The sequence below is a fragment of the Sprattus sprattus genome (assembly GCF_963457725.1).
Source record: "Sprattus sprattus genome assembly, chromosome: 8".
Lineage (NCBI taxonomy): Eukaryota > Metazoa > Chordata > Actinopteri > Clupeiformes > Clupeidae > Sprattus > Sprattus sprattus.
The window spans coordinates 17,579,396-17,651,098 of NC_137927.1; the positions used below are offsets into that span (position 1 = coordinate 17,579,396).

A 71,703-nucleotide genomic window follows, 5' to 3' on the forward strand; every position below is an offset into this window, starting at 1 on the left:
TCTCAGCTGTTGTCCCAAAGGAGGACCAGGATTGGGCATTACAAGAACAAGGTCCGTGTGTGCAACTGTGATAAGCTTACATGATACTGTTGCTAACCTGATAAAGCCCTACATGATATCTGGCCCTTTAGCTGTGCTTGGGCTCCTTTTGAGGAATTAGCTGTTTGAACTGTTTCCAGCTGTATGCTCTTATTTCTGTTGAATCAGCCTATTTGGTGTGCATCACTTTGTTTTGTTGAAAAGTTTCTCTTATGTTTTGACTTTTTGTGTAAAAAGGTCTTAATACTTGCCTCTGTAGTTCAGAATCGAGACGATGGATTTCAATTGTTTATGACTATACAGAGATGCTGTTTCCAAGTGTGTTTCGAAATACCTTTGATTAACTCCTCAAAGAAGAACAAAATGTTGTTGAACATCTTGTGCTCAAACAAATAATAAATCTCTACAGACATGTTTTAACTGATACTGTGCCAATGTAAGCAATGTCTCTACAAGGGGAGGAACTTCAATGGACTGTGTGTGTGTTTCTAATGCTACCTGAGACCTCTGAGGCACCACAGGGTGTAATTAAAGCAGTTTTTATGACATGGCACAGCTTGGCAGTAGGGTTGAGAGCTACCTGGAAAAATGTCAACATACCTGTACATCAATGTCTCATCAGCTCTTGACAGTCACACTTGTGATCAAATGTAGTACATAGTGTTACGTTCCATATTCACAAGTTTTCCAAACTCCTCTCCACCATGAGTCAGTCTGAAATCTGTCAATGTCATGAACATACTCGGAGTTCTCCTTTTCATCTTCCCAGAGGGTCACACGAGGCTGAGGTCACAGTGTTAGCAGTTTGTGTGAAGTCTGCAGTTTTTACTGTGATTTATATAGTCTATTATTTGGAGAACTGCTTTATAGCGCATCACTGCAAATCACAGTTACAATAATGGAAATTGAACATCAATGAAGCAGTCTTACTGTAGAACCAATGTCCTGCATAGTACTGTGCATCGCACAATTGCATTGTGGAAGAATACAAACCTTTTGTGAAAAGCTTTTGTAATGGTAGCCAGCAGGTATAGTGCTGTACAGTGAGTTAACGCACTCACTCCCAGCCACCTTAAGAAGCATGCTAGTGACAGACGCTTGCACACATGGGTATGAGCCTGCTTGCTAGCATGTCTGTCTACCATACCTGAAGTTGAAAGGTTGAGTCCGATGCGGGGCTGTGCTGTGCAGAAAAAGAGCAAAAATGGCATTGAAGCTATTTAAGTATTCAAATGAATCAGGTCAGAAGTCAGAGCTTTTTTATTTATCTGCTCTGACCCATGACCCGGGTGTAAAGGTGTTAGTAGCATAGTACTGAAAGTGTGACAATATAAACTGGTGCACCCATTAAGATTATGGCGCAGTACAGGTATTTTTGAAAACCACATGTGTTTTTAAATTAGTTTATATATTATAGGCACAATACATGAAGACATAAAGATTGTCAGGTGGAGGTGTGTTTACAAGTGTATGATATGTAGAATTTACATCCCAAAGAAGCTACAGTGCGTACACTTTATGGTTTATGAACTTAACAGTCTATTTCTTTATTAACAAAGTGAAATTAGCATACAGGCTCATTGATTAGGTATTCATCAAGAATCAAACTCATGACCAAAGTGCTGCAAACACACTTGTTTAGCAACTGCCCTAACCGCTACAGAATGACTTGCTGTTCTAATTAATCTTCTCATGAATTTGAAATACAGAACAAAAATGTCTTCAAACTTAAGAGCTTAACAATAGTTAATGAAAAGAACACAGGAAAAGCTGAAAATAATAGTGGGACAGAACCTTTCCAAAATTCCTCAAAATGTTCCTTCACTCAAAAACCATCCAACTCATAAAAATTGCTTACATTAAAATGCTTTGAAATCTACAATAATAAAAAATGATATAGGTTGTTTTGTATTTGAAACTTCAACATAGGCTAACAGTGTTACAGTACAAAAGTACATTTCTAAAGTGAATCTTATTTTAATTTTATATTCGACGTATCCAAATTCATTTTAAGGTGCCACAAAAAGTAGATGTTTTATTGTATGTGTTCACCTGCGTGAATTCCTGCTAAGTTAGAAGAGCACAAAAAAGGCCTTTCTTTCCAGGTCAAAGGTTCCCCCTGAATAAATCACAGATTCCCATGTTGCCATAATTGACAGTAATTCTCTGCATGACAGTACAGTGCCATCGCAGGTCATTAAACCAGTTTTGGAAAAAAATAACAGGAATTGTTATTTACTTAACTGTATTAAGAAAAGTTACCCGATGTGCTCAAATTTCAATAACAAATGCATTGGACAGAATGGATACAGCCACAACATTAAACATACCATGATGTACCTAAGTATTAAATGGGAGAATTTAAGTTTTGTTGGGTGTGGTTATTTTTGTAAAGTTTACCAACAAATGTAAGATTTCCAAACGTGTGAGCTGTCTGGCTGAATGGCTGACTCCAAAACAGTTCCGCGCAATTACAGTGTTCAAGACTCGTTAGAGGTGTTTGTGGAACAGTAAAAAAAAAAAAAAAAAAAACACTGCAAACTGCAGACCGAACCGCTTAAATAGAACCACTCTGAGGTCTACTGGTTGCAGGCCTTTAATAAGTTACCAACAGTCGATCACTCCAAACCACATCACAATAATGTATTAGTCAATTGCTGCACGCAAGACACTACTGTTTGTTTGTTTTTAGTTCTTTTACAGTAGACTGGGTCACTGTTGACTTAGAGATAATGTAAAGCATTTTCACAACATACCTCTTGCCATTGTGAATTATATAATAAAATACTAAAAAAAACCTAAAAGAACTATGTTGCTGGCCATTAGCTCCAAAGAATGTACTGTGCTTTTTACAGTGCTGTGTAAAAAAAAAAAACAACAACAACAGTGGGTTGAGATATTTATAAATTCTCATTTGTGTTCTGCAGTCAACTACTTGCTAATTTCTGGCAGTAAGATTATACAAATTTGCCTGTGACTAAATATGACTGTTATATCAGAAAGGTTCCCTTTTTTGCTCCACAGCGAACACTTGAGCAACCACAAAGAAATCGTTTTAGTCTGTCAGAAGAACACTCACTGGGTAAAGCCTCCTCAGAAATGACAGGTTGTGTTCTACATTGAGTAATGACTCACATGACAAAGTACACTCGGTGATGAGAAAAGTCTGCTGAAGTGACTGCTCTATTGTCCAATTGACTCTGATGATGAGTGTTTGCAAACATTAGTCATAGGCTTTGAGAGAAAGCGGCGCAAGACTGTGCCTGTTGCAATGAACGTCAAACATTTGCCGTAAGTCATTTACCGTAAAAATGTACACATCACTCCTGCCAGGTATGACCCAAGTAAATAATTGATGATTATTTCCTAAATAAAACACAAATATTTGCACAGGGCTTTACTGTAAATCTTTAAGTACACAGTGATGGTCACGTCGAATGTATCACCATTCGATGCCTCAAGAGAGCATACATGAAATGGATTGTCTAACAAGACCAATATCACCGGTCCTATCAACCTGAAGATTTGTATTCTGCTTCCCCCTGTGGTCTTGAACAGAACTGCATCGCACTCCCAAGCATTTGCCATAGTAAATGTAAAGTAGGCCTAGGGCTTAACAACCTTCTCTACTAACTGAATCTCACTGTGGCATGGAGACATCAAGAGACATGTATAAACATGCTTCTGAGTGGCAGGAGTACAAGTCACCAAGCATTTAACAGATGTCTAGCGTTTATGAACTAGTTTGTGAATTTCCCCCTTTTTCCAGAAAAGGTGTTCTTCCAAACAAGATTACCTAATGCTTGAAAACAAATCAGTGCACTGTTTTATGTAAACTTCCATCTAAACCTTTAGTTATAATATAAAACTTGCACTCACAGAGAAACCCCACTCTCTTGGCCTTCTCAACGTTTCTGATCACGGCATTTTCATCATATGGTTGCTCTTGTTTGGTGCGAACAGTTTCATACTCACTGACGCCAGTACGCATTTAGCCACAGACTTTCATGGCTATTTCTCTTTTACCACAAGATGGCAGCAAACCTTCATCGTTGACTGTCACTGTGTCTCATGTATCGTGGCATGCAGTCCTATTCAAAAGGTCTTCTCTCCATGGAGGCATTTCAACACCCTCAACTACTTTCATTAAAGGTCAAGCCACCTTTGTAGAGACTTCAATATGATTGACATGTGGTCAATTAATCATAGAGCAATTATAGAATCCAAAAACTATACACAGGCCATTGGGTTAGGACATACATGTATGTTAAAACAAAACATAATCAAATGTATAATTATTCTCAGGCATTTGCAATTGCAGCTGGATTATCAATACCTATCCAAAGATATATGCAACAATAGAACAGTGAAAGGAAACGTTCACAATCTACTGAATTAATGCCTGAGAAAAGAGACAATGACATGAAATTATAGATATGATTAAAAAAAAAATATATATATATATGCTTTTAAGGGTGACTTTTGTGCCAACTGAAACACAGTGCATCATATCTATAGTTCATGAAACATTTTGAGTCCCATCAGGCTAAACAGGTACGATAAGATAATGTATATCTGCAGATTGTGAATTGTGGTAAAATACTGGTGCTTGTGTCACCTCTGTTCAAATCCCAGTACTCACAGCAACAAGGGCAGCAAGATAAACAGAGAGAGCATGTCCATGGTAGCAAGAGAATCCAAGCCACTTGGTTAGGTAGTCCTTAAAATACCCACATCTTTTGTCGTCGCTCAAGCTTAATTTCCATTTCTCTTCACCGATCATGCTTGTGTAGACAGAACAGACAAAGGAAGGTAAACATCTGTTGTACTGGGTATCAGGTTAAGGCATCAAGAGACGAGGTGTATGTGTGTGTGTGTGTGTGTGTGTGTGTGTGTGTGTGTGTGTGTGTGTGTGTGTGTGTGTGTGTGTGTGTGTGTGTGTGTGTGTGTGTGTGTGTGTGTGTGTGTGTGTTTGTGTGTGTGTGTGTGTGTGTGTGTGTGTGTGTGTGTGTGTGTGTGTGTGTACGTGTGTGACTGTGTGGGTGTGTGTGTGTGTTTAGGACCAACAAGCTTGTTTAGCTGACCCCAGTGAAAGCAGACCTCATGACAGAATGTCTGGCTGCTTGTCTATGCCCGGTCCACGGTGGAGCCAGACCGTCTGCCTGCCCCCAGCTTTGCTTGCTTGGAACTGCTGAGAACATCCGATCCCCTTAGAGAGGCCAGGAGAGGGAGGGCGGGAGGGAGGGAACACCCAATGCTGCACACCTTCCTCCTTATCTCTTACTTTTCCTCTGTTCTTTCAGTAGCACTTAAGGCTGCCTGCTTGTGGCAAAGTTGGAGTGAGCTTACTTGCCTAAGTGTACTTCAGAATTGACACAAGAGGGCTTTAACGTATAACGAAATGCCAACATTCCCCATGCTTATCACACTTATATACTTACTGTAGGCTGGGGAGGCTGGCGTGAAGAAATGTGAGTCAGCACACTTAGAAATGAAAAACACCTCTTTTATCCACAAAGGACTGTGTAAGTGGGTGAAATATATAAACTTCAATGGAACTGACAGAATGTTGTTATTTACTTTTACAGCATGTTTTAAATGCAAGCATTTGAATAGAGAGAGAGAGAGAGAGAGAGAGAGAGAGAGTTTAAATAGAAAAAAAATCTTGTAGTGTCATGAATTGTAGTTTTGTGTACAACTGAAGCATGACGTCATCAGCAGACGTAATTATTCCTGAGCCCATTGTTCTTTCTGTTCTCTCAGCCTGCGTACCACCGTGGCTATATAAAGCATCATTAATTAGGGAACAGCAACTGCACACTGAGGACTCTCTGCACCTGAGTCTTCTCTGTGCATTTTGACACCTGCATGGAGAGGGGTGGGTCAACCAGTCAAGCCTCTCTGCACATTGTAGACAGTCTAAGTGGAATGAATTATTTAAATTGGGTTAAATACAAAATACATTATGAGGCCATTTTGAGTCAATAACTAAATGTATCCTGTTGGCTTAATTCAAAACTCAGACAGTTTTAGAGTGGAAATGTTTCCATCAGTTCTGCTTTCATCCGGTTCAACACTGTTCTTTGCCTCGAGAAGTGAAATATGAGGCCACAATCCTTGGGTTTTGTGAAAGCCCTCATCATTGGTTTCGCAGCCAATCCCTGCTCCCAAAAATACAGCAGAACCAGCATGCTAGTCTGCTCAACAGCGCAAAATTCCAAGGAGATTCCGCAAATTTCTGCACTCCTGTGTAAATGAACTGGATATCTTTCCGAATCAGAAGCGGGTGAACCCCGCTGGCATCTTCACAGCTGCCTTTTACCCCATGTTACAGATGTCCATGTTTAAACAGCTCTCAAAACAGAGCAATAACCCTTAAATCATGACTTCCCCTGATTGAGAGGCTTAATAAGGAAACCTTGTGTGACGCCTGTGTTTGTTGTAGTAACACTGGAATGGATTCATTAATGTTACAAAATTACTTTCATTAGTGGTGGAATGAGACCACCGAAGGCTTCTGAGTAAGCCCTACTCACTGACCTCTCCTTCACCGCCTGGCCCAGGCTCCGCAGTGAGGCCACAGATGAGCTTATGAGGGACTGGCCAAGCAGTGGTCAGGCACACCACACACATCAACAGCAGATCGTTTTAACAGCCCGGCTGCTTATCATCTGAAGTCAGGAGAGTCACAGACGAGGGCATGCTGAACAAAAGTACAATGCAAGTTGTAGGTAATGTAAGGTAATGTAATGAAATCCCATTATGCGTGATTGCAAATTTTTGTTGCCATGGTAATGTGCTTGTGACATTAGTTTATTAGTAGAAATAGTAATAATAGCCCATATACAATACAGTTTCATTGTTGTCATTATGACACACTAAAGCATTACCATTGGTCATGACTTTTCACATAACTCTTTTGTGTTCTTGACCTAGCATACTTGTTACTCTCCAAATCCATTGTGCCGTTATTTACATAATGTACTGTACAAGTGTACAGGATTAGAGTTACTTAAATCCTTGATATAATCCAGTGGCATATTGGAGTCCTTTCAGTACAGTTTCAAAATGATGTACCCACACAGCTGAGAAAGTAGGTCAATCATGGACCTTTGAGGTTCCTTTGAAAAATACTTCCTCCAATCGTGTGAGACTATCATACTAGGTTTTACATCTACAAATCATTTAAAGAATCCTTGCACAGGTGCATTGCATCACAGCTGTAGCATATTGGCAGTCACCACTCCACTGACTGAATGCTGCTAAAGTGCCCAACACATAAAGTACTTTTGTTTTTTAAGTACTACTTAAAAAAAAAAAAACATCCCAATTCAACAATAATTTCAAATTGCTGTGCTTCTGTTCTGTTGGCTCCTATGCAGGCATTGCCTATAAGTATTTCAACACTTTTCTAGTTCAGCTACCAAACAGACGCTGTCTTTTAACTGTATAATTAAAACATTTAATATATCACGTCTGTCTCAGCCCTAAGAAATGCGGCACGGCTCCACGGAGTAAGCTCTCTATCTCATCTCTCTCTTGCCCGGGGCTCATTCTTGGCAGTGATTCCTGTCCATGTTAACTTCTCTTTTAGCACACTTAACACATCACATTTTGTCAGAATGCAGCTGGTCAAACCTGTCGTGACATGAAAGGGGCTGTGTGCATGTACCTATCAGGGAGGAATCCAAGGGAACTGTGCCATGTTATTCTTAGCAGAACCAGCAGAGGAGCAATACTTGCACTATGCTACACTGTGTCTTGACCTATCACAGTCCAGTTATTAGGAGTGCTAAGGTTGTTTTATGAAAACACACATCACTTTATTGCATACGTCCAAATCCTGTGATTATAATGTGATAATAGTGAGTTTTTATGTGGAAAGTCTAATTAAGAGGAAGTCATTTGAGTGTAATTTGAATGCCAAGCCATAGAGCTGACAATACGCTGAGAGAGTGGAAGCTAGAAAGCAAAAGAGCTGAGGACGTCCACACTGTGAGAACGGTGCTTGGAGTTTTGTTTAGCCCTGAAATAGCAAAGAACCCTCATTAGCAGTCTGCTTATATGCCATCGGTATATTCCAGGAGCATTGGGTCTGAACACACCTCCGCTGAAATGGTGCTGAGTTTAAATTAGAACCCTTTGAAGCCCTTTTAATGTTGCAGGCTGCAGTTTTGTTTTTCTAAATCAATTTCAACACACGTGAACAAACTCACACACCCACACCGAGTGCTCACCCTGGGCATGCGTCTCATACCTCTGGAATGTTAAGCCTGACCACTGAGGCTGCATGTTGGCTTATTCTCTGTTTTTACCCTGGCCCTCCACTGGCTTGAGAAACTGCAAGGCGGTTATACGCTGTAAACACTGTCCTCAAGCCACAGGTCATGAAAATACTGTGCAACTGTAAACCGTTAAGGAATCTAAGATGAGGCAGAGCCATCAGTTCATGTAAACGTTCATAAGAACTAATTTACCTTAAAGCTACACAGAGAGGAAGAGAGAGAGAGGCCAGAGTTGGTACAGGGGCAGGTAGATGAGAGAGGAGGCGGGTGAACCAGTAGCAGAGGAAAGCCGGGCAGAGAGCCACACATCCATGATGCGGATAGCAGGATATCAAACCTCCTCAGGGAAAGTTTAACACACAGTCTGTGAGCAAGAATTCTCAGGCTTGCCAAATCTTTTCTGTCCTAAACTTCTCTTCTAGAAGCTGAGCACCTTAAATTGCCCAAATATATTTATGCAACTGAAATGTCCATGTTCACTGCAGGGGTAAGGAAACAGTTTATTGCAGCATGTGCACTGATGACAACAGTCCAACTTATGTCAGGGAACACTCAGGCAAATCATGCACATTTGGGAGAAGTCAGAGGATCCGCTATGCATCCAAAGGATTCAGCCATAGGGTAGGATGCAATCATAATTTTTCTTTCTTTCTTTCTTTTTTTTCAACTCCCTCAGCAGCAATCCCAAGCTTTAAATGTTATTACTTTATGGTATTCTGGTGACCCTACTTACCTGTGTCAAAGCTGAGCCAGCTGAGTGCAACTACTCTGACTGATATATAACACAACGTATTGTACTCAATATAATTTGCGTAGATCTTGTTTGTGTATAGAAGCCCAGTGCAAGGGCATATGGGACAAATCCACAAAAGCTAACAATCCTCCAAACATTAGCCCTCGAAATGCAAACTGCACTGAGTAAGTGACATAAAACAGAGCTGAGACAGTTTAGCATTATTGCATCAGTCATCCAAAAATGCATCCCTCTACCTCTCTTTACTTCCACACACTGAACTTGGAGTAACGAAAGTACGCTTGTGGCTGAAGTTTCATCGCCTGGTTGGGGTTAATTGGATGAGGAATGCTTTTGTGATTCAAGGGAAGAAAGAAAAAAAATGTTCTTGGCGCGGTTTCAAGGGGAGAAAGTGGGCTGTGTTTTGGCTTAGTTCTGCTGAAAGAGAAGATTGTGTTCACCCAGTCTCAGTGTCTCAGTTTAATTACTACAGCGGTTGACAGACATGGTGCTTAAAGAAACAAAACAAGGACAGCGGACAGCAAGAAATGTGACTGGAAGTCTATGCCATGGATATTTTAGGGATATGTTTAGAGATCATAAATGTATGCGTTTGCTGTATTTTAAAGTTCAGTGTATAAGCATACGCCAAAAAACATAATAGATCACAGATGATGTATCCATAACTAAAAGGCAACCAATGCCATGTTTGGGGTTTAATGGCTTCTTTACTTTGGTACAGTTAAGATCAAGTGGGTCTTACATGGAGACAGAGAAAGGCCATTACCAAGCAGAATGGAAGTACCCAAATGACTTAAACTTATTAAAAGCTGTCCTACATTTCCTAAATGACAATGAGTACTTTTCATGCTGGCCTCACGAAGCCATGTTCTGTGTCTAGCAACTGTGAAATAAAAAACACCAGGGCAGGGCTCCCACTGCAGCGAAGCTTACACAACTGCCAGTCATGATGGTAATACGGCCTCTTCCTTGGCATGTTTGCATGCTTCTGCTTGCCATTTCACACAGGAATCAAAGGCTCCTCTCCCGCTAACATCATTACTGGAAGTACAAGAGACAAGGCATAGTTCTTTTGATGTCTCTTTAGAAAGTGAGGTTTCAGCTCAGCAGCGCACACATAGGCCATATTACACAAACTATTTCCATGGTCGTAGTATAACATTCATGAAACAAAGAAAGAGTGCGGAGCTCGGAGGGGGGAAAAAAACCCACTAACCATAGATAATGTGCATGTGGCTTTGTGAGGCTTGTTTTAAAAGGGACAAGGTGGGGCCTTATAGACTGCTGAGTGAGCAGATAGAGCAGCCCTGCCATTTCACTGCTCTGCAGTGGTTGGATTGGCCTGCTCAGTGTTTTCTTTGACTTCAACACAGGGAATATTCAATAAAATGCAGCAATGATTTGGATGCCTGGATGATTCTTTTTTTGAGTGATTAAAGTTTAACATGAATTTGTTTCTAATAACTAGTCTGATGAAATGAGTCAATGGGGGTGAAACATATGAACGACAATCAAGATGCAATCTTATATGAATACTTTATTATCAATGTGTGAATGGCCTTAGCTTTTTTGTCTGGACATTGATAGTATACAAAAACTATACACCAAAACCAGGTTTTATCTTCGTTTTCTTTTGAGTGACTTCTCAAAATGGCATTGAGAGACTCTATATATGTCAAATATAGAGAATCAAAAGTGCATTATCCGGTTTCTCTTAACTTCATCCGTATACACATTGCACCATACATAAATAATCACGTTTTGTAAAAATGACTCATTATTTACAAGTGTAATATATTTCTCATAATATATATATATATATATATATACACATACACATACAGTACATACATACATACATATATATGTATATGTATATATATAAAACTTTATATTAAATCTAGGTAGATTACATTTCAGATAGTGTTATGGTTGTTTGCTATCTGTTGTTAAGAAGGATCTCCAGCCAGCAGGGGCAGGAGGTAATGAACTGTCTGGAATAGCAGGGTCCCCAGCCTTTAGCGAAGCTGATGCGCACACTGTTAGGGTCGTACGGCCCATCCAGGTGCTCCGGCTCCTCTGCGTGCTGCAGATGAGAGGACTTGTCGTAGTCGAACACCTTGATAGAGTAGCCTGGCAGGACTTTGCGCACCACCAGGCTCCTGCCGCCATTGGGAATGTCCAGCGTTGGGGAGTTAACAAAGATAGGGTGCTGGCTGCGGTTGTAGGCCCACACTCCATCCGGCTCCTTGCTCAGCAGGATGCCGTAGCCAATCTTGCCCCGCGTGCGTTGGACGGTGCTGCTGCGGTGCTCCAGGCTGAGCTGGCCCAGGCAGAAGCCGGTGCCTTGAGGTAGGTCGTAGAAAATGCTGATTGAGTGCTCGTACACCGTGTAGAGGCGGCCCACCCGTGTCCGATTCTCCCAGTATGCTACGCTGCACCAGTGGCTTTGCTTCAGCGGGTCAGGTGATGTACTGGTATCTGCAAATACATTACAACTATCAGATTATGCATCTCCTGTGAATATGGTAGAACTCAGCAACAGTTCATTACTAGCCATTAAGCACCCTTTCTGGACTTCAGATATCATCTGGTACTTTATGCATCATCTGTTACTTTAGGTACTTTATCTAATCTGTGTAAAGACTACACCAGTTGGGTACCTAAAACAAGATCTAATTTGAATTGTAAAAGATAGTGCAAAGACTGCTAGCTGAAATTTGCTGGCCACCTTTGTGTGGCCCTCCCCATGCAGGGCATGGGGTACCACACAAAGGTGGGCGCCAAAACAATGGCAGGCTAAAAATATATATTCAAGTTACATAAGAACGGGAAACGTCTTTGTCATTCAGGTTTTTTTTTACTTTCTATTTGAAGAGGACCTATACGCTTTTCCAGTTTTTCCCTTTCATTTAGTTTGTTAGTATGCCCAAAGTACACACCAGAGGGAGTAACTCTCTCCCACAGAAACCACTTTTCTCAGCTGCCTGAAACGCCTTGTTTGTTTACTTTGTTACAAGATGATGCAACCTTGTAACACAATCCATACTGCCTGCCTGCCTGCCTACCTGACCAATCACTGGGCTCATCAGGAGAGGGGGCTTAAAGACACAGGAGTGTGTTTTTTGAACAGTGAAGCAAATATCTATTCTAGAAGACCCCAGCAATTACATTTTGAACACTCAGAATGAACAAAAACAACTGGTCGTATCCCAGCAACTGTTTGATGTGTTTACACCAAACTTGATACGGACTCTGGACCCCTTCCTGAGGTAGTCAAAAAATAAATGCATCATTTGACCACTGGGGGTGCTGCGACAAGCAAAAATGCCCTTTCCCTAATAACTTTTGATGTGATGGTCTTAAAGTTGTAATGTACATAAAAGTGTAGTGACATCTTGGAAGATCCCACAGATGGGACATGTCAAACAGATTTATGTGGCCGCCATATTGGATTTAATCAATAATCTTAAGTTTTCAGCGGCCACAAACCTTGTAGAATCTTTGAATTTGGCACAGGTCATCTTCTGACAAACCAGTGAAGCCGCCGAACAGGAAGTAAGCTCAAATCTCTGCCAATCGTTGGTCAATTGACATGAAACTTGAAACTAACAGTTAGCTAGGTTTATACTGAAAATTGGTCTTGTTGGGTTAATTAAGATTTAGTTTGAACGTGTACAGAAGACAGCAGGAAAAGGGGAAGCGTCGTTATTTGCTTTTCCTTGTTACAAAAATTGGTTCTGCTAGAAAGCTCCCCTCAAACAGAATGTCATGAAATGTTCATGAAAAGGCCGTAGCGGTCAGTGAAATGCAGTTGTTAAAGAGTTTCAGTTGTTAAAGAATTAAAGTGGAATGTACAGTCCGCTTCTTTAAACAACTACAAGTGGAGATGCCACTAAGTCGCTAGCTAGAAAACTGAATGCAGTGCTGTTGTTAAATAATGGTTGATTAATGATTTCAGTCAGTGGTGAAAAGAATAGACTAGAAACGCGATACTTTCAATACCTGATGTTGCATACTCCTCAATAAATGTTTAATTGCACCCCTGCCTATTTCTATGCTGTGGATTGTGAGTGAGGACTGTTTACTCTCTTAAATATACCCACAACAAATGACCAAAAACCGGTAGCTCTAAAGTAAGCGTCAAAGGACATACATAGCTACACAGTGCGAATGTTTCTTGGAGACCCTTAATGGGGGGATTTGATACGGAAGGGGCATGAGGCCTCGAAAGGTAAAAAAAAGCAAAAAATCTGTCATCTCTGCCGTCAACACCCCCAGCTCCCCTCCCAGCATTCCAGTCGGGTGAGTGGGCCAGTCGGGGGGTCCCCCTTTCCCCTCGACCGCCCCTCCCTCTGCAAGCTGCAGGCCGGCATTCAGCTCCCTGACAACTTAGCGCAAGCCCGCGACCCCCTGACCCCCCCGCCTTCATGCTATCAGCTCTGATTAACTCGCACACAGAGTGATGCCATTATTTTGCTTCAGAGAGTCTATTGACACAGAGGATTTAAAGCCTAGGCCTGTGGCCCCATTCCTTTCATTCTCCAGCTTCTCTGGGGCTAAATGACCTGCTATTAACAATCTCCTTTAAGGTAGTGCAGCCCAGATACACTTGCACATTCTCCTCTCTAACCTCACTGGGCCTTCATGCTCCGCCATGTCCACCATGATGCAACTGACCTTTTAGGGGAAATATGGACACATGAACTGGTACACACACACACACACACACAAACACACACCCATAGACACACACACACACACACACACATTCACAGAGTTCACAGTATCTCGAGCCTCAATTGCCAGTTGAGAATATCTTTCCTCAGCTATAAACTGGTCTTGGACTTATGGATCTCCTACGTCTCATTAGTGTATGCTGCAAGACAACTGACTGGTGGGGCAATGAATTAAAGTGCATTACTTTTAAGATAATGCCTTCAGTACTAGTGTTTTGAGGGCATCTGAGGATGAGGATGGTGTATCTGGTATCTAGTATTATGTCTTAATATTGTTTCCAGGTGAACGGTTTACAATTAAGTGTAAAAAAATTATATTTGTGACAAAACATAGCCTTTTCAACAACTACTTACTTTTCAATCAACCAAGCGCAGTCGCACACACAAGCTTCTTCCTCTAGAAAGTTTTTAATTTTCAAATTTCATACAACACAGTGGGAGAAAATCCCCCACTTCCCTAACCACCACAGAAGGGAAGGGGAGGCAGCGAGAGGGGGCAAGTCTCTAATCCTGTGCCAAGGATTAGACTCTCCACCAGCTATTAGACTCTTCCACCGCACTGACAGAGAGAGGGAGGGAGGGAGGAAGAGAGAGGCCGGGGGAGTACTTGTAAGGATGCCAAAGAGACGTGAATTCAACTTCTGACTCAGCCATAATAAACTTAGGGATTCTATTATTTATGCCTGTGGAGAGAGTTGTGTCGTGTTATTAGTGCTTTACGGCATTCCAAAAATGTGAAATCCAAACTACCACAAAAAGAGTCTCTGTCTCTGCCGTTAGACGAGAGTCTTTATAGGGCAATGAGGAAATATTCATATGTCCTTTGAACAGAAACAACCGTACATCAAACAAACTACCGACATGCCCAACAGAGACATAACACTGCTGTTTATAAACATGCCCTAATCCCATTTACTAACTAGCAGCAAGATTTAATTTTGCTAATATAAAAAGAACCCAAATACACAGAATGCTGACAGTTCTTCACTGTTAACAAGTTCACTGAGCTTCCAGTTCACCAATCTTGAATGGTGAAGAGCAACAATGAAAAATGAAAGGTTTCTGTCACAATACCTTCCATGACAGATTTGTATCTTGTTACCCAACTCCCTATGATGAAGCGCCTGTGATGAAAACCTATCTATTGGTCGATCCCCACATCAGACAGGAGGGAAATAGGTTGTGTCAGGATTATATGAGTCAAATCCTTCATTCCCCATCACAACACGGCACAGCCAAACGGACCCACCCTGCAACCCAACACGGAATGCCACAGAGCAGAGCGCAAGGCGCGGGGGCACCCTCTAACCCACCAGACTCTTTAAAGCCATTCCTTACCACAACAAGAAAAGACACCAAAAAAGAACACAGGGGAAACAATTTTAAACAATCAATAGAGTCACTCCCAATCAACATCTGCAAGGAATCTTTAGGTTAAACAGAACGGCAGGATTTCATTAGGCAAATTGCACACGGGCAGAGGCACTGAGGGAAAGAGGAAAAGCCACAGTCAGTCCTGTAATTCAAACCTTATTTTAACTCGCTGGAGCCGGACTGTGCAGACAGCACTGTCAAACACAGAGGCAGGCGGAGGACATGTAAATGAGGAAATAAATAATATATGACACACCAAAAGAGGATCTACGCTTCTCATCTGCCGACCGCAAGATTTTGAGTAATTGCCATGGTGCCAAGAGACTTCTCATCCCTAATGTGAAAAGGAGGGGGGGAAAGCTCATCCGCAGAAACTTCACAAACTCGCCATTGTTGGGTCACAATTTGATTTGTAGCAAGTACCCAAAGCTCTAGAAAGTGGCCCGATGTCTCTGAAGTGTGTGCCTCTGATTTGCGCACTTTACAAGGCAATCTTAACATACTTGGATCAAAGGTTACGATGCAAGTTTACAATGGTTACAATGCAAAAACATTGTTATCGTTATAAAATATGGTGGGGGCATTTAGCTGCCATTTACTATCAGACTAAACATGGGAAGACTAGAGAAGGCAGGCACAGTCGAGCGCCAATATTTGACATGCTGAGCAGCCCTCTGATAAACTACAGACTATAAATGTGGTTTCCCCAGGTCCAAATTCAATATTTACATTTCAATACTGAGTGAAATAGACACTATACCACAGCACTGACGACAAAACAGACACATCCTAAACTAGTAAAATCTACAGTAAATCTTCTCAGGCAGAAAAAAACACGAGCAAGCTCAGGCCTATAGTCTGCCTGGCATAATCAGGCAGACTATAATTTCACCGCATACCCTTGGCCACAGGCATGTTAAAACACCAGACTGACAGTCAGGCATTCCATTCATTTTTAATGGCCCTCTTTGCCCCAGGTTTGCTGCCATGACCCCATGCCCTGGAGTGATGAGAGAGCTCTAAGAGGTATTGGACCACGTCCTAGGGTACGGAGCACACCAGGGAGCCTGCATTCCCGTAACTCCTGCCTACCAAACTCAGGGGCACCCCGTACAGCACCACTGGCTTTCAAATTGTTCTGACTAGTTCTCTTCAGAAATGTCTCCGTAGCTACCCTCAAAGAGTGGGGGATGAATGTCTTACTCATAATAGCCTGGGAATGTAGCAATACTACATTCACAAATCCAAATAACAGATTTAATTTAATTTGACAGTTGAACATACAAGAGTAAGAGGGAATGCGTTGGTTACTTCTGTCAGCCTGAGCGACACGTAAATGAGGAAAACGACACCCTGCTTCCAGAGCGCGATGCTTAAGATGCTGGGGCTACGCACGACATTCCTAAGCTTCGCATAGCCATCAAAGGGCCAATTCATTGACTCATGCAGCTTCTAAAGGAGACAGGTTTTTCAAACAGGATGTTTGTTTGAGGCCTCACTTCCCTTAAATAAACAACCCACAAAGCCTGATTTCTAGAGGCAGCCTTCCCAGTCACATCATACTATGCACTCCGAGGAAAAGTGCAGCAATACTGGGAACCTAACTGTGTCCAACCCATGTGATTCAAACTGGAGGCAGAGCTAAATCCAAGTGTGTTTTTTTTTCTTCTTTTTTTTCTTTAACACTCGCAATTCATCATTTATCCAGTGTGACAGATTTTGGCAGGAGTGTAGGGTTTTATAACACCCTGGGGTTGCAGTAGGTCTCTTCCAGATTTTGTTTGATAGGCAGCAGTCTTTTATGTGTGCAAGGAACTAGATGTGCTACCAGTGCTACAACAGTCTTTTGCATAAAGCTGAAGAGCCACTTTTGGAACCTGCACGGAACGTGTTCCAGTGAAAAATGGTAATCTGGCCGTTGACCTTTGACCTTGGGCACCTTCTATTTCTCAACATTCCTGACCTCTCAACAACACCGCAGCCACACCATTAGAGGCAAATAACTGAGTTCCAACAAGAATGTTCTTTCATATTGGTTTTGGAGCATTAAAATGTCATATGACCACAATGTTGGCAAGATCGAGTAAAAAAAGAAAAAAGCCCATTACATCTGATAACAAGATACAGCAGATACAGTTGTACTGTAGCCACACTGGTACATGTTAGCAAATGAATACACAGAACCAATACTTCAAGACATTACACTGGTGTGATGTTTTGAAATTAAATGTGGTATATGCCCAGCTAAGCTAGACAACACAAACAAGGTATACAAGTTCCACTTCAGTCTGAAAACTGATAACGACAATGACTGTTTAAAGAACCGTGGCTACACCTTCAAATGATAGCATATGCAGCCAAGACTGATAACATGTCCAAAAGACGTATTAAAAATGACATGGTTCTGTGGTAGATGGTCTCACAATGTTTAACTGTTTCTGTACTTTATGCACAGTATTCAAGCAGTGAAAACGCTTTGACTATGGTTGGAGTGTGCTGCACAATGCCTTCATAATGCCTTCATTGCAGCACTCTGAGCCTTAGACATGTTTCACTTGAGTGGAGTAAAAAGATGTGTATCTCAATACTATAGCAACCCATGCAGGGGCGTATGCCATAAGGAAGCCATCCCACTGCAGGTACATAAGTGGATGTCGTTTCAGTAACCCAGGACAAGCATGACCAGCATCCTGTCAGGATGCTTCGGATCTCAGGCATAAACACTAATGGTTCCTGTGACACTTCAGTGGAGTGGTTTCTGTTCTCTAGACACTACTTCCAGGTCAGCGCAGCCTCAAAATGTGCCTTTCTGAGGATCGTCTGGAAGATGGTCTAAGTGTTACAGACAGAGTCGTGACAGGAAGACTAGAGATAATTGCTGTTTCATCTCGTTGTGAAATTTTACTAAAAAGATTAGTGGAGGGAAGAAAGATCATTTCACAGCAAAAGTTGCTACCGATAATCCAATCACCTGTTCAATTCATGGGTTCTTTCTAATTTTTCAGGGGAGCCAGTTTGTTTTAATGATACAATACAATCATGCATACAAATGATTTTTGCTGCATACACTGAGCTATACACCACGTCAACATCCTTCATGGCATAGACCTATTTTACCTAACAGAGCACAATGATTTGGAACGCTGAACTTTGTAATAACAGGTTGGCCAAAAAGTATGACAACCCATGGCAGTGTGGATTGTTGTTAGGAAGCTGCTGTGTTATTGTACACTCCTTTGAACTTCCTTCAGGGGAGGAGCACTAAGTTGGTATGCTGGGAATTAATTGCATTCTCTATTTGGAGGGCCATCATACTCACAGATATGAGCTAAACAATCTGAAATTACACCTTGGTGAAAATCTTTTGAGTTTTCATACACACCTAACCAGCCTGTATTATTGGTTTCTGAGTTTGCATATCTAACCACTAACGTCGACATATAATCATAGGAATAAACAAATAAGAGAGTTGAATATACTCGCAAAATGGTCGTACATTCTTCACTGAAGCACACACACTATTATTTGTAAAAAGCAAGTCTTCACAGTTTGAGGGATCAAACCAGTTGCAATGACTATTCATACAAAATGGATAATTGCATGTTAGAAACTCACCTGAGCAGTCCCTTGGTTTCACTGGGTGGGTGACCTCATTTTCAGTGTAGGACAAAAGTGGATCTGTCTGACCTATAATAATAACAAAAAAGTCTATGTCACTATGCAGAAATGATTCTGTTATATTTAATTAGAAATTATAGTTAATTTTAGCATTCTGTATTATGCTGAAGGCAAATTACTTTCTTTATTCATCTGGAATAAAATAATCCTTGAAGAATACCAGTGGAAATGCACTCAGTCAGAAACATTACAAGTTTCTGCCCATAGATCACATTAGCTTTCTACTGAGATATTCACTACATGTTCCTTATACTCTAATAAAACAAGTTTGAGTGGAATTTCAGATTATTAAATTTAGCAAAGTCTCAGAAAGGGGGATTTTTGTAGGGGAAAAAAAGGGTTGTCTTACCCAGTGGCTTGGGTTCTGCTGAGGGAGAAAGCCGCGAGTAAGGAGGAGGGGGTGACTCTAACAACATCAAAAAGAGAAATGTATAGATATAAAGATAATTGATCTTATGTACTTATTAGTACAGGTTTGAACACTAAAATAAATATACAATGAAATAGTCACTCACAATACTACTTTTTTGTAAGGCCAACACAAGAGGAAACCCATTTGATCTACTGTAGAATTATATCGCTCATGTAGCATTTGTGCTACATGATTTATGTGGGATTAAATAAATCTGTATTTCCAAAGAAACCCACGAATAATGTGCAACTTAGTTTGTTGGCCTAATAAATAAATACATTCTTTCCCATCCTCTTACTATATAGAGATATCCTTCATATACAAATGATCTCTCCACATAAGGCTCCATGACAGTAGAGCCAACTGGTGAAGTAAGTATCTGTTAACAGAGCTTCTGTCCTTTGAATTTACAACCTGACAGCTGCCACGAATGCTGTCAGTGGGTGGGGAGAAGTAACTAGTAACGTCTTTATTCCAGAGACAGAACGTTGAGTTTCACAGTTGGCTCAGGGAATGTTTAGATGGTGTACATAATAATGAAATATGTATCTTTAAAAACATATTTAACACACCAGAACTAAGGTTAAGATGGTATGTTCATTCCTACCTGGTCCACACATGCGGCTGTAGTGGTAAGGGTTACAGCAAACCGCCTGGTTCTCCAGACCCCAGAAACTCCGACACTGGCAGAGTGGCTTGAGCTGGGTGGTGCGCTGCAGGTCGGGCCAGCGGTAGAGTTTGCAGAGCAGGTACTGAGGAGGAGCTGTCTGGCTGCCGATACGCAGCTCCGTCTGCGATGCCATCACGCAGTGGCTCAGCATTGCGCCTCGGGACTCCACGGCCTCCAATAAAGTATCCAGCGACTTTTCATTCAGCTTCTTTAGAAAGGCATAAGTAGCCCGCTTGAGCTCTTGATCGACCGCTGCCCGTGTTTTTACGTCTCTTCTGTCAAGACCGACAGATTCACGGAGACTACGGTTCCGCCATATCAATTGACAAGGAATAATGTCTTTAGTCCTAGTCGACACTGGGCTTCTAGGTCGACTATGGTCCAGATCTTTAAGCAAACAACAAGTAACCCCTCTACCATCGGTTCCTTGTGCAGACCTGGGGCATCCATGCTCAAGGACACACATGGTGTCACAATCATTGTCCAAAATGACACTCGCTTCCCTACTTTCTTCCAGATTCCTGCTGTACACTCTCCCGGGGTTTGCAACCCTTGTCATCGGCATATATTCCGTTTTGGGGATTTTCTCTGGATTGTTGTCAAACGATTCATCCCAACCCCCTTCACTGCTTTTACTACAACTTCCATCTTCCCCATCCGTGTCTGGAATCAAACGGCTTCTCCAGAGTCGCCGTACAAGACCTGAGCGTTTCGACCTGAACATACGACACTTTCTTCTATTTATATGCGTCCTTTATGTTTGCTCACGATTCTTGCGATTGAAAATCGTGATATGGTCGTCGTGCCACATCAATATTCTGTAGCCTGAACGCCGTGCAGTGTAAGCACAGCCGGGGGCAGTATGTTTGTGGCCGAACCACAACATTAGCTAGAATGCAAGCTACAAATGTAGCTAACGTTATGTTGTATCAAAGAGGATATTCTGTTATATAAATTCCGCGTAGCCTAACCTATAACTAAAGTGTTAGTCTACGGCGTCAACCTTTTGGTCGCTTCGCAGCATTTACCGCTCGACTAACAGGATTTTGCGATTGTCCATTTCAAAGTCGCTATCTAGCTGTTTGGCTTTTAGATGGGTCAGTAGAAGAACGGTAGAAACGAATAATAATCGTAGAAGCTCACCAAAGACGAAGTCTACTTCTCGGTCGCTTTGTTTAAATGACTTTCCTTCTTCTTTGGACTTTGAACTGCTTCAGATCGCCTAACCTTTTATCGTATAAACTCCCCTTTGCGAAATAATCTAAATTAATTCATAATCCAGTCTTCACGATAAACCTAAACCAGCGATTTTGAACGCCTGAAGAAACAAAAAGATTCTCGTTGGATCCTTAGAGCTGTGCAATCTTAAGGGATGTGCTCCTATTCCATGATCAGGACTCGTAAATTAGGCTGGCATTCCTCGACCATTTCTTTCGTCGATTCCCCCTTTTTCTTCTTCAGATAGGCTACACACACATACATTCATACACACGGGGCCCCCGAGGAGTGCAACGGAGCCATTGGCTGATTCCCATCATGTGCTAGTCTAGACAGTTTGGCGGCTGGGAGCAGCACTGATTGTTGCGCAAACATGGTTTCAAGTTTCTTAACTCTTAAAGGCGTAATTTCCGCCCGCTTTGAGTTAACACTAAACAATTCCGATGAATTTGTTTACTGTTTTGAATGGCGATTATAGAAAGTTGCATAGCATTATTTAGTCCATACTCGGATGGTCCTATAATTTCAACAGTATTTTGGAGTATTCAAAATGTTGATAGTAACCTGCCCTGATGAATAGACAGAACTCGTTTAATCCATATCATAATAGTGGCTTGATATAGCCATATTGTTATAATGTTGGGTTGGAGTAGGCTATAGGTAGCATAATATGTGCAATCGCTGAGGGAGCCAAATTCTAATGGCTACGTGCATTAGTTTCACCTTGTGGTTCAGGACCGCCACTGGTCATCATCATCATTATCAACTCTCTCATTGATATTCTCATGGGCGTCGTTTGACCTACAGCCCCGGATGTTTTATGAATAGTCCAATTATTATCTTATTATAGATCTCAATTATTATATATATATATATATATATATATATATATATATATATATATATATATATATATATATATATATATATATTTTACAAAGAGAGGAATAAGAAAAGATAGCCCCGGATATCTTAATCTGTCATTCCGATCAGACATGAAAGCCTTGTAAATGATATGATATCATTGATCAGAATTGCGAGATGGCTATGTTTTGGGTCCTCCGTGTGTAATGCAAGCGAAACTAGCAAAAGAGAGAGCCCAGTTACAGGTCTCGTTATTGTTGGCATCTGGTAGTAGCTAGCAAGCTAATTCACTAAGACAAGACTTGAAGGCTGTGGATACAAGAAGGGTTTTCAAAAAGAAAAAGGATGAAAGCAACAAGGCATAGCCTAGGTGAGGAGGTGGAGGAAGAGCCACCTCCTCCTTCCTCCTTTTATGTGTGTCTTTTTATGTGTTAATTTTTTACCCAATTAAATTTGTGAAGCAGACAAGATTTAGCTCTTTTTCAAGAAAAGTTGCAGCAATGTAGAATTTAGTGAATAAGTGAGTGTTATTTTCAATAACCATAACAGCACAAATAATTGACATGAAAATCTCCAAATAAATACACAGTATTTACCATAGGTGATGGTGATTTCTAAGGTACAAAAGTGATTTAGGTAAGTTTTAAAATAATCCCCCAAAATCTTTGAGCATGTATGTGAAATTGCAGAAACGTGCCTCATTATTTTCTTATTTTCTTCCACTGTGCCCCACCCCTCCATGTCCATGTCCAGTGCCAGAGTGACCTGGCATAAAAGAGTTTTCATGTAGACAAGCAGTGTGGTGTTGTATGTTGTATGGATGTGGTTATGTCCATGTGAGCCTGACAGACGACAGGCCCTGCATGCCATGGGGTGTCTTTAGTGTTTCTGTTTCGCAAACTGTGTCAAAATGGTGCATTTAGCTGCCAGAAGCTAAACATTTTTCCCAGTGGAGGATGCGCCCGGACCCCCCTACAGGTCTGGGCTAAGCCCTGAATGTTTTCAACTCCTAGCAACGCCCCTGGATATTATCATTTGGCAGGTTGATTATAGGGTACTGGTGGTGCAATAGCAGGCTTAAAAACAAACTGCTCTCTGCGCTAGCATCTAGAATTTTACAATTACACTTTAAGGGTACCTTGTTGAGGTGTTGTACCAAGTTTTTCGAGTATATATACTCTAGGCAGAAATATCATTTTACGTTTATGTTTCTCTGGCAGGAAATAAAGAGTTTATTTGCTACCTACCATGTGGATGAGGCCACGCCCCTAATAGGTAAGTTCGCTTTGAGTAGCAGAACTTGGCTGTCAAATCTTACTCCCATGAGAAGGACGAGGCCCTGACATAAAAAGAAAATATAATTTACAGAGAATAAAGGCATTAGTAGTGTCTGATTCAAGAGATCAGTCGAATCGTGCATGCAAGCTTATACAGGACAAACAAAAGCTCACATCACAGAGGCCTCTGGCTTTTACAATGGCAAGCTATTTGAACCTCTTCTTCGAGACCATTCTTTTTCTTTATTCTTCTAATAAATACTTTTGGAGAAATATATATATTTTTTGTTCTTGGCATAAAAGGAACTGATGGGTCCAGATGATTCATGCAGTGCTTCAGGTGGGATTATGGCTAACAGAAACGAATATGTGACCCCTGGGAGGTCAAGAAAAACATCATGTACACCTTGGTAAAGCCAATTGGCACTGATACAGTCTACACAGTGATGTAGAAATACCAGTTCGGTATCAATACAACACAACATGTCAGTGTTATATCCTGTACATTTGGATAAAAACATTGTAATGTTTTTTATATAATATAGTATAATTTATTTTAATATTTTTTTCATTCATTCAGTATACACAGCTTTACTTTCTTTGTTTGAAGTGTGTGAAACTTCAAAGGTCTAGAGAGCAGAAATTCTTAAGAGAGTGTAATGGCCTGGGTAAATGGGTCAGGTTTCTTCGAAAGGATCAGTGGATGGAGTGGATGGGGTGAGATGGAGGGGAGGGGAGCAGAGACTCACACAGGGCACCTGTTCCAAACGTGCTCCCCAGAGTAACTCTAGCAGATGCCAGGCTAGGAAACCATTTGAATACTCTGTTGCTCGAGTGATGTGCTGAGTGCTGCCAACTGTGTGTGGATGAACACAAGAGCAATTATCTCCCCTCACAACACATGATATATCAAATCATTCATTTACATCTAGAAGATTAGCAGATAGACCCCCTAACCAGCACTCTTTATTCCTGCATTTTAATTTGTGTCTCTAATGTGGAGGGGGAGAGACAATGCAACGCAATGACAAAAACAAATACATTTTTTAAATCATTGTACATACAATGTCCATGTTGGACGTGTTCAATGTATGCCTTACTGAAACAGATTATTTTCACAGAAACTATGAAGTGTTGTTCAGAGTTGGGCTAGTTTTCTATGATGTAATGCGAATGGTGCACACACACGTCTGTTCCTGTACGTCATGAGGAGAGCCCCAGCCTAGCCAAGCTCACCCTGGCACGCTATATGCCCTGGCAACACTCCAGGGCCCTTCGCTGTGTGTTCAAACACAGTGCTGCAGATTAACACCCAGGAAATCAAGTCGTGTGTGCGTTCACACTAATATCATATGTGTACACTCTAGTATCTCACATGTACACGCATTAGTATTGCTCTGCAATGTGTTTCACAACACAACACTTAACAATAGCCAGCGTACAGAGGACATTGTATCACAGTACAGATTTCTGTATCATTTGATTTGGCTCAGGCAGACAGTCATCTATATTGTAGCGCCATTGTTTCTGTTCTGCAAGATTTCTTTATGAAGTATGTATTCCATGGGGTGAATAAAAAGACCTTGAGACATTTCTGCTGTACGTTCAGTTTCTTCTGAAAGTTCTGCAGACATAGGAAGCACCACCACTCCAGCCATTTATCTCAACACAGGACTGATAACTTGCATGCCTGGCGTCAGTCTAATAATTGCCAAGGCTCCCATTTAAAACCGGCAGATAGTCTATCAGCCGAGGTTGTGCTGAGGAGACAGGGTGGCCGGCACCAAACCACCCCCTAAAATAGCTCATATCCAGGCCCAGGGCCCCTATGGTCCAGCACAGAGGGGCCTGGCAATGTCCACCACAGGAATAGCTTGTCATCAGGTCCATTTCAGCTAATGGCTTTATGGGAGAGATGGTAGACATTTTAGTGCAGAAGTGATAGAGTGCTCTCAGGCCCTTACATCCCCATTGCTTTGGCCTGGTCAGTTAAGGAGCCTCTTCTAAACAAACAGCTGTGCAGGGTGTTTGACAACATGTCTTTTTGAGCGTACCAGTAGGAGGTCATCTATGCAATCTTGGACCAGAGCAGTCCCACCACAATTAGACACAGACATGTTTATTTAACCATTTTACTCACTCACAGAGTTCTGCTACACTGCTTTTCTGTCTCATTAAAGTTTTCTCCACATTTTACCACCCACTTTCATGTGGTATCTTCATGATTCTTCTTTCTCTAGCAGTTCAGTCTTGTTTCTGATCCTTTGCATTTGTAACTGGTAGTAGAGTAGGTTTCCAATATCTCTCTCTGAAAATCCACTTATTTCTCCCTTCTTGCCTTTCAGACACGACTCACGTTTGGGGGGAGTCATCCATCATCATTCCCTCAAATCTGAAAAAAGGAAAATTGATTAATGGAAGGCTCCCCAAAACCATGAGCCCAGTTCTCGGAAGTAAACAATTAATCTTCATTTCCAGTCTTTGTCTAATGGACAGTGTGCATTAGATTATCGGAATGCTGCATGTTGCGGTGGTTTAGGTAAACCAATATATAGGTAAATATTATTTTATTTCAAATACATTTTTTGTTTGTTTGTTCTAGTCTTGTTGTCTGGATCTAAATGCCATCGGTTGAATATTTATTATATGCCAAAATTGCATAGATCTACAGCTTTGCTCTGAAATATAAATAAAAAAACAATCTTGAACAAAAATGATTTCAGAGTTGAGAGGAGAGTGACCATATGAGACCATTATGTCCGTAATGCATTCAGAATCAAAGTGTTTGTTTGTTTGTTTCCCAAAAGGGAAGCACAGCTGAATATCTAAAGATGCTTTCATGCCTTCTCTCTCATTATGTCGAACAGCATGTTTGTTTATATGGTAGGAAAATGAAATCTCAGATCCAGTGTGATCCAAAGATGGCTGTAAGGCCCAGGCGGATGTAATCATTGGAATGCACTTTCTAAGGGAAACGTCTCTGGCTGCTGAGGTTGAGACTATGCAAACAGGGCCACACTAATGGTGGAGTAGGCAGCATAATCACTGCTTAAATAAAATCAACCAAGTTTATGTTCACAGTAGGATTAGTTTTTTCCTGTAAAAAGCATATTAGTATTGTTATTATTATTGCAAATGTTGTTATCGTATATAAATACACTATAACCTTATGGTGTGTGTGTGTGTGTGTGTGTGGGGGGGGGGGGGGCTTTAAGGTTTCCTTTTGTATAATTGCAGTGCACAGTTTCTTTCTGAATATAGATAATAGAAATGTGAAATAGTGTTAAACCTATTAATGTCATTTTATCCGGTTTAAATGATCCTGATGTAAACAGCAGATGCAAAAAAGTTGTGTCCATCACTGAAAATCCTCTTTATTTGGAAAGCAATTGAGATGGGAGTTCTTTGTTGAAGAAGATGTGTCATAGAACTGCACAGTAAACTTCTAAGAAATCACTGTTTACAGTTTACATTAAAACTTTCAAAACTTTATCAAATCTATCAAAGCTTTTTGTATTGTTCATAGGTCATGACATTGTGCCAATTACTGACTGGAAATCTGTTTCAGGACAATAGCTGTTTCATTAGGATTCTCCTTGAGGCACTGAAGTGCATGGGACCTCCTCCACTTTATTTGTTTATTCATAAATAATCCTTTGTTTACATGTGCACCAGAGAGAGAGAGAGAGAAAACTCAAGAAAATGAGGAAGGAAATGTGTCCAAAATAAAGGAAAAGGAAAGGGACCTCTGTGACAGAGACTGTTCCTTGCTGTTCCTGATTACAGCTTTGTCACAGAGCTTTTGGCGCCATGAGTATTGGCCACAGACTGCCGGTCATGGCAGACATGGGAGAGACAATGACTTTTCTGAGAAAACTTGGAATAATATCTTAAGTCTGGCAAGTTGCATAGTTTTTGAATGTGCCATTTCATTCATGGGTTGTAATGTCCTTGTGGAGGATAAAATGGTTTCCAAGTGGACTATGAGAAACTAATTAATCTGAGTGTACAGTCCTCTCAAATAACATTCAGCTGCATCATAGACTAATGGTAATGACTGTTTCATTGAAATTGACCAAGATGGTTCTCCTTTATTTTTTATAAGCTGTCAATGAAAATTAAAAGACTATTTGGACCTTTCAACAATTTCCCTTGCGTGCATCCAAACAGGCATTGTGAGAGACATTTACGTCAGCGCGCACAGCGCCTATATCTAATCTGCTCTGGCCGCTGGGGTGGGGTGGGGGGGTTAGTTGAAATGAGGAGTTAGGAACTGAGGAGCCGTGCGGGCTGGCTACAGGGGAGACTGCGCGCTGAGCAAAATCAGCAGAGGAGATTTCAGACAGGAAGAGCATGGCGTCAGTACAGGCTGGAGATAAGAGCTTCCACTCCGAACACAAACAGAGCTCTCCCCGGCCAGCAGCCCAGCAGGCATCACACAACACAGTAGCCCTCGCTTCACTAACGGCCCTCGCAGCCGTGCTCCCAATAACATGCTTCCAGGCCTAACAACAAAACATATTTTCCCAGTAATATTTCAGGACATGCCTCATGTCTGCGAGTGCTGAAATTTCATCAATTACAAAACATGTTAACGCAATTCTAACAAAGTTTCACTTTCAGAAAGCAAAAATTGCATTACACATTTTGCTGCACAACGTCATTATGAAAGTCATGAGATGTGAGATGTTTCAACAAATCCTGCCAGTTTTGCAAAATGTTAATTAGCGTTCTCAGAAGTGAGCCGAGGCACTTACAAACGTTCCTCACAGTGGATCAACCACTCTTGCCCACATTCTACTGTCTGCTGGAATGAATATAAGTATCATCAGAGCAACTGGGCACAGTGTTTCAGGTGAATAAAGGCTGATGTTGTTCTCCATCCAACTGCTCAGAGACACCAAACTCCATCATCAGTAGGTTTCTCTTCAGCTGCATTAACTAATCACATGAAGCTACCAGCTCATACTGCAGTTGTACTGATATCTTAACTGCAGAATGACATAAGATCTATTTCATAGGTTTTGATATGAGATTTGATGACACATGGAATATCATATGGGGATAGAATGATTAGCATTTTCTATTTGTTCTTGGGATTCTTGTGTTGCTTAACAAAAATCAATCATGACGCAAATGCACAAGAGAAATAAGTGAAAGGGCCCTGAAAGAACCTCTGTTTGTCCCGCCGGGAGCCAGGGTAACTTTCCTCTACAGATAAGAAGGCGAGAGGAAGGAAGGAAGGAATGAAGGAGCTTGGCAAAATCCTTTAGGAAGGGCTTCGACCTCAGGAAGGGCTGGCTGGGGTTGGCAGTGGAGCCTGCAGCCACATACAGTTTGAGGCTGTTTTCATAACGGCGACAAGCGCGGAGAGTGTGGACTCTGGAGAGTAAAGCCGGGTACAGAAGGGTGACAGTACGCAGCACCGTGGAAGGTCAAGCTGGTGCTGGCAGTGAGGAATCTGCTCTTATCACTCCACAGGCCAACCATCATTTGAACAGACAGGCATTGCACAGTCCTGAGCTGAAAACAGGATGGTCAAATGAATGTACGTTTAAGTTCAAGAAGTAGCTCCTCTGCTCCTGTTTCGGTTCAGACGTTAGTGTATTCATGCAACTTATAGTCAAAAGGGAATGTTATGCATTCCATCATTCTGCCCCAAGGATTTCAGCTTCACTGTCTGAACACCTCCTGGCGATGAAGTCCAGCGAAAAGAGCCTCCAACCTGATGGAAGACCAACAGAGGGGTTAAGAAGAGAGCCAGGGTCAAGCATGAGTGCTCCTCGTTTTCTTGTTCTGTTGTGGCCCTGCCAAGACTGTGACTAGTCGGGATGGAATGGAACGGCGATATCTGAAGTGCAGATCACTGTCTGTTCATTTTGCTCAACAGGGATAGCCTCAGTGGGTGATCTTCAGCCGTGCCAGAGTTGCTATTTCTGACACAAACCCAGTTCTTGTTGTCCTTTAGCCTTGTGTCTCGTGCTCATTAACAAGTGTTCAGAGACTAATTTTGAAGTTCCCCCTCTGAGAAACGCGGTTGAAAAAGTCATGTCACACCGTGCAAAAAACACATGCATTTCAAAAAAAGAAATCTTATTTTTCAAGGATGAATAACAGTTGTCTTATCAGAAAGAAACACATCAGATCAATGATTTGATGAATATGCTACCAACACAGCCCCACTCCTGTAAAGTCTGTTCAGGATCCCCGCTGACAGCCCGAGCAAGCCAGGAGATCAGCAATCAATAGCTGCGTGGAACTGTTCTTTTCTTCCTCCAAAGTGAAGAAGCCACATCTGCTCTTAATATCCCCAGTCTGGGCAGGAACATAGTAACATAATCATAAACTCAGAGTCTTGAGCCTTTGGAGCTTCGGAGTTATCAAAATCAAATAATCAAATTGATGCCTTTGACATGTTTTCTTTTTTTTCCCATACGCATGGAAAATAAAATAAGAAATCAAACGACAAATATGGTGAAATATTGGTGATGTCAGTCAGCAGACGAGATGAGATGAGGATCAGGCATGTTACACCCCTCTTTATTTAAAGCCTGAGTTTAGGTTATACTTTCCTTCACCCATTTCCCCATTGCTAATCTTTAGTCGAGGCAAGTACACAATCTCTGAAACTAAACTCCCAGGGCAGTCATTTGCAACAGCCTGAAGCCTTAACCCTATACGTCCAAGTAAAGACCATGATGAGGGAGAGCTCTCTGAGGCAGACGCTGAAGCCTGAGATAAAAACGTCCGTCGTCAGTGCGTAGTGATGATGGAGCGCCCAGCACCGCAGAGATAAAGCCAAACTTTCCCAAGACTGGTAAAGAGTTCTTGGCCTTGGAGTGCGTGTTCACAGCATGGGCTGAGTGCTTCAGAGAACATGCTCTGTATCACAAGTAATTGCACGTGATTCTCCTCTCAACTTCAAAGGCGGGGGCATTGCGGTGTGTGGGTCAGAGGGCAGACCGCTACCCATACGTCCCTTCATTTCCTGTCTGGGTCTGGGGCCGAATAGATCAGGCCTTAGACTGTGGGGTTGACCAGATAGCTATCCCTTGACCTAGAGTTGAGGACATTGTTTATTATGATTACACTTCTTTGTGTTAGGGTCATGCATATTGGCAAAAACACATTACATATGTGTTTACGTTATGTTTGTTCGCATGGGCAAACCATCCCAAGATATCAACAGCATCATGTATTCAATATATGACATTATTACTGAAATGGTGATTCAGATATACTGACTATTTTTTTGATCCCCTTGCGGGTAGTTTCAGACAATGACATCCTGAAAATTAGTGTCAATATCAAAAAAGTTCAGGATTTGGCAGATTACTTTTGAAATGTTACAGGTTAGTGATTAGTTATGGTGTTAAAATGTAATGAGACTGTTTGAATTACTTAAGTAATGTAACTTATTACATTTTATTGCTTTTGATGACTTTTTGATTGGCAGACAAGAAGCGGCATTCTGTCAAATAAATGCAGCCTGTCTAGACAGTGAAAAGATGCATTGCAACTGTTTAGATTATTTTCTTATTTCCTTTTTTACATAATGTGTGTTGTTTTTGTTTGTCCTGTCTTATTGTTGTTTCTATGTTTATGTTCATTTAATGTATGTTTACAATCTGATTGTGTTGTGGACCCCCTCGAAAACGAGATGGTACATCTCAAGGGGTTATTCCTAATAAAGATTTCCAACAATTATAATCTTTTAAGCTTTTTACTAAAAATTATATATTCAGAAGTAGCCCCTTTGTAATCACCCCAAAAAAAATCTCAGTAACTGTAACTGATTACAATTAGTTTATTTTGTAACTAACTAGTTAAATGACTAGTTAATCCCCAATCCTGGAAAAAGTAAATCCTGCATGTCAAGAGCCACGTCCAAAGAACTCAATCTTTTTAATCTTCAAATATAGCCACTTGGTGTTTTTGGACAGACTCAACGTTCTTCTCATGTCCTTATCAGACAAGTTTGAGTAGTCTGAGCATTTGAATAAAATAGTTGGCAATGTCTGTGATGCTTTGATGCTTTATCTCCACAAAACTGTATGATACACGGAGAAGAACCCATGTTTATGGAAACCATAAGATGTGTCTAGCCGTCTAGCTGTACATTCCAATCCTATCTCAGCTGTGAACGGCTTATCAGCTGTCAAGCCTTTTCCGTCTTTCTTTCTCATTTGACTTTGTTTTTATCATGTCCTTTTCCCTACTGCCTGCGTCACTGACACAGACCAGTAACAGTTAATTGCTATTAAGATAAGGAAATGCAGAGACATCAGGTGCCCTAGGGAGGACCCGTAACCAAAACATTAAGGTCTCCACCACCAGGGTCTCCACCACCAGTCTCTGTCCTCACTCCACACAATGCCCTAAAGGGATGTCCGGCTGCCCTGTCACATTTAGAAACACACACACACACACACACACACACACACACACACACACACACACACACACACACACACACACACACACACACACACACACACACACACACACACACACACACACACACACAAACACATACATACATACAAACACAGAGATAGAGACAGACAGACAGGCTCCCAGTTTTTAACTTGATAACTTAAAAAGGCTACATTGGATAGCTCTAACTTACATTTTTAATTACATACAATTTTGGTAAAATATACTTTACATTAGGTGTGCTAATGTCATTTGTTTTGTCATGCCTAACATCTACGTTAAAGAGCAGAAACTTTAACTCATCATACGTGACCCAGGCTAACACTGAGAGAAATACAGAGAGGCCATATGCTGGACTGGAAGTCTTTGCAGAGCAAGCTAAAGACTGAGCTGCACTAGTGGTAAATTACTGCAGCATGGTCCCTTTCAAAGCTCAAATCTGGGATTGGCCATGACAAGTGAATGCAGAGGAACTCTAATTTAGGCAGTGCTGTTTATAACCCCATAATGGATCCACTATATGAAATCTGGGGGTAGGGAAGAATGCTATTCCAAGAAACTCCCTCTAAGAAAAAAGGATCTTTCCAGTGGCACTCATTCTGTGAGCCATACTGTAATAAAGTATCTATCTATCTCATTGCACATTTTTTTCCCACCCAAGGGGATGATATTTCTTGTTCTTTAAATGTAAATGATGAGAAGTTATTGCACGCTCTCCTGTGCTCTGGCCTGTGCTTGTGGAGGAAAGGTGAACATGCATCATGTGTGCAGCACTGGAGCCTTTGGCAGTCTGTAATTACTCAGGGATCCACTCTGGGGGTCAGGCCAGCCCACGCTATGTGCTCTTCCACGAACCCCACCTCAGTCAGCCCAGCTCTCTCTACGTGGTTCCTTCCATTTTCACCGTTCATTGCCATGAACATGTCGCTCACCCACAAACACACAATCCTCTCTCCAGCGAGGGGAGTGCAACCGGAGCTCGGTTTCCTTAGCTTCAACTCCAGGCCACCAGGAGGCAGTGCTGGACTGCTTGGAAGTGGCCATCGTAGGTCCCTCTTTTCAAGAACTGGTTGTCGCAATTTGTCACCTTATAACATATTATTGTGGATGGGATGCAAAAGCTCACTGCACATATCAGTATTCTTGCTGTCAGCACATGGCCAGTTCAGAAGTAGAGCTTTTCAAAGGAGCTAGCAGCCATTGTCTCATCTCTAGCTGTCCTATGCTCTTTCACTGTCCAGATAGAGAGGCAGTATGATCCTCAGATCCCCCCTCAGATTTTTCACTGGATCTTGATGATAGTCATTATGATTGTTTGATGATCGCTTCAGTTACTGTAGTCCCCAGCACCTCAAGAAAGCAACCCTACCCCTGTAACCATTCTGTAACTGTAACACCATACCCATAGTGAGGCAAAGGCTATGTCTTTCAAGTTAGCCCCTGCTGTGTGTTTGGACCCTCTGCCTCTGGTTAGTCCAGAAGGGAGGCTATATGAGCAAGATGGTAAGTTATGTTTGCTAGAAGCCAAAATGGTAAGCATGGTTTTTCATATCTCTTCATAGGACCGCCAGCATACATAACATATGACCAACTTTACGTCCAAACTGAAAGGCATCCTAATCTTCTATCATTGAAAATAATCATATTGCCTGTCTGACAGGCCTAAGCCATGACCAGTTTACTATGGGGCCCCAACCTAGAGAGTGCCTGTGTGGTATTTTTATCTGATTTAAGAGATCAAATGGAACTTGACATGTTGAAAACCAACTTTTGTTTGTTTATATGATCTTATAAATACGTTGATCCAACAAAAAACAGTGTAGACTAAGGCTGTGGTTACATGCATAACCATTCTTTTTTTAAAACACAGATGGTACTTGATTCGACAAACAGAGCAAACAAAAGGCTATAGTTTTATCGGAACGATCATTAACAGCATTCAGCTGGCCAAACATTCTTTACATTATTTCATCCTTGACCTACACGTAACGTCTGGGGCTCTTTTTCTATAACTTTCTGAAGTCCCCTCCTAATATCACCATGTTCATTTCTACAGAAAACATTTAAATGCATGTCAAGAAGAAAAGGCACAATTATGCCCTTGTAATTCTCTGGAAAGTAGTTGTGTGGCTTTGCTGTAGCAAGTGTGAGAACTCCCTTGGTCTGTGTTTGGGTGAGATAACATCAGGGGCTTTGTGGCTGGTGTGGGGTCCACAGAGGGAATGCAGAGGCCCCGCTTAGGTCTGATGTTCAAGGCTCCAACTTCCTGGATCTTTCCCTCTTTCTCTCCTTTACTCTGCTTCAGCTCTGGTTCTCTGTGGATGCCAAAAGAAACTAGATTGAAAACAGTTTTCAATAAAAAAGGACACATTATCATGACGATGATTGCATTGCATATAAATAATATTTGATGGATAATAAAGTTTATGTATGTAAAATAAAAGGTATACAATATTATTGAATCAAATTTGCTTTTAAAAGCACTGATGATACCATTTATGGTTAATCTATGTAATGGATAGTTCACGTTTTTGTGCTGAGTTTCACCAGTTGATTTGTTTCCTCGGCTGCATTGCTCCATGATATGAGATCATATCATCAAGTTAAGTGTTCCATAATGTGAGCAGTTATTTGTCCGGGGCAGTCATTTTTAGGACGAGGTAGTCATTGAGAAGGTGATGAGGATGTAATGAACCAGACAAGGATATTGTTTGGAGCACCGCCCTGCCAAAATCAACTCTAATCATTTATAAAGGCCCTGAAAGGCAAGGGGCTGCGAGCCCGGCGTTAAGTGAAGGTGACAATGTGTCGATGAGACCCCATTACAAGTCAGAGGAAATTGGAGATAAACAGATTTAACGCACCAAAAAAAAGGAGAAGAAACAAAAACGTGATCCCAGTTGGAGGCTGCAGGGCAGCGAGGGGCAGGAAATAAACTTGTGCTTAAGCTGATTACCCAACCAGAGTCCTCGGCCCTTTCAGCAGCTCAGCACAGCTCAGGCGCTCCCAAGCACCCACGTTAATTAGACATTTGCGAAGGAGGGGGGAAAAAGGGAGCCTTGTCAGACGTGCGGGAGTGTTAGTGATGGCTGGCTGGAACGGGGAACGTGCATGCTTTTTAATTGGTCCCCGCGCAGTGTGTTTTGCTGGCCGTTTGGAGCACTGCTGATAATTGTGGGACGCAGGTGGCCGCGGTGGCAGCTCTGCGAAGGCCCAGCATGGACGGCCTGTCCGTTCGTGTCAGGACCCGGAACACTGAACAGACAGCTTCCAGGCCCCTCGGTCAGAGCTGAAAAACCTGCCTTATTCTCATGGTGTCACCCAGTGATCTTCCACATCTACACACTTCCTGAGTTTAACTCCATTTTAACAGACTCGCATCAGTTGATTGACGTAGTTTAGAGTAGTACACCTCTACACTGTTAAAAATATATGTATATTTGTATCCAGTACTTCAAGACATCCTATTCCTTCTGTTGTTCTGGGCAGATAGAAACTATAAGTGACCCACATTTGTATTCCCTGTTTGCCGGTCTATCAACTTTTGATTGCTGCATGATAACCCTTTCTAATGGAACTCTAAACTCTGGAGCACCAATGAGCAACTCTTGCAACTGTCTGGATGCTCTCAGTGGCCAGCATTTCATTTAGATTACAAGGTCTAGAAGCACCGAGTTAACTTCACTATTAAAAGGTGAGCTTAGGCACAGCACTCCTCAACATGGCACCCATACCTGAGTACTTACCACTTGGACATCAGGCCAAAAGTATTTCTCAGTTTGCATTGAACAAGATATCAAACACAATATTTGTGCCATCTGTTAGCTCAAGGCTAGGCTGTGCATAGGCAGATCAAAGGCTTGGGGAGCAATCTAACGCTCTTCACACACAGCTGCTTTTCTCAGAGAGCAGCAATTGGGCCCTGAGTGTGAGACCATACTGGTGGACATGCCTACGAATAAATGGCCCTGTCACCCAATTCAAACATTCTCTCTTCCTGTGAGACCAGCTTAGCCACAAGATGCTAGAGTCCTTAGCCCCAAAATATCATGAAAGGAGTGCTAGGTAGGAGGGCTGTTTACAAATACGGCCGTCCAAAGATGGAGAAGGAGAAGTAGACTTTGCTCAAGCAGTTGGTCCACGTATGCTCTTTCCCACCAGTGTCCTTATTTTAAGCATATTTTTTTTTATTTTAGCAAAGATCAAACCTCATATTTTCAGCTTGACAGCTAAACAAACGTTGGTAGGCTACATATCAGGAATAACCACATCCATAAACACTATACTCTGCTGCCAGTGAGATGATAATAATGAAATGATGACTTAGTATATCTATTTTTACAGCATGTGCCAGGTTATGAACAATCTTGGCTCATACTGTCAAGAAACTATATAAAGTTTTTGCATCAATGTACCAGACTTAGAATTAGTGTGCTAACAAAGCCGTCTCACTAATCATATGAAGTATGTTCAAGTGCACACCAATTTCACAAAGTTCACTTGTACGTTCACTCAACTCTAAGCACCACAACCCCAGTACAGCCATGCCACATCAACTGAAAGCACAGAAAGGATGTTGGCCTGGTCCAGCCTCTGTATGGTCCAGATGAGATAAACGTTCTCTGATGATGAGGAGGAGGAGGAGGAGGAGGAGGAGAAGGAGCTGTCGCTGTCTGACATTAACAGACTGCTTCAACAGGAGCTCCGAGATGGGAAGGGTTGCCAGTGGCCGTGGAGCCGGTGCGAGCGCTGTAAACAGTCTGAGGCGGAGGAGCCATCTGGGTGAGCTGAGTATGATTAATCACATTGGCTGAGGGGGCTGCCGGGCAGATAGATATAGAGGCAGAGGGAGAGGGAGAGAGAGGGAGAGAGGAAGAGAGAGAGAATGAGGGAGAGAGAGAGAGAGCTTGGGAGGAGCCCTGAAACTCATTCATTACCCAGCAGGGGAGCAGGAATGCAGTGTATGGGTGGTCAATTAGTTTACCAGTTTGACTGCAACCAACTTGGTCTCTGGGCAAAGCCATGGGATCCCCACCACAGCCACCTTGACCGTCATACCAACAGCGGCACCAACAGCACTGGCACATGGGAACAAGCTTAGTGTCTACTTCAAGACAGCCTCCTCTTCACCCCCGCACTGCGCAGTACACTTGAATTACACTGGAGTTGTGAGTGCCTATTATCTGGGTTATTAGCTGGTTGAATAATAAAACTTGAATAATAAGTATGTGTAAATACAACACTGTGTGAATGTGTTATGGTTGTCGTGTGTCTTGTGTTTCTTTTTCAAGATAAATAAATGATGTTGGCCACTAGGTGCCACAATTGCTCACAAATACCTGAGTGGCAAGCCTGTGGGTCAGAGCTGAAAAGTAATTCAAACATTCATTCGGATCAACCTCTCAAAACACCCTGACCAGTCAGATGCTCTCTTGAGTAAATAGTGTAATGTCGCAGTAGCACCGTGAATACACTGCTTTACTTCCAACCCATAACTGAGTTACAACTTCCTAACATCGCATTTCCAAAGGTCAGGCCTTCACATTCCCTCGGCCTGCTCCTGCACACTCCCCCACTCTCACGGCCTCCCAAACACACTTCAAACCCCACATTCCACCAGCCGCACACCATCAACCCTGCCCCCACACACACACACCATCAAACCACCACCGCCACACCCGACTCCCGAAGCCACCGCAGACAGGAACAGAGATATCAGCTGCCACGCCAGCGCTCCAGCGCTTAGCACCATCCCACCACTAGACCCCAACTGACAGGGCCTAATACTGGAGAGCCATCATCAAACCGACAAGAGAGAAGCAACTGCCGTTCTCACAGGGTGCATAAATACACGAGGCGCGGGGGCGCGTACATGTTTCTGTGTGGCTGGCGTGCCCAGGGCCCCTGTGCTAAGACCCCCCTGAGAAGCCAACACATCAGTCCCTCTCATGTGGGTGAGAGGACCAGCACAGCTGTGCCTTGGGGGGGGATTAAGATCATAGGTAGCCTCCAGCAGAGCTCTCGCTTTCTCTCTCTCACTCTGTCTGAACGCAGAGGCCAAAGCCTGCTAAGCCTCACGCCATGTCTCTCAACCCCGGGGCTGGGCAAAGCCCCCCATGTTCAAAAGAGCTGCATTCTCAGTGTTAGAGGCACTAAGGACCTGGTGTTATACTGCCAAAGACAACTTCCTCATGATTAATAAACATATTACTGTGAGACCCACTTTAACTTAATGAAGAACAGGGTCATTTATGGAAAACATTGAGGAAACTTTTTGTCGTACAGTTCTGGCACGTCTACCAAACAGTACAAAGTGAACCCCAGTGAAGATCTCAAGTTAGAAGAGAGAAGAACATAAAGATATATGTTCTCATCATTTTTTTTTCTTTTTCTTCTGCATTCCTACTTTTATTTATTTTGGGTTTAGCCACTCCACTTTTCGCAGAACTCTGTGATGTCTGTGATCTTATTGCATCTGTATGTTATAAAACCATATGCCCTTGAGCTTTTAGTTCATTTAATGTCTTCTGAACACATAAATACTCTTTCATTAAGGTTAGTATGCTGGAAAAAGAAGACACAACTTACCAGCCTTACCAATGACGCCATCAAAAGCCACACTAAAACAAATCACACAGGCTAGTCATTGTTTTTCTTTCCATTTGTTTATTATTAAAATAGCTTGTCTTGTGGGTCTGTGATTGTTGTGCTAGAGAATGTGCTTGTCATTTATAAAAAGTTTTTTGCATGGGGGAGTGGGTGTGTTGGCTTGTTTCGGGGATCAGCTGAATCGAATGCGACGCATGGAGCCGACAGTGCTGTTCTGAGCCCCCCAGTCAGAGAAGTTATTGAAGTCCTTCTTCTCCAGGACGTAGTGGGATCCTCTGTAGTTGGGCTCCTGGTAGACCACCCAGCTGCAGCCATAGCCAGTCAAAGATATGAAAGCGAGAAAACAATAAACAGAAGTGAGAAAACAAAAAACAGCAGTCCTTGACAAAACAGAATGAATCATGACTGATCTTATCTATTCCCAAAAGCCTGTACAGTTCGCATTGGAAATTTACCAGAATAAGCAGACGTTAAGCAAACGTTAGATATGAGTAAAAAGTTTTGAAGTGAGAGGAAGCCTGTACTTACGCGCCACCCAGTACTCGGATGGAGGCAGCCCTGTTGAGGCTGTAGCGGGTCATGAGGTTAGGGATGTCATCCTGGAGCTCTGTCCTCTTGCCTGAGAAACCAGCCCTCTCGTACAGCTGGGCTCGGGCAGGTGTGGAGTCCTGGGCCCCACACAAATACACACACACACACACACAGGAGTTAGAGAGACTGCTCGTCTTGCGTCATAACTGTATTATTTAGCATATTTTAACTTCCAAGCTTCTGAATAATATTCTCTCAATCCCAACAATTCTGTCTAGATATGGATTCGTTACTCAGACAGAGTGGGTAAAATCTGCTTTTGTCTAATTACATAGCTTTAACATAACATAATGAGAATGATTCCTTTTTGTTTTAATGTAAGTGTCGTGCAAAGCACCTGCTCACCTGTTTCACAGTGCGCACAGAGCCGACTCGGTCAGCCTGAGCACACCACTTCTCAGTGCAGTTATACTCCCCCCGATCGGACATGTCCCACAGGTACTGACGCCCTCGGAAGTTCTCATGCTCGAAGCCCACCCATCTATGGACAGAAAATATCAGTCAGTCAGAGACACTTAGAGAATGTCAATGTTCATGTCCAAGTTTCGCCTCTGGTTGGTAACACGGGTGTGTGTGTGGAGACTTACGCTCCACTTTCGACCTGCACGGAGTTGCATCTTTCTGGGAAGTTCTTTTCGGCGAGCCTCTGGCAGTCGGAGCTTAGGTCCAGACGTCTGCCAGCGAAATTACGCTGCTCGAAAAGGGTCACCTGGCGGAGAGAGTGGAAACACATATGTGAACACGGGCGACACTCAAACTGATATACACGCGCATAAGAAAACATGTAGGTTCTTTTAACTCGGCATCATAAAACACAAACCATACAGGTGTCAAATATTATTACTGTACTGGGGTAACTCCAGTAACAAAGATGTATGTAGCTAAGGCAGAGTATGTGAAGGCAGAGATAAAGCGTTGAGGAACTCACTCTCCCACCGGACCCGTAGAAAGCACGTTGGAGCACAGACCCCAGCTTGCTGTGGACACACAGAGGGGGACAGTTACTCACACACATGCAGGTCACAGTCACATTTTTAACTTCACAAATGAAAGGTAATTTTCTATCCATGATCACCTGATAACAGCAACGTTGACCACATATACACCAACACATTTTGATCAAGGAAAATTCATGTTTGTTGTTTTCAGAAGGGACCATTTTTTTAGTTTTTCAGTGGTGGTCACAGGTGAAGAGCACAGCAAGACTGCACTTATTTTATTACGCTCTTAAGTGCAGTAAGAGGGCAATTCTGTGTGGATGTGCGATTGTTCATAGGATATATTCCATTTTCCCCAGACATCTCAATTCAGTCACAAATCATTCATTAGGATCTGATTTTTTGGAGACGTTTGGGTTTTCTCAGAGAGATACAAAGTGCACGCCAGCACAAGGACCCAGTGCTGTTGTCGGGGTAAGGGGGTCTGACCTTTCTTTTTTGATGGACTGGCTTGTCTTCCCAATCCCCTAGACCAAGTCAGCCCTGTCCTCAGAACAACACTCTGAACATACCTGGTTTGTTGGGCTAGTCCTGGGACCTTAGTAAAGATGTTCATGTCAGCTCGGCGAGGCCTGATAAATGGCCCTTAAATACAGCGGCCCAGGTCAACCAGGGGCGATACTAGAACACTCAGAGTCCTTCTGCCTCCCTCTCTCTGGCTACTGGCTGCATTGATATGCTAAACACAGGCCCACACATATGCAGTATTTTTGTTCACGCCTGACCACTGTGTACACACACACACACACACGCACACACACACACACACACACACACACTGACTCTCACACACAAAAAAACACATACACGAGGGGGGAAAAAAACAGGGAGTGCAGTGCAAACACTTTTTCCTCAACAATTCAGCGTTTTTCAGACGGCCAGGGGCACAATACGCTGGCCCTCGCAATAATAAGCACATTCATCAGGGCGCGGCTCGACAGCTCAAGAGGCGCCTCTCAGGGAGCCACGGCAACAATGAGGACGGGGACTCTCCAGAGGCTACCGCAGCAGCAGGCTTCTGGGAGATGGAGCTCCTCTCCACGGATCAGTCAAGGGCAGAACTCACGGCCCAGCCAACTGATCGTGATAAAGTCTACTGATCTAAGCACAGTCTTGGATGTTTAGTCCATCTAATGGAGACCTAGACTATCTGTCTGTATTCATTTTTTCACTTAAAATATGAAGCAAAATAAATACATTTTAATGTCCTATGCCAAAAATGTTTATGTGATAGAGTCCTAGTGGTCTGGAGGAGAATTATAGACATATGAAAGAAATATTGGAAGTGTTTTATAATTCAGGTCTTACAAAATAATTTAATATATTGACCAAAAGTTCTTTCCTACACCTGTGCTTATGAGACATTGAAGAGAAGAATGTGTATCAGTAGTGTACTGAATGAGAAGCATGCTTATCATTAGTGTACTGAATGATAAGAATGTTTATAAGTAGTGTATTGAATGAGAATTCAGCTTATCAGTATAGTCAAACTCAACGCCTCATTTTTTTTTACAAACAAGCATAAGCAATGTTTTTGACAAGCAACACATTCCTGTCCATTTCAGTGAACACCTGTATAAGGAGAAGAACATTCTCTAAAATGGTTATTTCAACAGTAATATACAAAAGTTTACAACCACAACCCACATCATACAGTGACCATGAAGGCCCCAATGCCTTTGTAAAGCCGACGCACAAGGCCACCTCCCTCGCTAACATTAACTTTGCTTACAGGGTGAAATCCCTGTTTCTAAAAAACTTGTTTGTCCCAGCATATTGCGCTCACACTCCATTGAGCCTCAATGGACGGGTATTTGGGGTCTGTGTATTACGCACGAGACCCCCTGAATAGAGAGCAATCTGCTGGATGCTTCGCCACTGTTTTGTGACAGCACTGGGGAAGCCACTGAAGAGATTTGTTGGAGGATGCGTTAAGTCCAGAAGCTTGGGTACCTTCTGGCATTTTGTGGTGGTTTCCAGCCGCGACAAATGCAAGTGCTTTCACAGGTATGTATGTGGATGTGGTGGGGGGTCTGTGTCACAGACAGAGACAGGGACTGAGAGGCACAAGAGAGATATAGACGCTGCTACTTTTGTGGAACTAGTCTTACGGGGAAATTGATTTGATCATCGAGCATCGAGCATCAATTATTTCTTTAGCATTACAGCCAAAACTTTATGATGTCTTTCATAGTGGCAGCTCTGGAAAGACTGACATACTTCCTGTCCCTCATTGCCTTCTGTGTTAGTGTGTCGCACAGTTGGCTGAAATGAAAACTTTCCTACCAATATGGATCTGAAGAACGGGCCTCCAACGTTTGCATTACCGAGTGACTACATAAGAATTTGACTTTTTGTTGTTCTGCTCTGAAATGCCTCCGGCTTCGATTTGTGTCTGCACAACACGTTTTGCATGCTGACCTTTTTTAGTAAGTATGCTTTGATGGCAGGGAAGGACTGTCAACGACTTGAGACAACATTCATGAAGAGCTTTTGTTCACTGCACAGGAGTAACAGTGACTTTTTCTCCCGACAGGTCTGACTGAGAGAACCATGGCACCACACTTTGCACTTGTGTTGGTGATGGTGCTGAGTGTGACCGCATCTGAGGACTTTGACTGGACAAAGACTGACAAGGGAGCCTTCTACTATGGAACTTTTCCAACTGGTACAGCAATGTGTGATGACTCCAAACATTTGCAATTGTAAAACATCTGCTAAGTAGTTCTAGAGAAGCTTTAAACGTAGACGTTTCAGATCATCATGCACGATGCATTTGATTTCTTGGATCGAAAAAACAACCCTAATTGGTTCTCTGCACTGCAATGCTGAACAGGGTTTTCATGGGGTGCCGGCAGCTCGGCCTACCAAACAGAGGGTGCCTGGGACAGAGATGGCAAAGGCATGAGCATCTGGGATGCATTCGCCCACAAAAAAGGCAAAATCTTTTATAATGACACCGGAGACTCCTCCTGTGAGGGATACTATAAAGCCAAGGTGAGCCATGACATCATGTTCAAAAAATAACTATTCTAAAACAAAGTATGAAAAGTTGGTCCTTGATCTAACTGCGTTTTGAAGTATTCCACTGTCCCTTTTCCAGGAAGACATTGTCTTAATGAAAGACCTGAAGTTAAACCACTACCGCTTCTCAATCTCTTGGCCTCGTATCCTACCAAATGGAGTTAAATGTGAGATCAAATACACGTTGCTTATATAGCACTCAATGGTAAATAGGAGCTATTTTTATGTCTGAGTCATAGTTTTTATGTTGCCTATTTATTTATTTCAGCAGCACTTCATGTAAATGAAAAAGGAATCCAGTATTATGATGACCTAATCGATCATCTGCTGGAGAATAAAATCACCCCGATTGTTACTCTCTATCACTGGGATCTACCTCAGGTAGGTGAGATATTTCACTGAATGCCCACCACCAATAACACGGTGGTGAGACTACAAATGCAGCATTCATCAGTAGAGAAGATAATGTGTTTTTCTTGGAATGGGCAAGACAAATTTGAATGAATATTATTATCTTTAGACTTGTATTAGTGTTGGTATAAACCAATCGCATAAACCATCCTATTTTTCCCAATAGGTTTTAGAGGATAAATATGGGGGATGGCAAAACGTCAGCATGGTCAGCTATTTCAATGACTTTGCCAATTTATGCTTTGAGAGATTTGGTAATCGAGTGAAATACTGGATTACATTCAACAATCCATGGGTAAGTCACCTGAACATTTATTTACTTGTATTACTCTCTACTTTAAGCAACACTATGCACCACATTTCCAGTTTTCAGCTATGTCTCATGGCATGGGATGAATTTGTGGTAGTCACTATAAATTCAGACATCTAATTGTGTGTGAATATGATATAATTTTACTATGACGGTATACTGTATATGGGATGAATTGTCATTGCAGGCTGCAGCTGTAGAGGGCTATGAGACAGGGGAGCATGCACCTGGACTAAAGCTAAGAGGCACAGGATCGTACAAGGCTGCCCATAACATGATAAAGGTGCCGCATATCAAACGTATAGACCTGTCAATAGCAATCCAGCACTGAATTTGCCGATAGCCGTAATGAACTAATTACTTAAAAAATGTTTTTAAACTTTAATAAAAAGAACAAAATTCACAAATCATTCAAATAAAAATCTAAATATACTCCTCACATCCTGTCTGTTTGGGTCTCCCTCAGGCACATGCAAAGGTTTGGCACACTTATGACACCCAGTGGCGGAGCAAACAAAAAGGTAATCAAGAGCTCCCTCCAGTTCAGGAGGAAGATATCAGTAAAGAGCAGTGATGCAGAGCTTACAAAAATGATCAAATGTTGAGTCAGAGTAAAGAATGGGCATACCTTGTTATGTGCTGTGAAGAGCCGACACCATAATGGTAACTCTTTATTGTAGGACTGGTGGGGATCTCACTGTTAGCTGATTGGGGAGAGCCGGTTGACACCACCAATCAGAAGGACATTGAGGCTGCAGAGAGATATGTGCAGTTCAGTTTGGGATGGTTTGCCACACCACTCTTTAATGGAGACTACCCTCAAGTGATGAAAGACTACATAGGTGAGCAAAAGTAGAGACTACAGTAACACTATTTCACTGTCAACAAATCCAGTACAGAGTTATGTTTCTGCTGAGGCTCACTTGAGGAGAATGTAACTCTTGGCTCTGGTTGGATGTTTCATGTGTTTAGGAAGGAAGAGCGCTCAGCAAGGGTTGGGGACTTCCCGTCTGCCCACGTTCACCTCCCAGGAGAGGAGCTACATCCGGGGCACCTGTGACTTCCTGGGGATCGGCCACTTTACCACCCGCTACGTCACCCAGAAGAACTTCCCTTCTAACCGCGGAAGCAGCTTCTTTACTGACCGTGACCTGGCCGAGCTGGTGGATCCCCGCTGGCCTGACCCTGGCTCAGAGTGGCTCTACTCCGTGCCCTGGGGATTCCGGCGTCTGCTGAACTTCGTCAAGGTATGACCTCACTGACAGGTGCGCTCTGTGAAGAGCATAACTATATGATGGACCATCACATGCACAACACAATGTACTACAATGTTGACAGAACTACTCTCATCAGTTTCGTTGAGGTTGGATGAGGATTGCTTTTTGCTTGTGTTTGTCAGACCCAGTATGGAAACCCAATGATATATGTGACGGAGAATGGAGTGTCAGAGAAGATGATGTGTACAAATTTATGTGACGACTGGAGGATGCAGTACTTTAGGGAATACATCAATGAAATGCTTAAGGGTGAGGTCAAAAGCTTTTATAGTATCCCCTAAAAGTAAACACAACAGAACAGAAATGTTGACTGATGCACCGACCTATTCATTAAAATCCTCTTGCAAATGTTTTTTGTTTGGTTTCTATAGCAATAAAAGATGGTGTTGACGTCAAAGGATACACTGCTTGGTCTCTGCTGGACAAGTTTGAATGGGACGAGGGCTTCTCTGAGAGATTTGGTCTGTACTATGTGGACTTTGGTAGCAAAGACAAGCCCCGGTATCCTAAGGCCTCTGTTCAATACTACAAACGAATCATCAGCTCCAATGGTTTCCCCAATCAGAGGGAGGTAAGACAAGAGATTTGTGTTATTATTATCAGCAATATAATATTCATCATCCTGTATTTTATTCATTAGTGTCATTGTGATTGTTAGTAACCACCAAGGGTGTTGCTAGGAGTTTAGAACCCCCCCCCCCCCCCCCCCCCCCCCCCCCCCCCATTTAAATTCTGGCTGCTAAATGCACCATTTTAACAGTTTCAGACAGAAACGGTAGGCCTAGACTGCTCATGGCATAAGGCCTGTCATCTGTCTGACTCACATGAACATTACCCTCTCCATAATACCACACTGCTGTCTACACTCTTATACTATGTGACACTGGACATCGCCATAGGTTAGCCATAAGGTCAGCCTTTGTTTGGTAAACCGAGGTTAATAGGGCCTATAAAGAGTGAACATCTGAAAATGTGGATGGCCAGGCCTAATGACCCCCGTGGAAACCACTGTAATTTTCAAATATACTAATTTCATGGCGTTCATCTGATGTCATGTCAGGTGGAGAGCTGGAAGAGGAAGGCATCAGAAACCTGCTCCTCAAGTAATCAGCTCCTTGCTGCTGGTAAGGGAAACACTGATTAGCAGACTAACCATTGTCTCTGGCTCATTTTAATTTAAGAAAATACCTTTTAGAACTGAATCATTTCTTGATCTTGAACTCTGTAGAATGTAAAACATAAATGAATATTTCATCTGTTTTTTATTGAATCTGTTAATTAAGTTGTTCGAACATGTCGGTTGTTTCAGATATAACATCAGAAATGTCTGTGCGTGAAATTTATGACAAAGCTACTAATGTATGGAGACTGTATCCATCTTATCCTTCCCATCCCATCACTCTGTTTCAGATCCTTTGACAAGTCACATGGAGATGGTCACTGAGATTGTGGTTCCCACTGTGTGCACTTTGTGCATCCTCCTCAGCGCCATATTCCTCATGTTTCTACTCCGAGGCCGAATCTAGATGAGATTTTACTGCCATTCATGTCCTTTACAGACAACTGTACATTTTTTTAATTGTCTTTATGCTTGGGCCACGTAGAGCTCCATTCATAAAAGATGGCCTCTGTGATTCTGAGGAAGTCAATCATGGAAAGAATGTTGAATTTTTAAGTGTCACTTTACATTTCAGAAAGATGATGGCTCAGAAATTTCAGTGTGTAGATTTATTTTTAGCATCAATCCACCCCTCACTTACACCCTGACGTAGTTCAGATTTTCCCATATTTGAAAGCAGGTTTGGTGTTTGACGTGGAAAAGGTTAGGCTTGGTCATAGGAAAGTGAATGCAATTGTATAGGTCGAAAAATAATACACTCATATAGCTTAAACAAACTTATTGCAATGTGTACATTTTCTAACTGGAAACAGACAGCCTTACACTTACTATGTCAGTGCATACCACCATCCATGTCTTAATCGAAATACTTCATTAAATCATTGAATATTTTTTAAAACGAAACTGAGTAGCTTCTGTTGTTATGGTTGTCTTATACTTATAGTATTTATATTAGTAAACAATAGACCTGAAACAAAGACATAACGTTGACCATCATTTACTAGGCATGTCTTCAAGGCTGAACACTCGCGCATGCGCGCTCATTACATATCAAACCCTGCTCACTACAATGGTATCACGTACTTGCCGTGAGGATTGTTTTTACCGCACATGCCTTTAGGAGCACAGAAACGCCAATTAATTCTAAATCTGCTTCAATGTCACTGCCACTGTCTGTATGAAAAATGCCTTGGCTATACAAGCGATCTACGTTTTCATAAGCAAAATACTCTGCAGTGACAGATCCAGGCCAGTAGAGAGCTGTAGCCGGCATTTTAGTTGTTTGATTGAACTACACAATAACCAGGAGAGGAAGAGCCGGGAAAAGCAGTCGCTCAACACACAAGTCAAGGTACGGACCAAGAGTTTTAAAAGGCATGCAACTATCTACCTGTAACACTGCTTGCCTTGGTCAGAAACAACAGGTCGTGATTATTTTGTGTGCGATATTGTTGCATCTTTTATAGCAAGGTGTATTGAGGTTTAAAGTAGGCAAAGCCCACTCTCCCGCCATTGGACGCAGCCTGGCAGGATAACATTAACGTTAGCTGGTAACGTTTAGCTAGCTATCGATAGCCACCTAATTCACTCTGTTTATATTCATTCTGTTAATATTTGGCTAAATACTCGACCTAACATTTCTGCATTGACCTACGAAATGAAAAACGTTCTTTACTCCTGAAAATATAGCATATCATTCTTACTTAACTGGAGCCTATCATTTGTCAGTGGAATACCATTTCACTTATGGCTATAATGTAAATAACTTGTGGCTATAATGTAACTTCTGCTATTTAACTTGAGTTTGAGAGGTTGCCAGACCGTTGTATCTACCTAGCAAGCTGGCTATGGTTTTAACTATCAGTATGACCAGTGCCCCTCAGTAAGCGCTGGCCAGCATAGGGTCAGTTGCGCAAAAAGCTAGCAAAGTTACTGCAGACCAGTTAGTTCATGTTAGCTTGTTCAGTATAAACAATGTGAGACGAGTCTTCGTGGGTTTGGTAAAAGATACCTAAGTTCAAGTTCAAAGTACTTTATTGTCATTGTCCCAAAAACAACGAGACAGATGAGGTAGCATCAAACAGCTAAAAACAACTTAAGTTGCTGTGCACACTAACTGCCACAGCTAAATAATAATAAATAACAATAAATACATAGATAAATAAATATCCCTGAGTAAATAAAAAAAGCAATATATATATTGAGGCCTACGGTCGAATCACAGCCAGGAGGATATATGTTAAATGCTTATCAATCCTAGATGTGTGCTAATAATCCCAGGCAACAATACACCCCACAAATATATATATATATTTTTTGCTTTACTCCTATCAAAATAAAACTTTACACAATGAAATACCCATGAAAAGTAACAATTTTGTATTACAAGTTTCTTTGAAAATGAATTGTAATATGCAAATGAGCTATACACTAATCAAATATGCCCAAAATACACCCAAATAGGCTTAATTTTTTTTCTGTACTCCTACCACAATAAAACTTTACATAGTAAAAGTATACATGAAAAGTAACTATTTAATACTTTTTTGTATTACAAGTTTCTTTTGAAATTAATTTGAATATGCACATGAGCGTCATACTTATTGAATATGTTCTAATTTGCAAAGGCAGAAACACCATACCGCTAGCAGGTACTACCAAGCCAGGCAGTTTTCAGGTTAGAGGCCAGTCTTAAAGCAGCATTGTCATCTCCCATTGGCAGTAGGATGATTGGATGAAGATTGGATGTATTTGTCATACATATGAATGGTGTTTCTGCCTATGCAAATTAGGACATATTCAATAAGTGTGGCGCTCATGTGCATATCAAGTTAATTTCAAAAGAAACTCGTAATACAAAAATGTTTACTTTTCATGGGTACTTTAATTGTGTAAAGTTTCATTTTGATACGAGTAAAGGAATTTTTTTTCATTTTTGGGGTGTATTTTTTCCAGGCATTATTAGCACACATCTCAGATTGATGAGAAATAAAACATATTTTCTCAACTAGGATTTCTTGGGACTTTTATTATGTTTTTCTGGACACCTCATAGAAATGATCTATGCTGAAAAAAAATATTTTACAATTAGTCTGTCGTAAAACGCTACTTTGCTTGGACTAGTCCTTCAATTCAACGGTTGGAGTTCACCAGATGCGGAGTGAATACTAGCGGTGAAGAATCCGAGTGAGGTCGTTCCAGGATGTCTTCACTCATGGAATGACTTATCCAATCACAAATTAATAAATGTAAATAGCTTGGTTATAGAACATTGTCAGTTGTTATGTCCATAGTTGACATAATCCAAGAAGGCTATTTTGTTCTCCAGTTTGCCTGTAATGTTTTTTCCCCCAGCAAGTGCCATCCAACTTCAATATCTAGCTAGCTATCATTACATTCAATTTTTTGACCTTATCCATGACTTAAAACGTTTTCAGGTGCACTCTGAAACGCTTCCTAAATGTTTAACATATGTTTAGTCAGACATCCTTTCTCAACCCTGCGTGTTATTGGTCTGTGGTCTGATTATGATCATTGAATGTTGTTTACAATGTCCATTGCAGGGGTTAAGTGCGCCATGATCGATCCGCTGGAAAACGACTTGTTTGATATCCCTAACTATGAAAACATAGAGGATGAGGCATTCCCACCACTTCCTCCCCCCATGTCTCCGGGACAGGATGAGGGGGATCCATTTGCAAATGGTAAGACCAGCAAAACCAACAAGTCTGAACCGAAGATTGAGTTTCGCTTGCGGTGAGGAATCTTCATTTAGCTAGATGGCCAAGGGAAAGCGGCAGTTAGAGATGTGTGTGGAGATGTTCTCACCATCTTTTAAAACCTTGTTTTTATGTTTAAATTTGTTTTAAATTATTGTTGACCTTATGGTTGTTAAGGTGAAGAGGATGGAGACATCTCAAAGCTACCAGACGTTCCTAAAAGGCGAGGAGTTAAGAGGCCTCAACCTAAGCTAGACTCTCAAAGGTTGGTCAACTCAGTCATCATGTTGTTGACTTTAAAATCACAGTGCCTATGATCTCTCAAAGACTGGCATTTAATTGGATGAATCTCCTCAGACTCACATCTGAAAGAGGACTCCCAGCTCTTCGAAACCTGTTTGACAATGTTCGATACAAAGGCAAAGGACATGAGGTCAGTCCCACTTACTTTTCCCACTCTTGTGTTGCCCCCGTCCTGCCCTTAGGTGTATTTATCTGAAGATGAAAGGACTCTGTCATCTATTCAAGCTTACATGGTCCTATAAGTGTACAACCCCAAATAAATCAGGCTTAGTTAAGTCAATCTGTCTGAGTGAAATGAGTTAATGTAAACTGCTCACAGGTATCAGATGTGTTGTGTTCACCTACCTCGTGTGGCATCTCGGTCTGGTTGCCTGGGTATCTTAGCGTTTGCTCATGTGTCCATCAAGGCTGAGGATCTGAGGGTCCTGATGCAGAGGATGGAGAACTGGGCACACAGACTGTACCCCAAACTCCAGTTTGAGGACTTCATCGACAGGCTGGAAACTCTTGGTGCCAAAAAAGATGTGCAGGTGAGCTGAACAACAACACAGAACAGGAGGGTTGGTTCACAGGGACTGGCTAGTAGTGGTTTTGGTATAGTTTGTAAATTTGATGCGGCTTATACTTTATTTTGTCATAGTAGTATATACTGTAATTAATCAAATCTTTATCTCACCTCTCACCCCCCATCTCCTCAGACCTGTCTCAAACGAATACGACTTGACATGCCCCTCATAAATGAGGACTTCACAAGTAAAGAAGGTGAGACCATGAGATGACCAAGTGTGAAAAAGTTTGGGTGGTTCAATAGTGGTTGAGAGCCATCCTTGTGGCTCTTAATACAAATAATAATAATAATTCTATAATTGTGTCTTTTGAAACATACTTGTGAAGGATGATGAAGATGTATTCAGTATTTTGCCACCCTAGGTTCTGTATGAAAAATTAATGCTTTTTTTTATATACTTAATTTCTGAGCTGTTTATTGTGTTTTGTTTATTTATTGTTCTTCTGTATTATGTAGCCTCTGTCAGGACATTGCTGCAAAAGAGCCTTGTGCTCAGTCAATTCTTCCTGAATAAACAATGAAATATGAAATACTAATTTAAAGCACTGAACTCAAAACCCTCAATATTTTCTCAGTTCAGAAACTTTGAAAAAGAATCAGTTAAATGTAATGTTTTGGGCCAGACGTTAATACATTAAGTGGCACGAAAATATAACAAAACATTTCTCCAAAAAGGCAGAAGGAACTGTAAAATTCCTGTTTGTTGGTGGGGAATCGGAGGTCAGAATTATTTCTTACATTTGTGTCGTATTTGCCATGGTTTCAGATGAGCCTCGCGATCGTGTCCTGGAGGATTCCTTTGGAGAAGGAGGATTCCCTGATGAACCCTTCATACATTCCACCCCTGCCCATGCCTCTACCTCTACCCCTGCCCCTGCCTATGCCTCTACCCCTGCCCCTGCCTATGCCTCTACCCCTGCCCCCGCGTCCCTGTCAGATGAACAGCAGCAGCGCATTGAATTGAACAAGAAGCTGGCCCTGGAGAGAAGGCTGGCCCGGATACAGCAGCAGCAGCAAGGTGAGACCCATGCCCAGAGTTCACACAGCATGTTCAGTGGTGATCCATCACCCAGTAAAACGTGCCAAAGATAATCTGATGTATTATTTAGAATCTCATCTCAGTTATATTTAGAGCTTTGAACTAGAGCATGGGATACGAAACATGAAGGTGAACTGCGCTGTGATTTTCAGGTGCCTCTCAGCCTGACGTGTGTGGTGAGGTTGAGGAACCTTCTACAAGCACATTCACTCAAGTCAGCCAGGAGCAGGAGAAGGAACGTGAGCAGGAGCAACAGCAGGAGAAAGAGCAGGAGAAGGAGCAACAGCAGGAGCAGGAGCAGGACAAAACCATGACCTGCTCAGAACCCAGTGATGTAAACACATCAGAAAAGAAAGCTCCTCCCCAGGACTCTCCATTAGTTGATGATGATGATGAGGAGGAGGAGAACTCTCCAGTCCCAGAAGTGGCAAATGGCGTAGAGGACAGTAGTGATTGACATCACCCTCTTTCTCTTGCCGCTGCCTTTGGCCAGCACCAGGCTCTGCGCAGGTTGCCGATCAGGCTGATCTGCTCTGCATAGCCATAGGTACAATAATACGTTTACCCACTCCAAATTACGCAAGCCAAATACCTATAGGTAGTGTCAACCTTTCTCTCATCTCATCCAACCAGTGCCCAATCATCCTATCAAGCCAAACGAGTTGGCAGTATACTTTTTATTGAACAGAGCTTTGTTTAGCGAACACATTTGTAAATCACCTCGAATGGCCTCTACGCGAATCTTGGGCAATCTGCTTTTGTTCCTTAACTGCCCCACATGTGAGTGACAGAACTGGGTGAGGTCACGGAAGACAGGCAGGACAAGGAAGATTATTGCCCCCATCACCTTGTTCAGATGTGTCCAATTGCACTTTGTTTCATTTTTTTTTTCAATTCTGTTTGGTCTTTGTTTTTATCCTGTTTCATTTGTTTGTAACTATTTCTTGTCTTTTAATAAAGTTTGTTTTTTGTATAAAGAACTGATGTAGTAAAACTTTGTCTTGATCGAGATTATATTGAATTATATAAGGTCACAAAAAGCCCTGCATACAAGCAAACTTGCTATCAACACATTTTATGCCCATAGGCTGTTGCTTGGGTAAAGATACTAAAACCCTAATAAATCACCAGTGTCTTAAGTGAAAAAGGGCTGGTGTTAACTTTAATTCCTAGTAATTCTTTCTAAAATTTCAGGGGGAAACGTTACAGAAAATCTATGAAAATATATTTTTATTAAAAAGCAATTCACAACAATCCATAATTTTGATTAGAGCCAAATAACTCTGTTGCACAGAGTCCATGCTACTGTGAATCAAAACAGCAAGTGACCACTCATGCATTCTATACTTCTGACGTAGTATAAAAAGTGGTTCATTGAGTTCACTTAAGATGAGAAAGTGTACAGTCCCTTTTAACCAAAGCCTTAACGATCTACAATCCAGCATTAGGAAGTCTCTTTATACAAAAGAAGGACTGGTGATGTTATGAAGGCCCTAGGCAGAGGTAGAACATGTCTGAACTTCAGCGCTGGGGGCCTCACAAGCATGGAGGTCCAGCAGGGCCATCTCTGCAATCTCCTGCAGGATTGAGTAGAGGTTGGGTTGCTTGCTCTGTCTGAACTCCCTCTGCTCCTTTGACAGCTTGGGCCCCCTGCCCTTCCGCTCCTCGGCCTGCTGAGAGGCCTCCTCGGCCAACCGCACCACCTCCTGCACCAGCTCGGAGCGGCCGCGGCCTTTGGGTTGCGCCTCCGCGACCGGGGCCTGGTGAGGCCGGCTGCTGATCACCTCCAGGCAGAGGTTGAGTGGGTGGCAGCGGGAGGGCTGCACAGAGATCCGCACCTGGGTATACGAGGGAGAGATGAGGTTAAAAAAAAAAAAAAAAACAGAAAACACAGACGCTGACTGGCAGTTCAGTCAACAAGACATGCTGTTGATTTAGATGTACAGTGGATATCAAAATGAATATTACAAACTCACAGTGATGTGGTCAAATATGCTGAAGTTATGTGTTCCAGTACTCGTGGTGGTGCTGATCCGATCCACCTGTCTCTCCAAGGCCCCTGCCTTCCACTCACAGCTGCCATCACCCTCCACGCTGACCACCTGATTCTCTCGGTTCTTCACATACACAGCACCCCTAAGACCATAGCTAAAATAGAGATGCATAGAGTTACTCGTTACCTGTTTACCTTCTTGCGTCTGTGCAAGACAGCTTTTAAAGCAACTCAGAGGGCTGTACCGTGGAACAAAAACCAGCATGCCGTTGGCCCTGATGGCATAAATCACAGCATCAGCTACACATCGCTCATCCGTGAGAGAGTCCTTGTCTTTGAAGTAGAGGCACTGGAAGAGCTCTGTGGACTGCTTCTGAGCATGCTGAGATGCCTACACAGGGAACAAAGGCCACATCAAAATGTCCAAAACATCTTTAGGTGGAACAAAAACTGGTTGATTTTAAAGTCGCGTAAACAAGGTCAGGAGAGTTCCACTTACTCGGTTCCTGTTGTTAATTTGGTGAGCTAGCTCCTCCAGGTCCTTGTTGGTGGCTGGAACTTTGTTGGGTGCCAGGCCCCTCTCAGCATTAATGGCAGCCATTAGGAGGCGATGCACAATGATGTCGGCATAGCGACGGATGGGGGATGTGAAGTGAGTGTAGCGGTCCAGAGCAAGACCTGACACCACAGAGAGAGACGTATGATACAGAGGATTTATCTTCAAGGGAGATAACATGCTATTGGTAATGGAAAACACAGGCTATTAAGAAGTCAGATTCAAACCCCAACTTGAGACAGTATGAAAAAATACATGATTGTGCTTTCATGGGAAGGAGGAAGTTTACCATAGTGGTAGTACTGCTCTTCTGAACATGCTCCAGTGGAGAAGTACAGTGCATTGGACATGGCCTGAGTGGCCATCATCCTCAGCAGTCGGTTCACTACAGGATCACGCTGGTCCACTGCTTGGTCCAGAGAGTCTGCCAGAGCCTTGTTAGACCTGGGGGAAGCAACAGGGACACCTTAGACCTTTGGGATGGGTGAACAAACCTGGCATGTATTCTTAAGCTGTGTGGACTATACCGAGTATTGATGGCGAAGCTGCGAGTGCGAGCGCTGTCGATGAGCTGGTTGAAGAACTCCTGGCGTGGGGGCGGGTGGTGGCGCAGCAGGGCCTGGTGTGGGAAATGCTCCTGGATCTTGCGCGCCACCCAGTGGTTGGCGTAGATCATGCACTCGGCCACCGTCTCGTGCACCTCCAGCGGCTGCCTGGGCACCAGGGCCGTGATGTTCTTGCTGCTGTCCAGCTGGGCGCGCACCTCCACGCCCTCCAGCTCCAGCGCGCCACCCTGGTCCCGCTGCGCCCGCAGGTGCCGTGCCACACGGGTCAGCAGCCGCAGGGCCTGCAGCAGCTCCACCCGGCGCCGGCTCCGCTCCGCCTCCTCGTCCAGACGGTCCAGCTCCGGGACCTCGGCCCGCTCCCCGTTCAGCAGGCTCTGAGCCAGCTCGTAGTGCAGCTGGTAGGAGGAGCGGATGAGTGTGCGGCCGTACCACACCTTGCACACTGCCAAAGACTGGGCGTCCAGCTGCCACATCACACTCATGGCGTACCTGCAGTGGAGGGAAACCTCAGCTTCTTCACACTGATCGAAAGGAAACCACCCCTCTCCACCCTCAACGAAATACTGTAAACACCTTCTTGACTTCAAGTCAATTCATACTAAAACCATGAACATGGCATGAACATATTTATATTTTAAGTAACTTAGATACGCTTCAGATTCCTAGTTCAACTCACCTGTCCACCCCTCCCAGCAGGGAGCAAAGGTCTGCACTCAGCACTCCCGGCAGCATGTCATACCTCCGGTCCGCCAGGTAGTATGTGGTAGCTCTGGTACAGGAAACAGGGTGGTCAAAAGCTAGCTTTAAAACTAGACTTAAAGTTCAAAGGTCAATGAGAGCTTTGCCCCTCACCTTGACCGGGCCTCCAGGTCAGTCAACGAGCCCTCCTGGACAAAGTGGGTGACGTCAGCAATGTGGACGCCCAGCTCTAGACGGGTGCCTCCGGGCAGGAGGCGGACGGACAGCGTGTCGTCCACGTCCTCGCAGCCCAGCGGGTCGATGCTGAACACCAGGTGTGTGTCCCTAAGGTCCAGCCGAGAGCCGACTTCCCCCGGCTCCACACTCCAAGGCTGTTCAGCCGAGCTCTCCGGCATCTCCCGCAGCTGAGGGGGGGTCACAGGTCAATAAGCTTCTGGCACAGAAAAATGCATTGTGGGACAACAGAACAAACCTTCAGAAAAAGAAAGCCCCATGTCAAATGTGAAAAATGGACAGGTGCATAACAGAGGGAGACTCTGGTTTCAGTAACGTATGTTCATTTTTACATTCCAGTTTTATTTTTTTTAGACTTTAACATACGCCTAATGTGCTCATAAAACCCGGACCTTGTTGAAAGGTCTGCTACAGCAGTCTCACCTGTGCCTCAGAGAATGGAGGAACGTTTATGCAGTTTTCCACCAGGATGGTTTGGACTTCAGTTTCCAGTTCACCGGACTTCCCCAGAACCCTTACAGTGTGGCCATTGGGATAGAGTGAGTTGCTCTCCCATGAGTCCAACCGCACGATCACTCTATGGTCCTGATGAGCACAAGCACAGTTCTAGCACATTTACGAACACAAACAAATGTTTCAAAATAAGCCGACCTTACTGAAGTTTACGATTACTTTAACTTTAAGATTAAATCAATCCAGTCATCATGAGATATTGTGCATGTGTGTGTATTTGTGTGTGTAGGGAAGGTCACCTGCAAAGCCTCAGCTTGCTGGGTGCTGATGCGGATCTTGGGAATGCGGTAATCCCAGGGTGTGACCAAAATGCGCTGAGAGTTGCGACTCTGCGACTGCACCTCCTCCCTGGGGGGAAAGGTCACTACGTAGTCTCGCCAGTTCCTCTGAAGAATCCCCACCACCTTGCCTGCAGGGTGAATGAACAACACTATAAGGAGAGGTGCCTCTGTAATCAGCTGCTTTCAGAGATCCAATAAACCAACAATAGGCTCACAAAAATAAATAAATCGTCCCAGATTTTGGTTGAAGTTTGGTTGTTTGAAAAAAAAAAAGTACCATTTAAGTTACCATCAACATCCTTTATTACTCTTCCAACATGTGAACTTAAACTCAGACTTAATGGGGTGGGCGTGGCAGGTTTACCTGTGGGCATGGGCTGGCTCTGGGGCTCCTCCCCTGCCTTGTCCTCCCCCTGGCCCTCGTGCAGGGCAGTGTTGCGCCCTCGCCACTCTTTGGCGGGCAGCAGCTCCACGGCCACCAAATCTCCATGCACCGCCCGGTTCCGGTTCTTCCCCCCGCAGACCAGCACGTCACTGTTCAGCTCTGCTCAGTCATGAAGGTGATAGTGGTGTGTGAGTGAAGATAGTAAAAGCGTTTAAGACAACAGGCGCTTTTCCACTGCACTGAACTCCGGGCACTTCCCAGGTGGAGCGAACGTTTACAGGAACGACCCCCTTATCAGCCCTTTCAGCCTTTCTGTTTTGTTTCCATTGCTGTGCAGGAACTACAGACCTACAAGTGACGTAGCCCAATACATCCATCAGAAGTTTGAGGGCCGCACAGAAGAACCCATCCTGGCAGAGGTATTTTTTCTGCCCTTGAAAACGGCCCTGAAGGGGATCCTACAGGGGCAGTTCCTGCCGTGTGAAAACCACCTAAAGGTCCCGCCCCTCCCTAAAAAGGGCCTGGAGTTCCTGCAGTGGAAAAGCCCCTAGTGAGGCTGGTGTCGAATGATCTGGAGTTCCTGCAGTGGTAAAGCCCCTAGTGAGACTGGTGTCCAATGACCTGCTCACCTGAGTTCTTGGTGGTCGAGCCCTCAAATCGGACAAAAGCCTCGTGTTGAGCTCTGTGCTTGTTCACGTTAAGGGTACCCTGCAAACACACACAAAAAATAATCCTGTGAGTTCTAATCTAATAGCAAATGACTACATTTAGAAGCACAAACTCTCCATGCTCAGGTCATAGTTAAATTAGTTTTGCATGGAGGCTGAATCCCATTATAAATGCCATGCACAAACCATAGGGCACAGCACCTACATTCGTATCAATAGAGCTTAGTCATCTTTATTTAGAGGATTTTACATTTTTGTTTATGAAAGCTTGCATTTGGAGCAGGCATTTCACCACTGTTCAAACAGAGCACTATTTCCTGCATGCTTGCCTGGATGAACCTGCCAGATTTGATCCCTGCCTCCAGCACCTCACCAGGCAGGTGTTCTGCATACTCTCGCTCTGTGCTCTCACTCTCACGCTCCTGCAGGGCCTGGCAGATGGAGCTGTACAGCTCCTGAGCTGCCGGCAGGTCAGGCCAGAAACTCTTCAGGTACTCCTAACAGCGACAACAGATAGGTCAGGATGAAATCATTAGGACACATAATATACCACCATATTATGAATGGATTTGGTCTGTCTGTCTGGTACCTGAGTTGAGATGACATAAATCCCACTGGCGCTGCTACCAAACTCAGCCACTGCTTCCTGGTCCTCTGTGATCATGACCACTGGCCTCAGGCCGGCCAGATGATCGTGGTACCACACCGCTGCATGGTAAATACACCTACCAAAGGAGACCAGTTGTATTACTCTCATACCGATGATCAATGGGCTTCACAGAGTCCTTTAGTGATTATACATCAGACTAAACTCATTTGTTTACTCTGTCTAATTTGTCAAGGGTCACATTTGCCAAAGGTCACATAAGAATAACGCTCAGAAATATTTAAGTAATAACTCCACTCTCATGCAACTCATCACACCTGTCTAATGTGGGCAAGTCGGTCTGAATGAGGGTGCCTTTCTAAAACCGGATCCTCCCCACTCCCTCTCTTGGAGAGTCACAGAGGGCATCCTGTTTGTAGCAACACCACAGAGGGCACTCTTAATGAAGGGGTAGGGTGTAATACAGTGGCAAGCTTTGGGATGCCCACAGCCAAAAAAGGAAATTGACATCAAAGTTGCATTCACTGAAATAACGAACATAATTAAAAACACCATAAAACATACGTTTTGGAGCCTCAGACAAATATAGGATTTCTTTCCCCTTCACTCTTTTCATTCCGTGTGTGTAAAGCTACATTTCATGTTTTATTTACGTTAATATCTCCACATGCTATAATGAGTCATTTAAGGACATTGGGCCGCAGACTCCCTGTCGGAGGGCTTTATAATCCACTTCCACTCCGCTCTAATTGGTTTTGGATGGCACTTAATATGCCAGACCCTCCACATGAACGCGCAAACGGAGTGGAAGTCAATAGGGAGAGGGTGTGTAGGGGGTGGTTTTTGAAAGGCCCAGGGTTGGCAGCACAGCGTGAGTGTGATTAAGGTCACTGACCTTGTCTGCCATTTCTCTTGGGTTTCTCCCTTCTCCCGAGGGCAGTAGGAGTACTGCTGGAACTCATTTGCAAAATGAATGCAGTCATGCCGCGGATCCTTCAGCAAACTGCGCAGCCGGTTGTACAGCCTGGTCAGGAAAGAGGTCAAACTCAACTGCATTTATGTCAGTAGGAAGATTCTCATGGCTTTCAAACTGACAGAACAACTACAAATGTGTGCTTTTCCTATATTAGTTTACAACACTGCACAATAAGTAGTGTTAAAAGCTGAAAAATATTAGAATAGAAGAATGTATCCACCCAATGCATCCCAGGTGCCAGGTGACACTTGAGAAGAGGCAGCCCTGACACGGACCTGACCATCACCTGAGATCTGGGACCATGGCCATGACAACTACTAAAAGATACTCTGTAAAGGATGTCAGCTTCAATTTTATCTCAGGGTGGTTTCAACCCTAGGGGACGTACCTGCGTCCACGGCTGTGCTGTGCAGCCTGGCAGGCAGTTTGCATGAACACAATCCCCTGAAGCTCACGGAACTCCAGGATTTCCAGGAAATCACGAACCACCCCTGCATCTGGCACGACATAGTGCGTCACGTCTTCAGGCAGGGTTTTGCCTTCTATATGGATGGCAATTACACAGAGACAGATACAGTCTTTCTTAATGAGGACACACTTTTTCCACATACCACCACATAGGTTATTTGGAAAGTTGGCTAGTTATGTAGATGTCAATATTTATATGAAACGTCACATCCTCAAATATCGCTACACTGGTAGGAACTTCGTATCCAATCAAAACAGAAGCGCTGCCAGAAATATTGCTGTGCTAGACCAAAGTTAGCAATGCGCGCCAAACTTCCTCCATTGCAGAATGGCAAAATCCACAGTTGACAGTAAATATATAACAGCATTTATCTTAGGTTGCAACGCCAGCATACACAACGTACATCACTATGTACTACTATGCCACCTAGATATTCTAGTCTTTTAACTTACACTAAGGCACTAAGTTAGACAATTCAATCTCGGTGGTGGCTACCAAGGTAGCCAGCCAGCTAACATTTAAATGTATAGGCAATGTTTATTACCGTTGTGACATGCAGCTTGACAAAGTGCGCTAAAACAAGGCACATGCTCTCTCAGATAGTGTTCACGGACGACACGAACTTTTCCCCCGCGGGAACTTTTTAAATGTAAAATCCTTTCTGTCTTAATCATCATAACAAACAGGTGAAACCTGTGACAACAACATTACTTATGCGGAAGCCTTCCAGAAGCGCGTTGTACGGTGTCTCTGAAGGACAAAATAGAAGGAGAACAGCAAACTGCACTGATCTGAGAAGAATAGCCTACATCAAATCTATTACACACTGTTAAAGGACGAGTGACACACTTAATTCCGGATTGCGTATTGTTACTTTACTCGGGGACTTGTGGTTAAATTGACCAGTTTGGTCTATAATTAAAGCTGTTATGTAAACCATCAGCGTTTATTCCCCCAGGTGGTCAAATATGTAGGCTAAATAAAATACTCAAGTTCAGTCATAGCCTACTTTAAAGATATATGAGTATGGAAAGTGACCTGGTTGGGATTGAAGAGTCCTTATGCTGAAAGAATTGTTAACAAAGCAGGGTCTGATAGTAGCTAATGACTTGTCTCCATTTAGACCATAGCTTCAAATAGGCTGCCTATTTGGCATATAGCATCATAGCATCAAAAGGCTACCTATAAGCGTCAGTCATTTGTGTGGATTGCATGTAATTGTTTTACATATATATGTATAAAATATAATTTTTCCAAAAAGTAAAAGGTTTTTAAGATCAATTTAAAATGTTGAACCCTAGTGGTAGCATTCTGTGCTCTTGTGTTGTCAAATGATCAATCTGAATGACTAAATCATCAACTAGCCAATGGAAAGCAGGTCCATTTGGGCTTTTCTTCAATGAAGGTCAGAAAGACAGTCAGGGTTGATTTTATTTTCAAACAAGATTGTCTTAATTTAAAAATCCATTTCAAAACTATTTTAAGATTTCACAGAGCTTCTATGATCATTTAATATTTTTGAATACATCGTGAACCCATCACAGTACACGCTTCTGAGAAAAAGAAAAACACACTAAAAAGTGGATGAAAAATAAGAAATGTATTTGCAGGTCTTGTGAAATCTACAAAATAGGGGTACAAGCTTGTAATTGAAAAGTTCATCATAAAGGTCTTAGAAAAGCATCTCTATAAAATATTTAATGTGAAGCACTTTGGCAATTGTATCTAGGCTACAAAATATCATACAAAAATCTTCATGACATTTCAGATGGATTTTCATCTGATGGTGAAGGTGCAAAGAGCAGAAAGTGGTCAGGGTTTGACTCAGATGGCACTGGACACCACATTTCAAGGTCAAGGTCCAGCTGGAAAGTTATTCATTTGGATGTCGTCTCCTTGGAGTGCAGGGTTATAGTATCCAAACCCATCAAATTTCATGTCCAGTGGCTCACTGTTGTCCAGTCGGAGAACTACAAAAAGAGAAAAATATCCAATTTTAAATGTGATAAACGCAATAACTAAAAATATTTGAATGTTATAATATCATAATTTAATAAAAGTGTCACTCAGTAAAGAGCTGCTCTTACCTGGATCTGAGGACGTTTCTTCGACCAGTTTTGTGTGTGAGAATTCCCGATGGTTCTTCCTTTTCAGTAACACGTAGATAATCAGACCCACAAATCCCACAACCAGTGCCGTGCCCAGGATGGCACCCCATGCTCCCGTCCCTTTTTTGTTATTCTGGGTGCTGCCTGAGTCCACACCTTTGAAAGAAAACACCATTATGATTATAATCCAGAATGCAATGGCTTTTAAAACAATGTCAACCAATACAACAATAATGCAGCGCGATACTATACTATACAGCCGCGGAAAAAATTAAGAGACCACTTCAAAATGATCAGTTTCTCTGGTTTTACTATTTATTGGTATGTGTTAAAGTAAAATGTACATTTTTGTTTTATTCTATAACCTACTGGCAACATTCCTACCAAATTTCAAATAAAAATATTGTCATTTAGATCATTTATTTGCAGAAAAATGACAATTGGTCAAAATAGCAAAAAAGATGCAGTGTCTTCAGATCTCGAATAATGCAAAGAAAACAAGCTCATATTCATTTTTAAACTACACAATACTAATGCTTTAACTTAGGAAGAGTGTGGCTGTGTGGCATGGAGCATTGCTCTGCTGGAAAAAACACTTCTCAGAGTTGGGGAACATTGTCAGAGCAAAAGGAAGCAAGTTTTTCTTCCGGGACAACGTTGCACTTGCGTTGCCTGGCTGAGGTTTGTAAAAGACCATAAGGATTGAACCAAAGCGGACTGGAGGTCATCTTCTAAGTTCATCTTCTCTGAGTCCAATTTTCAGCTTTGCCCAACACATGGTCGTCTGATGGTTAGACGGAGACCTGGAGAGGCCTACAAACCACAGAGTCTTGCACCTACTGAGAAATTGGACTCATCAGAGAAGACGAACTTAGAAGACCCTCCAGTCCGCTTTGAAAACCTTTTGCTCTGACAATGTTCCCCAACTCTGAGAAGTGTTTTTTCCAGCAGGGCAATGCTCCATGCCACACAGCCAGGCCAGTAAAGGTGTGGATGGAGTACCACCAGATCAGTACCCTGTCATGGCCAGCTCAATTTCGAGACCTGAATCCCATAAAGAATCTCTGAAATGTGATCAAGAGGAAGATGGATGGTCACAAGCCATGAAAAGAAGCCGAGCTGCTTGAATTCTTGCGCCAGGAGTAGCATAAAGTCACCCAACGGCAATGTGAAAGACTGGTGGAGAGCATGCCAAGACACATGAAAGTTGTGATTTTAAATCAAGGTTATTCCACCAAATATTGATTTCTGAACTCTTCCTAAGTTAAAGCATTAGTATTGTGTAGTTTAAAAATGAATATGAGCTTGTTTTCTTTGCATTATTTGAGATCTGAAGACACTGCATCTTTTTTGCTATTTTGACCAATTGTCATTTTTCTGCAAATAAATGATCTAAATGACAATATTTTTATTTGAAATTTGGTAGGAATGTTGCCAGTAGGTTATAGAATAAAACAAAAATGTACATTTTACTTTAACACATACCAATAAATAGTAAAACCAGAGAAACTGATAATTTTGAAGTGGTCTCTTAAGTATTTCATCTCATTAGTATGGGTGTAAACCATATATGAAATACCAAACTAATGTTTTTAGCACAGTAAGCTACATTTAAGTGGGCTTTCTGCCTTTGCCCTTACATTATATCTGTATCATCTGTCATATTAGTCTAACCGTGAATGAACCACGCCACCATTTTAGGTCTAATCTACAAAACTGATGTCCCACTGTAGTAGTCTTCAGGCACTGACTGTTAGCTACTAGCCTGATCCCCATTTAGCACTCAAGCCTGCTTAAGTCTGCTCCTGGAGGAAGTGGCCCCTCCCTGCTCTCGGGATGGGAACACAGGTTCCATTGTCCAGTGAGAGGTGTATGTAAGGAAAGCCACTGCCCAGAGCAGGGGCAGGTTGTGTTTCTAATTGTACTCCATCCAGTGGAGCTGAAAAGACTGGATTTCTATGTAAAGTAAAACGCCAATGTAGGTTAACTCATATGCTGAAAGAAAGTCATGTTTCATTTGACCTCTGAGAGGATGGTGACGTGGCTTTCTTTAGCCATCATGGAACAATGGAACCCTTGGTCATAATAAGGAAAAGGAATGTCCCATGAGGCAGTTCTTTCACTCATTCATCTTCACATGAATCAGTGCAAAAACCCCAGAGTGGCAGCCTTGTTATTCTAATTAATAAGTAAGCAGACTTTTACTCATCAAATGTGCATGAAGACTTAACATAACCAACTGTTTAAGGCATTTTAAATATTGACAATGAGTCAGTTAAGTAAGAGTGGCCCTAAGCTCTCTCACCTCGCTCAGAGTTGTCCCCAGCAGCTTTACCCATGGCTGTGGCATTTGCACTTGGAGTTGTTGTTGTGGGAACAGTGTCAGTCACATCGTCTGGAATGTCCTCTGGTGTTTCTGTAGTGCTAACAGAAGTGTCAGTCACATCGTCTGGAATATCCTCTGGTGTTTCTGTGGTTCTAACAGTAGTAGGCTCAGCTTCTGGTGGGTTTTCAGGGGTAGGAATTAGGCCGTCCATGGTATAATTTACCTTAGTGGCGTTGGTCACCCAGTCCTGAGGTCCTGGGAAGGGAGGACTGGTGACATCTGATCTGTTGGTCTCTGGCGTGGGGCTAATGAGTTCTGTGCTGTTACCCTCTGTGCTAGTAATCACTGTACTGTTAGCCTCTGTGCTGATCACTGTACTGTTAGCCTCTGTGCTAGTGATCACTGTGCTGTTAGCCTCTGTACTGTTAGCCTCTGTGCTAGTGATCACTGTACTGTTAGCCTCTGTGCTAGTGATCACTGTACTGTTAGCCTCTGTGCTGTTAGCCTCTGTGCTAGTGATCACTGTACTGTTAGCCTCTGTGATGTTGTTCTGTGGTACTATACTGGTGTTATTTAAAGCTGTATCATTATTCACTGACAATGACTCATTTTGTTGGGGCCCCATGGGATCAAGTGGATGTTCTGGTGAAGCCGTGGTCATATTCACAGGTCCATTCTCCTCCACTGTGTTATTCACATCAAGATTATCATCTGACCTGACCATTGGTGGAAGGGTCACAGTGCCGTTGGTGTCTAAGGAACCTGAGGGCTCCTCTCCTTCTGTCAAGTTTGGAGCTGAGATGGTCGTCTGGGAGTCCTCCGAGCCACTGATCACCATGGATCCATAGGCCAAGGAATCATCCTCGGATTCCCCCAAATCATTCTCGCGAACCGTGGGAACATCCGTGACATATTCATTCAAGAAGTCATCATTAAGTCCGGCTCCATAGTCTTCGGAGTCCTGAAGTGAAACTTTGCAGATACTCTGGAGGATCAGAAACAGAGCTAATGCCAAATCCAACCGTAGCCTCATGTCCTCTCCTTATGCTGAAAAGACATTTAAAGCACATCTTAAGAACATTCACTTCACACTGCTGACTACAAATATTGGTATCACAAAGTGTAGGTATGATAAATGAGAATGAGAATTTCCTTAGTATGTGTTGACATTAAGTTTTAGAGTCTTGTCTAGATGTGGAAGACATAAGCCATATTAAAGAAACAAGGACAAACAGGTAAAAAACTGTCAACATAAAAAATACCCAATAGTAGATATTATAGGTAGAGATGTACCCAAATAGGTTGTTCAAGAGGCACAAATATTGCCATGGAAACATATTTCTTTAACCCAAAGTTAGTGATTAATTAATATTGTGAATGGCCACAATCTGTTTCCAACACAGGACTTTGATTTTACTAAACAGTGACCGTTCCAGGATATTTCAGTCAACATCCATCTGTTTAAGATGTAACATACTGCAATATCAGCCATGCATTTCATAAAATCTAGATCTAGCATCCACTACCACCCTACTAAGTACTTCATGGTTATTTACAAGGACAGAAACAAGTTCAAGTGACACCAACAAGTGATTTGTGAAGCTGGAATGGACTCTGGATGTAATTCCGTTTCCCTTCCGAACTGCAGTAACTTTAACGCATCAAGAAACGTGAATGCAGCATCGTTGGAATTAAGATTATTACCTTCAACTTAAAGAGATATATTTTTACTGTAAATAGTTTTTATTTCCAATGCAAAACAGTATAGTTTAAAAAAGAAAAAGAAAAACATTGTTCAGTTTTGATTTTTTTTTTGTGTCCCCCAGGTAAAGGTGGGGATATAAACAAAAATAAAAAGAGAGAGATGAAAATGTACAATATGAGAATGTGAAAATATATTTCATAATTGATTATATGACACTTTTAAATACATTTGGTGCTTTGAAGGCACAACAAGTGCATTGCCAATGAATATTAGGTTAGAAAATATATTTGCCCAATTTAACGTGACTTCCAGTAAAAACCACTTTCAGGCTGTTCCGCATACAGATTACAGAGACGGATCATTTTGTTGGTTGAACAGGTACAGATAATGATGTCTAGGTACACCTTTGATGCCCATACACTGTACAACATGAATACTTCACAGAGTTGAATAATTCAGCTGCCATCTGATCTGGTTCATTCATTTCACCACTGTTATGTCACTTTATATGTTTTATATTATATTTGATATCATTTGAAAACATATTTGTCTCTGGCATTTTGCAAAACTGGTTTGGATTTAGCATTGACACACCTCAGGTGTGTGACTTCATAAACATTTCAATAATGCAGTCTGTCAATGCTGTCCTTCTGGTTAAGGGTTCATCAAACACAAAAGCATTTTCTGGCAGAGGGAGTGTGACACACAGCTGTAACAAAGGATTTTGACAAATACACAGTGTCCTTTTCCTAAGACCAGCAATACGTCATAAAATTATAAAACAAAGGCCTTTGCCAACCCAAAAGAATAATGGAGGAAACTCAACTTAATTCAGATTTAGATGTTATCAATTTTAAGCACTTTGAGCTGCATTGTTTTGTATGGAAGGTGCTATACAAGTAACGTTTATTATTATTATTATCAGTGGCAGTTTAAATGGTGTAGTTATTATCAGTGTAACCACTATGAGATGTTTCGGCTATGATGTTGAACAACACAACAAAACTGTCATCCATATAATTATGTTTTTTGTGTCATGAAGGTCACATTCATCTCCATTTATCGTACAAAGATTTCTGCCAAATTAAGCACATATTTCTACCAAATGTATGCCTTTTTCTGAAAATCAATGTTATTTATAGACTTTTCCTCCAACCCACTACAAATCTTAGATCTATTGTAAATTCACTTTTTAAATACTTAACCATTATCTTTTTAGTGAAATATTTCTTTTTGTTTTTAATCCATTATAACTATTCAAATATCATCCACAAACAGATTGGACTGCATGTCATATATGGTGTTTTTTGATAGCTTAGATATCTCATTTAACTGCAGAGGTATCTTGTTTGAAGTCCAAACAGAAGCCCCTATAGCCACTCTGATTCACCAATAAAGTCGCTTTTCAAGTATTTATGTAAACATTAAAACTAAGGAAACTTGAATGCATTCTTTTAAATGTAACCATGGTTATTAGCTTATTAAAAACTATGTCTCATATTTTACCATCACATGTCATTTGAGAATGGACAATGGCATGTTTTGTACACATTTTACATTTGTATTATATATTCACAGAAACAGACACAGAATTAACTGAACATGAACAACATACCTGTGTACTCTCAAACTAGAACAGGTGCGGTGCTGGAAGAAGTTATCTGCGATGCTGTGAACCATGCGAAACATAAGAGACAGCGAACAAGACACCCAGCGAGCGGAAAGGGAGGGAGCTGGCCAGCTCTGTACCGCACATCCAGGAACCAGCCTTACCTGAAAGTGCACCTACTGGCCACACCCCTGAAACCCCGTTTAGGAGAAGCTGCATCAAAGGGGGAAGAAAGGCATAAATTCTTTCTCTTCCAAATTTCAGAGTTTTACACATCCGAGACTGTTTGTAATATGGTGGTCTCCGCATATAATGGATTGTATAGCTCCTGCCTTCAGGTCCCCTGGGAATACCACCTCTGTTGTCTTGGTAACATGGAGTGGTAGTGTGTGTGTGTGTGTGTGTGTGTGTGTGTGTGTGTGTGTGTGTGTGTGTGTGTGTGTGTGTGTGTGTGTGTGTGTGTGTGTGTGTGTGGTTCAAACAGATCCACTTTCCTGTAGCTGGTATCTCAGGGCAACATCAGGAAACAAAAGACACAGGGTTATTTTTACATGCCTGACCGCTCTCTGCGTCACAAGGGTGCATCTTGTTATTGTTTCGCTTTAGCCCATGACTGTGCAAAGTGGTATATGAAGAGTCGAGTCATTCAAACCCTCAACATGTTACTGGAAACTTGATCAAGCATGGCCCCAAGTTTAGGAATGCAGAACTCCTGGCCCTACTTCTTGTACCAGCCATTAGTCACACAGAAACAAATTAATAAAATACAATACTGGATGTGCTTTCCAGACTTTATGATTAAGTGAATACACAACTGTCCATATACAGAAACTGAGTGACTGCATTTTGAGAATCAAAGCTCGCAGTGCAGCTCAATTTTGGATGGAACTGAATATGATGGAAGGTAGTCTAAAGTTGACTAGGGTGTACATTTTCGGATTCTGCTGTACTTCTACAAATGAAATTATTGTATTTGTAATATTCTGTTGCTAGCAATTCAATGGTATCAAGAAGATATTTTGATGTGTTTAACACTCATCTTTGGATCCCCTTTTAATTTTTTTTGTCTCCATGTGCATCTCAAATACAAGTGTACAAGCATTTTTCCATCCATCAAGTTAGCATACTACTAAGATAAGATACTGAAATACAATTCCAAAATGTCCCCTATATGTGCCTGATGTTATTTTTATCACCCTTTCTTTTAATGATGCAAACATCATAAAGTGGCCATATAATTTGATGTTCATCAGGCTGCAAATAGAGATTCATCATTTGTTTCTTGTTGTAACATATTTTTCTGAACAAGTTCTTCTTTGACAAGTACTGTATGCAATATACAGTATCTGGGTTTGGTTGGATGATAGGGGGCAGCATTGGTCATTTTTTGTTCAAAATTATTTAAAAATTGCATTTGATAGCAAGAGTCTAAAAAAAACCGAATTGATAACTGGAAGACAAAATTAGTTATGTGTTGACTTATGCAAGACGTATCAATGATTAAACTACATCAAAATACGATTGGCTATGATAAATATAAACCTTCACACACTTTAATGAAAGGCAGTACCATAGGTAACCGCTAGAGAGGGCTCTTTGATATCTCTCATCCAAGTTTCTGCAGAGTTGTTGATGTCCTGCTGCTACAGCTTATAAATGTATGTTCAACTTTCCTTATAACACTAATAAACCAGAACAACAGAACATGTTTACATCTTCAAGTTAATGTAATGTCTGTTGTCTTCAGCTATTCCTGTTCTGTGCCCACTGATTCAAACAGAGATAATTATCTCCATTTAACCATTTGTTCAAATCCCTACAATAAATTCCATCTTGATTATATCACAATTGCAATGAGCATTGCCAGCTGTGTCTGTCAAGCTCTGATTGTCTCCACAAGTAATGCCAAAGGCAAGGGTGATGTTATGTAACCATGCATATGGGCATTGCTCTAGCCTTCACTGGAAACTTTCCTTTTAAAAAGAGGCCAACGTCACATCCACTTCATGCGCTCATTCAAGCCTTTTAAAGTCTGTAGTCTCTCTGGGACTGCTGGCCCACTCCTTCAATGCGTCTAAAGGTTTACACGGCCATTGAGGCGCTTTTGCGCTTTCCAGATAATTTTGCTTTAATGAATTAAGTTAAATGGAGCAGTAAACTTCCTCTGGAGTCTGAACAAATGGTGCCCATGGGCCGGACCATAAAGCTACAGGACTTCACAAAGCAGTTGTGCTTTAATGAATACAAAGCACACAGCAGTTTCATAGGACAGACCAGAGTAAAGAGGAACTTTGGGAATATAGGAAGTTTCTTCCCATATTCTTGACTACATTCTGATGGAAAGCTTAGTGAGTTTGAATAAAGCACACATTAAAGCAATTCATTTCTCCAGTAGCTTCAGTAGCTCCAGTACTGTACACTCAGCAGGGGGGCTCACAAACCCACAGAATTTTGATTGAGAAGACATGCAGTAGCTAATAGGCAACCATGACGAATGACATACAGCTACAAATAGGTGTGATTTACTTAAACAACCACCACAAGCTCCCTTAGCATCTTACTGGGTTTAAATTAATCTATGTTGTATGCCGTATCATTTGACACTCCCTGGAACATCACTTCAGCATGAAGGCATTTCATAAGCTGTGGTCCAGTCATCATTTTGGGTTTTTGTCAGTCATGTCACATTCATCACTCGCCTTAAGTTGTGTTGTGTTCCTGTTTTTCCACCCAAACCTCCAGATCATGAGTGGGTTTATTGAGTTCTTGGCAAGAATCAAAGGAGAGTGGCTTGTGTTACAGGGAGACAGTCTCACCATGCAGAAACAATAAAGAGCCCAATTCAGGAGGCCCTTGTGGTTCTACAGGACTTATAGGGTGCCTGTAATGTTAACTGATGCTCAAAATATGTCCTGCTAAAAGCAAGCTTTGATGATAATTTTCCAAGTTTGAGTGTAATTTTCCAAGTTAACTTATGGCCTTAATGTTGGAATCAAATGTCTAAATTTGTGGCAGACCTCAGTACAAAGTGCCACATTCATTCCTGCCAATATAAAGCATAATACAGCTGATGTTTAGAGTACTACCCAAATTCTCAAATCTAAAACAAAATGTGTCTCTTGTATTCAGACAATCTGTTATTTGAAGTGTATAATGGCGGACTGATTGAAGGTAGATTAATTAACATGAGAGATTTTTAGAGTTCACCTGCACATCATGGGTGAAACCAAACACCCTGTCAGGAAGTTATGCAAGAGACGATTTACAGAGCATGGGCGAGAAGATCTATGGAGCCATCTTTGGGCTGACACATGCTGGCTGACCAAGAGAACTGAACCTCCAAAGTCTCTCTCTCCTCACTCATTTTCCTATTGCTATTTTTCCGGTGCCGCTATAATGACCTTAACAGCTGTTCCAACCTTTATCCAAATACTATACAAACTGTGGCTATCATAAAATGTCATGGCTTGACTTTAACAGGGGCCTTATTAAAGTATGGACTTTCAGTTGCTGTCTGTCAAGTTCAGGATGTAGCCATGCTCGTTCAATATAAGTAACACACTTAAGTTAAACTTTCTGTGCATGCTGTATGACACTGAACATCTTTTGCCATTTTGCGCTTTTGATGAATAAATGGATTGTGAGATTCTTCAGAATTCAACAGAGTGGCTGGGACTGTAGAAGGGAAAATTAACTGCCAAGCTCCAGCATTGGTATTCACTATATCACAGTCACTCACATCATTCCCTTATTTCCATATCATAAAAAAAACATAATTTTGAGGCAAATCCAGACATGAGCATATCTCAGAATATTGGATTATTCTCTTTGGGTCGTTAAAAGTCCTCAAACTGTTTTTTTCTATGTGTTCTTATTGAAATTAATAATAAAATGTTTCTTCAAAGTAAGAGAGCGGACATCTGCATCTACTGTGACTGTGCCTGAATGAGAAACACACAGGCGGACTGACTGACAGACACAACACAGGCCTGCAGATAGCTCAAAACTTAGGGGGTGGTAGCAGCCATACAGCCCAGCTTCAATTTAGAGAGAGAGAGGGAGAGAGAGAGGGAGAGAGAGAGGGAGAGAGGCAAAGAAAAAAAGAGAAGAGACACCCACAGGGTCATCCTTCAGACATGACGTCATGGTTGTCTCTCCTAGTTTTTAATAGTGCTGATTGATGCTTATGGGACAGCCCAGATGAAATGTAGAGGAGAAAAGTAGACGGCTCGCTGGAAGAGTCAAGCTGAGGAAGAAGAAGACTAATCACAAAGATAATTCTCAAAAAGAAAA

The 71,703-nt window shown here is 42.2% G+C and overlaps 5 protein-coding genes across 6 annotated transcripts; 2 read left to right on the forward strand and 3 right to left on the reverse strand.

Annotated features, from left to right (window-relative positions):
• Positions 1-10,705: 10,705 nt before the first annotated feature.
• On the reverse strand, positions 10,706-21,412 carry smad6a (SMAD family member 6a). The gene is made up of 4 exons (XM_080843229.1): positions 19,889-21,412; positions 19,219-19,275; positions 18,807-18,878; positions 10,706-11,559 (listed from the first exon to the last, which is right to left on the reverse strand). The coding sequence occupies exons 1-4, from the start codon at positions 20,673-20,675 to the stop codon at positions 11,018-11,020; spliced, it is 1,458 nt and encodes a 485-aa protein (XP_080699355.1). The 5' UTR covers positions 20,676-21,412; the 3' UTR covers positions 10,706-11,017.
• Positions 21,413-38,527: 17,115 nt separating this feature from the next.
• crybgx (crystallin beta gamma X) lies at positions 38,528-40,509 on the reverse strand (the record flags this gene model as incomplete). The annotated part of the gene is made up of 6 exons (XM_080843973.1): positions 40,457-40,509; positions 39,875-39,923; positions 39,534-39,655; positions 39,292-39,427; positions 38,884-39,023; positions 38,528-38,660 (listed from the first exon to the last, which is right to left on the reverse strand). Exons 1-6 carry the CDS (start codon positions 40,498-40,500, stop codon positions 38,528-38,530), a joined length of 624 nt encoding a protein of 207 aa, XP_080700099.1. The 5' UTR covers positions 40,501-40,509.
• Positions 40,510-42,497: 1,988 nt separating this feature from the next.
• lctla (lactase-like a) lies at positions 42,498-46,492 on the forward strand (the record flags this gene model as incomplete). The annotated part of the gene is made up of 13 exons (XM_080843521.1): positions 42,498-42,612; positions 42,781-42,941; positions 43,048-43,135; positions 43,240-43,349; positions 43,546-43,674; positions 43,877-43,972; positions 44,156-44,210; positions 44,370-44,531; positions 44,662-44,936; positions 45,089-45,215; positions 45,338-45,537; positions 46,027-46,090; positions 46,377-46,492. 13 exons carry the CDS (start codon positions 42,498-42,500, stop codon positions 46,490-46,492), a joined length of 1,698 nt encoding a protein of 565 aa, XP_080699647.1.
• Positions 46,493-47,410: 918 nt separating this feature from the next.
• Positions 47,411-52,571, forward strand: tipin (timeless interacting protein). Of its 2 annotated transcripts, none has more exons than XM_080843969.1 (8): positions 47,411-47,437; positions 49,650-49,790; positions 49,983-50,070; positions 50,163-50,238; positions 50,516-50,638; positions 50,807-50,870; positions 51,443-51,694; positions 51,868-52,571. In XM_080843969.1, exons 2-8 carry the CDS (start codon positions 49,664-49,666, stop codon positions 52,170-52,172), a joined length of 1,035 nt encoding a protein of 344 aa, XP_080700095.1. In that variant the 5' UTR covers positions 47,411-47,437; positions 49,650-49,663; the 3' UTR covers positions 52,173-52,571. The 2 variants fall into 2 exon arrangements, with proteins under 2 accessions (XP_080700095.1, XP_080700094.1); XM_080843968.1 differs by lacking the exon at positions 47,411-47,437 and adding an exon at positions 49,247-49,334.
• A 637-nt stretch (positions 52,572-53,208) lies between these two features.
• dis3l (DIS3 like exosome 3'-5' exoribonuclease) lies at positions 53,209-60,335 on the reverse strand (the record flags this gene model as incomplete). The annotated part of the gene is made up of 17 exons (XM_080843993.1): positions 60,207-60,335; positions 59,582-59,735; positions 59,113-59,241; positions 58,200-58,335; positions 57,940-58,107; positions 57,572-57,650; positions 56,922-57,101; positions 56,516-56,685; positions 56,187-56,348; positions 55,683-55,933; positions 55,507-55,599; positions 54,792-55,319; positions 54,554-54,708; positions 54,208-54,386; positions 53,954-54,099; positions 53,692-53,863; positions 53,209-53,553 (listed from the first exon to the last, which is right to left on the reverse strand). The coding sequence occupies exons 2-17, from the start codon at positions 59,623-59,625 to the stop codon at positions 53,209-53,211; spliced, it is 2,937 nt and encodes a 978-aa protein (XP_080700119.1). The 5' UTR covers positions 59,626-59,735; positions 60,207-60,335.
• Between the last annotated feature and the right edge of the window lie 11,368 nt (positions 60,336-71,703).

What these genes read in the sequence shown, in the direction of transcription:
- smad6a (XM_080843229.1), bottom strand. Translation starts at nt 20,675, where the DNA reads ATGTTCAGGTCGAAACGCTCAGGTCTTGTACGGCGACTCTGGAGAAGC. An exon ending in CAGCCGCATGTGTGGACCAG is followed by an intron (nt 19,276 to 19,888) that starts GTAGGAATGAAC and finishes TGATGTTGTTAG; the next exon opens with AGTCACCCCCTCCTCCTTAC. An exon ending in GAAACCAAGGGACTGCTCAG is followed by an intron (nt 11,560 to 18,806) that starts GTGAGTTTCTAA and finishes ATGTATTTGCAG; the next exon opens with ATACCAGTACATCACCTGAC.
- tipin (XM_080843969.1), top strand. Translation starts at nt 49,664, where the DNA reads ATGATCGATCCGCTGGAAAACGACTTGTTTGATATCCCTAACTATGAA. An exon ending in GGGGGATCCATTTGCAAATG is followed by an intron (nt 49,791 to 49,982) that starts GTAAGACCAGCA and finishes ATGGTTGTTAAG; the next exon opens with GTGAAGAGGATGGAGACATC. An exon ending in CCTAAGCTAGACTCTCAAAG is followed by an intron (nt 50,071 to 50,162) that starts GTTGGTCAACTC and finishes GAATCTCCTCAG; the next exon opens with ACTCACATCTGAAAGAGGAC.